The 72,089-nt window shown below is 36.6% G+C and overlaps 1 protein-coding gene across 1 annotated transcript; it reads left to right on the plus strand.

Moving 5' to 3' along the window:
• Nucleotides 1-13,066: 13,066 nt before the first annotated feature.
• KLHL4 (kelch like family member 4) lies at nt 13,067-54,160 on the plus strand. Its single transcript, XM_086619511.1, has 11 exons — nt 13,067-13,488; nt 35,176-35,349; nt 35,811-35,947; nt 38,905-39,101; nt 42,031-42,243; nt 43,325-43,511; nt 46,779-47,003; nt 48,855-49,017; nt 51,878-52,090; nt 53,089-53,260; nt 54,101-54,160. The coding sequence occupies exons 1-11, from the start codon at nt 13,067-13,069 to the stop codon at nt 54,158-54,160; spliced, it is 2,163 nt and encodes a 720-aa protein (XP_086475637.1).
• Nucleotides 54,161-72,089: the final 17,929 nt, after the last annotated feature.

Here is a 72,089-nt window from a genome sequence, read left to right on the forward strand (position 1 = left end):
GGATGTTAAAATTGAGACCTCAAAATGATTTCATGTAAAGAGCCTTTTAAACTGACATAATCAACCAAAAGCATCTCTCTCGTTTGTGACGTATGCCAAACTATATTGGCTAGATATTGCCAATTTCTTTCAGCGGAAGTTTAATTTCAGGAGGCTTGCTAGGCTTAATTTCTTCTTGAACAGCTCTCTCGTAGCGTATTTGCAATATGATTTAATTTATTATAAGAGAGCTTTCTTTGCTATCTCAAGAATTTCTATAGTTAATGTATGCAGCTGCAAGTATTTTTCTTCATCAAACAGAAAAGGGCTGCTTCCATTGCCAAATCTCATCAGTGCACACACATCCGCCAATGATGGGTACTTCTGGTCTGCATCTGTTGCTATAGTTCATCAATGGACCTTTTAGGGAATGGTGCTACCTGATGTTATCACAGAAGTACCAGAAATTCCTGCTGACTGGTACAGTTCTGTAGAGCTGCTGTCTTCCAGACATGCAAGATAGAATCATCTCACTCCTGCACCCAAAACTGAGCTGGAAACTTAAAATGGAATTAAAGTTTCTGTCTTAAGGACTACTTATCTGTAGCTTTTCACACAGAAACTCAGATGGTTACACCTACAGAAAATCCACAAGTCACAGCGATATTCAAGATTAAGAGATACAGGACTGGATCAAATAAGACTATTGCTGAAGTTTTGAAAATATTTAAACCAGTATAATCTACACTAAAACAAGAGATGCTATTCTCTGTCACACCCCTTCCTAGTCTGATTTTGCAACCATTTTACGCTAAATAATCAGATTTAACGTGTTGAGTTCTGGTCTTCTGTTTCTCTTTCAGCAGGCTATATTTATTTCTTCCTTTAGGGATCTGTCATTTTTAGGCTTTGACTCCCAACACTTTATGGTATATTCCATAATCTGTGCTTTCTGCAGGTTTCATGTTATTCCTCTCTCCCTTAAATTTGCTCTCACTTGCAAATTTGATCACTATGTTGTTTAGTACCTTTTTGTTACTAATGAATATATATGAAGATAAAAATATTATGTTTTACTATCAGGTCTCCAGTTTTCATCTTATGATGCAGTACTCATACATACAACTACTGTGCTTTTTTTCCCAGAAAATATGAAAATATTTACTAAAAAATATATATTTCCACCAAAATATAGATGCTGAGCCTGTCTATTCTAAAAGTTGCAAACATAATGGAACCAAAATGTATGAGAAGGATAAGGGTTGAGTGGTTTAAATGTGTTTTTACATTCTGGGCCAGCATCACAGAGTAAAAGTGCAGCCTCAAGGCATCTTGGCAGCTCACAACAGCTGGAGCCGGGCTGAACGACAAGAATATCGTGATGTGGATCTCTATGGCTTTTTGTCAAAGTAAAAAGTGAGTTATTGCTTTTACAGGTGACATGACCCAAAGGATGGTGTTAGGATGTTGGCAGAGAGTTTGCTGACAAGGCCATTGGCTTACAGCACTTTTTCAGATGAGCTTTGACTGTGATGTTTACAATCATATGATTCTAAAACTATGTCCCTTGCATTCTTATGGCATCACAAAGGAGAGATCAAACATCTGGGAAAATTGGTAAGAAAACTGATGAAAATTGAGAGGGAACCTGAAGGTAGAAAAAAGGTTGATGGATCATTATGCTACAAAAACCCAACAGTAACAGCCTCAAACTTACTTGCCTTTCTTGTAAAAAATTGCGTGCGTCCCTGTGTTAGTCTAAAGGCAAACGAGATGGTGTACCAGAATGCCTCTTTCCACACCTGTAGATACAACAAGCCAGCTTCTGTGAACTTCAGTATGTGTCTGTGTTCGAGTCACTATGTGCACTGGAAGTTAGATGAGTCATCATTAAGGAGAAAGACTTGAAGTGGCTGCCTCAGCCTCTCAAACACCTGCCCCAAGGCAGGTCATTTTTCCATGAATAATCAAAGAGCTCCGTAACCTCTGATGTCAATGATTCAGAGGAGATGCATAGCCACAAGATCTAAGGATTTTTATTGACATATACAGCACCCTTCATGACCCTCAAAAGACATTTGTGGAATTAAAAACTAAATACATCTAAGAATCATTACACAGAAATAGAACGGCCTCAAGGGCCTCCCCTCTCTTGAAGTTAAAGGCAACATTTATTACTTTTTAAGAGACAATGAACAAGACTCACATTCAAAAATTTACCAGAGAAGACTGACCTTGGGCATAAGTCCTTATTCTGTCAAGGCTTTGAGATGGCATATGATACAGACCTATACCGACAAATGTCAGATCTAAATACTAAGTTTTGTTGAGGGTATGCCACATCCTTTCCGTACTCTTTAATATCCAGTGATAATAATTGGTGGATAAATAGGGGTTGTTATTACCAGTGAAGAAGAAGAAAATTCGAAAATTTTCTACGTGAACATAACTATCATGATCCTTTTACAATTATGGAATATGTGTCATCGTGTGCCAAGAATCAATGTTTGTTTTGATACAGTTGTTACATGTGATAAATGTGAGTTGCATCTACCGTTCTCCTACTTACTGGGTAAGTAGTAGTCATCATTTACTCAGTGCTCATTAGACCACGTTTGCACACACCTGCTCCAACAGCACAAGAACGATATTGATATACTGAAGTGAGTTCAGCAGAGGGTCACCAAGATGGTTGGGGGCTGAAGCACTTGCCCAAAGAGTAGAGGCTGAGGGAACAGGGCTTTTTCAGCCTGGAGAAGAGACAGTTTCAGCAGTCTGCCAGTGGCTACAGGGAGGTCATCAAGAAGATTGATCTAGGCTCTTCACCAAGCATGGTAGGAGAAGGAAGGATATCAGGCAGTGGTCATAAGTTAAAACAAGGGAGGTTCAGACCAGTTATAAGAAAAACTTTTTACTATTAGGACAGTCAAGCATTGGAACAGGTTGCCCAGAGTTGTTCTGACATCTCCATCCTAGAGATTTTCAAGATAAAATTAGATAAAACCTTGAATAACCTGCTCCGACCTTGTACCTGGTCCTGTGTTGATCAAGAGGTTGGGCTAGAGAGCCCGAGGTCCCTTCCAACTATAGGGAAAAAGGATATGCTTTTCTGTGATGCAGCCTATTATAGAGTTACATAAAAAATATAAATAGTATTGTTTTGAATATCTCCATAGCTCTCAATACCACATTTTCACAATCATGTTGTGTAGGTAATTATTTTCCCTTTTGATTCAGATGACTAGGAAAAGAAAAAGTTCTACGCCAATTCACATAAGAAGCAGTGTAGAGTTAGGTTGATGGCATCTAATAGAGAAACAATGCCGATACACTTGCATTTACTTCCGTTTCTATTTGTAATAAATGCTTTTGTAAACTGGAAATACTACTTTATAGGAGAATATAATCTCTCATTAAAAAGGAATTAAAACATACAATAGTTTGTGGTTTACAGTATATAGCTGAATTTCCAATTGCTTGGTTAGTTTTTGTTTTGTTGTGGTTTTTTTTGAGAAACAACATTTTACACTAGCAGTAATGAAGAAAAACTATATTTAGATCACAGCTGCCTACCTAGTGTTGAAGGTTACTGCAATATGGGACTAACAAGTTCATTCATGCATGCATCTTGCCAATGACCTGTTCAGATCTGTTTTCCTACAATAGAAATGCCTATCTTACTTCAAACTCTAGAGAAAATACTCTTGCAGAAGATAATTAAGGGCTGATGAGAGAAGAATGCAAATAATTTGTTCTGGAGTACTTGAGCTAGTATAATACTTCAAAAGTAAGCATCAAACAAGCCTCAAAACAAACAAAAAACGCCAACAAAATAACAAGCAAAAAGCAACAGACCCTTTCTGACTTGGCAGTAGACACATTAGGATTCAACTTGGCACTTATTTCTAGGAGGTGTGACGTTTGTGCTTGTGTGCTACTTGGAGTTAATAGGGGAAAAGGGAAGTTTCCTGCATTTCTAAAACATGGGACATTTTTCCAAGTACTTTGTGCAGTTTCCAGAAAACAACATATGAAATATTAAATCAGTTATACTGAAAACAAAAGCTTGGTCTCCTCTCATACTACAAAGATGTGGCATGTTATATGGGGAGTTTGGTGATGCCAACACATTTCTTTTATGGGTTCTACTAAGTAGCAGGGAGGGTTGTTCTTGTTTGGTTTATTTTAGAGGTCGATAGCAGCAAGAAGACATCTCATACAAACTACATTAAGCAAGTCAAATGTGTGGTAATGTTTGTAATGAAAAATATTAAGTTTGAGAAAGAAGTGTTATAGCTTAAAGAGATGAATTTTCAAGACACTGAGTTCTTACACAAGGTAGTCTATTAGTAGGAGACTAATCCTGGAAGTTATGCTGAAACAGGTAGCAAGTAGTGAGAGATTCAAATGAGTAAAGCTACTTGCTTGAAATCTTTTGGGACAAAGGATTTAGAATACTGCTTGTCATGTATTTACCATCTTCTAGACATATAAAATTGATAATATTATTTTAATACAGAACAGTCTTATTGAACCCTCTGACCAAAAAGAAGAGAGATTATGTCACTGTATCACTCCTGAGCTGAACTTGGATTACTGATGATGGCTTTTGCTACCTCCTCAGTTCCTTGAGACATCATCCTTACATTATTTGCAGTAGCTATATCGTTACATTATAGTGTATCACACAGTGACTTGTAACATCTTTATGCTAATAATAACAAAAGCTTGAATGTCAAGATCCTATTATTTTTAATTTAGGAGCTTGCTTAAGATATAGTAATATTGTGATTGTTCATTTTAATCTATATAGTTTATATTAACTCTCTATGAAGTGACAGATTGATTAGTATGTTGTCGATCTTAAAGCCACAAATAGTGCATGTTATGTTTATACCTATTTCCCATTGATTAGTAAAAGCACATATGTCATAATGTCTTTTTACACAGTGTTCTCAGTTGGTAGATGACCATACTTACCAGCAGTAGGAAACTGATTGTAAGAAAATATTTTCCCCTCATACCTCTTCTTTCTTTTTTTTTGAAATTCAGTTTAAGATTTTTCTATTATAAATACAATTATTAGTTCTGTATTCAATTGTTTTGATTTTGCATAGAAGACAATTCTTATGTTTTCAATAGTTTCTCCAATTTTAGGTCATAAATAGGTCTAAGTCTCGTTTCCCTTCAACAAGATCAATAAAATAATACGATTTATTTAAATACCTGGCAGAATTTTAAAGCAAAGGTCTAACCAGCCAGACAAACAATACCTCTAAATAATTAAATTCAGGCTAGTATCCCTGCAGATTACAAAGTTTTGCTCATACTTCATTAGTAAAAATTGAAAACTAAGCAATAGGAATTTTTATGAAGCCATACAGTAAAATACCTGTTTCTGAGACATGAAGAACAAAACATTTCCTAAAAATGTAATTTTATCCCTGAAAAGAGAATCATTATTAATTTCACCTTAGAAACTTAATACAGATTTTTTTCATCTTGAGTATATTTAAAGTTATTTTAAGACAAAAGTTGCCTGTTTAACCCACTTGGAAGAATGCTTTCTTAGAAATGGGCTCTTAGAAACTCAAAACGCACCTTTTAGCTTTCTACTCTACATACAACAGCGTGCAAAGCACCATTGGTACATGCAAAACTACAGATGGCCTTTTTCTGGCTCTGCTAGTGCTTCTTGGTAGTCGGGAGCGTTACTCTTCATAAGGGGCAGATTATCTATAAGAGCAGTAGTTCTATAGAATTTCTCTTCATAGAAGTTCCATGAGCTCATACATGTGCCATATCAAGAAAGCCTGCAAAATTCATAGATTTTCTAGGTTGGAAAAGACCTTAGAGATCATCCAGTCCAACCGTCCCTAATCCCCATTAAACCATATCCCTAAGTAAATCATCCACCCTATTCTTAAACACATCCAGGGATGGGGACTCAACCACCTCCCTGGGCAGCCTATTCCAGTGGCTGACAACCCTTTCAGAGAAGAAATGCTTCCTAACATCCAACCTGAATCTCCCCTGACTAAGCTTATACCCATTTCCTCTTGTTCTATCACCCATCACTAATGTAAAGAGCCCTTCCCCCACCTCCCCACCATCCCTTCTCAAGTATTTATAGGCCGTAATCAGGTCTCCCCTCAGCCTCCTGTTCTCCAGGCTAAACAGCCCCAACTCCCTCAGCCGCTCCTCATAAGTTTTGTTTTCCAGCCCCTTGACCAGTTTAGTCGCCCTTCTTTGGACTCGCTCCAGGAGCTCAATATCTCTCTTAAAGCCAGGGGCCCAAAACTGGACACAATATTCCAGGTGCGGCCTCACCAGTGCCGAGTACAGGGGCAGGATCACTTCCCTGTTCCTGCTGGTCACACTATTCTTGATACACGCCAGTATCCCATTGGCCTTTTTGGCCACCTGGGCACACTGCTGGCTCATATCAAGCCGGTAGTCAACCAACACCCCCAGGTCCTTCTCTGCCAGGCAGCTCTCATAAGCAGCCAGGAAAGGAGCTGAGGAAAACCACCCCCAGCAGACCTTGCTCCAAGCTCTCGTCCCAGCTGGCAGAGATTTAGAGCAGCCACTGCTTCAGCAGGAGGGCGGTGAGTTTGCAGAAGGGCTGTGCTCCGGCTGCACCGCTTACCTGCAGGTTGAAAAGCTGAATGCTGCAAACTGGCAGCACGTTTCCAGTTCTGTTTTCTTTGATAGTGTTGGACAGGGTAAGAATCACAGAATGGATGAGGTTGGGACCTCTGGAGGTCATCTGGTCCATAGCAAACCTCAAGAGAAAAGATGAAGTTAGACAGGATTTTCTAAACGGAACAGTATATTTGATTGTTCAACACAATACCACAAAAATAACTGTGCACTTTGGAAAGCGCTATGTTTCTGTGTCTCAGATCTCTCAAACAATGCACCCAGAATAAGTAATAATTTTGGAAAATCCTAGCCCTAACCCTTTGCCACTTTTCTTCCTTACTCGAATCTGTTGGCAATTACCTTTTCTCTCTCATCTGTCTCAGTCCCTGACAGCAAACAATAGGTATATATTGGCAGGTTGAAAAGACTTGTTAGTTTGGGCAACTGATTTAATATTTTTGTATACAGCAGAAGCAGAAATATTATAAGAGGCTAAATTCCACACTGTCAATAAATTCATAATTATTATTAAGTTTTTCTACCTCTTTCATTCTACAATGTTGTATTGTGGTCCTTGAGTTAACCAGCAGGTAATGAAATAATTAATGTAACAATTGGCTTTTCTTGAGCACAACAGTTTGAAAAATCAAGAAAAGTATCTCATATTTTACAAAATATTATGAAAATCATTATGAGATATTTTTATACTTCTTTGCATCTATCCACATTTTTTCCATTCTTTTATATCTTGCTCTTGACCTGTGACAGGAGTTTCTTTTCAAGCCATGTGTTTGAGCTTACTTTTGCTGCACTAGTGTCATCACTTTCAAGTCCTTGTTGATGGGAGATCCTTCCCCGTTGGCTGCATTTTTTATTTCACTCTAATATTCTGGTTTCATTTGAGGGTGACAATATTCTTTCTGCTTAGCAACATCTTAATCAAACTTATATCAGGCTTAATTCTCACAGTCTTTTTTCTTGGATCTTGTAGAAACGCTGTGATTTTTTCCAATTTTGGCGTACAGCGTTGTAGGTGAGTTGCAATCTGTAGTACAGTTTCCAGTTATTTGAGGAAGCAATTGCGTTTAAATGTGTCAACACTTTCCCTTAAGTGGATCATCTCCACTGCCTCCTTTAGTAGGAAGTATCTGAAGGAACCCATTGTCCTAAACTGATTTGTACTGCTGGGAGTCAAAGTTTTCTTTTAAAAGAAAGTTGAACTTTCCTGCAGATTTTAAATATAGCTATTTGTTTTTGGTTTTGTCACGTTCCTTTCCATTAACTTTGACTTTTGTTAATGCTGGTGCTGTGTTATGCAGATGTTTCCTGGAACATCTCTTTTATAAAGGATGGACTAATGGGAGTTCTCTTGAAGCCCTATTTTCAAAACAGTTCAATAAAAATATTTAACTTCTTGTTCTCATTATCTGGCCTCATGTGCAGTGTAAGTACTCAGGCTGAATACACAAACCATGAGGACCCTGTAGCATACAGGGTTTGGGTAGAGAATATACAGTTTTTTTATACAGGACTTTAGTTATCAACAATCTACACATGTGTAGATCTTATTATGTTTTCCCCAAATGCAAACACTGTAGAATATATGGTATCGATATGAGCTTGTAATTAACTTGACTTTCTAAAAAATATGTCAGAATAGACATAAAATATATTGAAAAATATCTCGAAAAATATGAAAAAACATACTTAAATTTCTGTGCTTAGCTTGCTTTTTTGGTTGTCTCATTCAGCACATGCAGATCATTTAGGTCAGTGAGCTTGGTATTGAAGACCTCTGGTCCAAAGCTATCCTTGACTTTTAGCTAATTAAAAAATTTCATTTTTTTGTGGTCTGCCTTACATCCTACAAAGATTTACTTCATTAGCTCTTGCTAGTAACCCAGTCCTTGCAATATTCCTGGCTTCAGAGTTCGCAAACGTTATCTTTCTAGAATTTTTCTAAAAGAAAGTTAGGTGATTCCTTTTTATTATTCTTTGCTAGGCTTGCGGGAAGAGAGAGAGATTTTTCTAGTAGGCTTTTCATACATGCACTGTACTACCAGGTCAGGGTAAACAGAAAAAGAGTAAGAAATCATTTGCTATGTCTCATATGAGAGAAGAATAAACATTACATAACTACATGAATATATTCCACTAGGTTAAACTCTCAAAAAAAAAATTAGTTATTAACCAGAAAATCCAGACATTTTGAAATGCATTAGAAAACTCCTTTCTCTAAAGTGTTTTGGTGGCAGATGAACATGGGAGGCAGCTATAGCTAAAAGTAATTTCTGAAGTCTACTTAAAACACGGTTTGTGACAGAAAGAAAATTCTCAGTTTCTTCTTATAGGTAATTTATGACAAAAGTAATTTTATGATTTGCTAATTCAAATGTTGTATTTGGTATTTACACTTGTAATCTTAAAATTATTGTGAACACCTATTTAGACTCCTACTATTAGTACATATCTTTCAAATCATCTGGAAGTTCAACATATTTATATAAACTTTTAAAATGACACCCAATATCCTGCTAGATGCCAGCCTGCCATCATACTTAGTGTGATTTCCTAACCTGGTCAAAGATCCTCAAAAGCTCATACCTGTTGAATCGAGTAGAGGTTTTTCAGAGAATAAAGACTTCTTTTTCCTCAAACTACTAGCAAGCCTCCTACGGGATGAACAATTAGAAATCCTGCACAATTGCAGGCACTGATACTTAGCTGTTTTGCTACCAAACTGGAGCTGAGACTTCTAGAAATTTACCTCTTTTTCGTAACTGACAACTGCTTTGGTTTTACTTGGCTCCACTGTAGCCATTAGACAAAGATCTCAAACACTCCTTGGCATGTCACACAGTCACAGAATACTGGGTCAGAAGGAATCTCTGGAGCTCACCTAGTCTGACCAGTTGCTCGAAGCAAGTCCAGTTAGAGCAGTTGCACAAGACCAAATCCATTTGGGATCTCACTTTCTCTGAGGAAGGAGATACCACAGTCTCTCTTGATAACCTCTTCCCACCAGCTTGGTCACACTCATGAGTAGAAAGTTTTTCTTATATCTAATCAGATTTTCCCATGTATCAACTGTTCCCTCTAGTCCTCTCACTGTGTTATTCTAGAATAGCCTGGCTCTCTCTGCTCTGAACTCTCCTGTTTAGTACCTGAACGCAGCAATAAGATGCCCCTGAGCCTTTTCTTCATAAGGTTGAACAAATCATATTCTAGCAGCCTCCCTTCATCCATCATACGCTCCAGCTGCCTGACCCTCTTGGTGGCCCTGGCTAGACTTGCTGTAGCCCTAGAAAATCCTGTTGTTCAGAGATTTCCAAGGGTGAGGGGAAAAAGTAGTGCTGTTATGGTGGATATTTATCTAAATGAGACCAAACGTATTAAAATAGGAATAGCACTAACAGAAAATTCATATATCTTTTCAGATTTAGAAGTTTGAACCCAGTCAGAGATACACCTAAAAATACCTCAGAGACGTATAAAGAAATCACCAAGAAGCAAACGCTCACATTGTATTCGGTTTCAAAGGAATTTTGTTTTCTCACCAGAAGATAGATCTAAATGACTAAAAGCAGGTATGTGGCATATATATGTATAAACATGGTGCAGCTTAATGCTACATACCTGCTTCTAATCATTTCAGACCTGAAGTTTTGGATCATCACATCACTTATACTGTCCTAGTACAGCACATTAACATTTTATCCACAATGGTAACAAGCTGTGTGAAAAATAATCTCCTTATGCCCTTCCTGAAACATATTTTGTGCTGACTCAAGCTGACTTTTAGAGCAAGACAGTCTCTTCAGCAAATGTCCAGTTTTACTCTTTTAATTTTAGCTAGATACACTTTAGATCTGCCAAAAATTGTACTGAGTTAGTAGGAAACAGTAATTCATGAACAGAAGTACTGTTTGTACATTCTCAAGTAAAATTCAAAGAACATGCTTTTGATGATATCTTGGAGTAAAGGATGACTTCTGCAAAAGGGATGTAAGGAAAGGAAACCAATAGAAGCTTGGTGATACGGTGAAAAATTATGGATTAAATGTATCAGAGCTGTTGCTAAGAGGAACTGACAGAGCTGCTGAGATAGCTCAATGACCTGATTAAGACAGTAGCGAGAAACCATGTTCTCTGTCCACCTCTACAAGATTTTATCATGAATTATTTTATTAACTTGGTATATAGAGACTCCCTCCTTAAAATAGATCCCAGATTGCCATGTAGGCAATCCTGAGGAATATACATAGATACCATTAAGCCTCATTACTTTTATGAAATTGAAAATAATAACATTCATAGGCGTGTAGGCTAAAACTGAACAGTTAAGAAACATTAAATTAAATATTATATAGTTGTAATGCAAGAAAAAATACCCGAAATGTTTTTGTCTCCAGAAAATTTCAGATTATTATAGAAGGTAATCATTAAAGTGTGAAAACATCTTACACTGACTTCTGGACATATAATAATCTCTCTTCCTCAATGACCAACACTTTCATTTATCCGTTGACTCCCTACAAATTCTTCAAAATCCCTGAAGTTTGGGAGGAGTGTCTTTATTAGCTTATATTTTCAACAAGCTTAAATTGACCCACCCTATTAAATTCACAAACAGGCCTTTATATACCCTCTTCTCAACATAACTCCTTAGAAGTTGAGCGAGTTTTCTAGTTTCTATCCATTCCTATAACACATAAAATGAAGTCTTTCGAAGATACGTTCCTTTAAGAACACTTACATCCTGATATTCTAACACAGAAATCCTTGTTTCATTTCATTCTCAAGTAAATATTGCAGAATGCAGTTTGTCTTAATGAATTACTTTTACAGGGTATAATATCTTTCAACTATTTTACTCTTGTTCATTCATCCTGTAATTATTTCATGTGCATCCAGTCCATGATACTGCATATCATTTGCTTGAATACCATGAACAGGAAAGGAGCTTGACAGCCCAGTATAAAAGCTGACTATTCCTTAGTCCTATCCTCTCATTTTGCGTTTTCTTTTCAAAACTCTACTTCATGTTTCTCTGTTTGCATTGCATGCAGTCAAAAAAAGAAAAGAAAACAGATTTTAGTATCTGAAGGTTCAACATCCTGTCAGTAGAGTTCAGAGAAAAAAAAAAAAAAAAAGAAGAAAAAAATCACAACACAGAGAAAAAGGAAGTTAACATGGGAAGGTCTGAAGAGGAGATGTAAGAAGATGTGTTAGAGGGGTACTCTCCTTGAGTTCTGAATCTTGTTCTACCGACTGTGTTACAGCTTTTTTTATTTCTGCCCAGTGCTTACAGTTGCATAGATGATCGGTAGCAAACTGTGGAGAATGTAACTTAAGAAAAAATCCAGTCCATTCAATTATTTTCCATTTGCATGTGGAAACATTCCATGTCCATTATTTCAAAGCACACAGAGAGCAGTTCTCACAACCCCGCCTATTAAAGAATAGATGGGAATGAATATATATCATCTGTTAAATTTGCTGAAAACACGTTACAATGTACACTATCAAAAGAAAGGTGTTTTCTAAAAAAAAAAAAGTCACACTCATTTCTCTGTCCGTGAGAAACTAAGAGCAGGATGGCAAAGGGTGTTTACACAGGCACTCAGCCAGGAAACTGTGTGTTTTGCACAGATACAGCCGTTCAGGGAGCACATCTCTGATTTTCGTGAGCTCCCTCCCTCTCTTCTCATAGCCCTGTAATTATACCGAGAAATCTACGTGTAGGTGACAAAATACATACGGTTCTGCACCATCTATTAAAACGCTGCCTCTTTCCTTTAGGTAAGTGCTACCACACCGAGGCCATTTGTAGGAATTTTGCCCGGCAAAGATAAACAAATGCAAAGCCCCTTAAGGAAACACATGAACTGCAGGATAGTTTCACAGCGCATCGTGAAAAATCTGCATGATTTCGAAAAGAATTCTGTATGAACCTTCAGTGAAACGCAGCATTGCTTGTTAGCAGGCTTGATGGAAAACCTGGTGAGACAGAAAGTCTTGTCACTTTATTTGCATGTGCTTTCCTGCATCTTAAGTTGCAGCTTAGGATCCCTGAGGATCATGTGAGGGTCGGTTCTATATTGGAGCTGTGCTATAGTGCTGGGAGTGTGTAAGCCCAGCAGCTGCGTAGTGTTCTGGTTGCTGCTTTCCTGTGCTAAGCTGATTTACTTGTTTAAGGTCTGACCTCATCATCCTGTCAGTATGGATTCCCACCTATACAGCTAGCAGCAGCTCAGCATCGGCGCGAGGAGCTGGCAGTATATTAATCAGAAGAGAGAGGGAGAGAGCTACCGGTATTTGTTCTTTTGTTGTCTTTTCTTAAGAAGAGGAGTTGAAATACAGATAACAAAGAATCCGTTTCCTTTTTAAAAGAATAGGCTTTTGTCTTTTTTTTTTTTTTTTTTTTCCCCCCCTGGAAAAAATGTCAGTATCTGGAAAGAAAGAGTTTGATGTGAAGCAGATCCTGAGGCTCCGCTGGAGGTGGTTCAGTCACCCCTCGCAAGGCTCCGCAGGCACGGGGGGCTGCCATCAGCAGGAAGGATATGAGCACAGAGGGACACCGGTTCAGAACAGGTTGAAGAACCACTCTCGGGACAGAAATGGGCTGAAGAAAAACAGCAGTCCTGTCCACCACAATATACTGGCACCCGTGCCAGGTCCAACCCCAGTGCACCACCGGTCTATTCAAACCTGGCATCAACAAAATCTCATAGAACAGCTTCGATCGAATGAGGATATTCCCAAAACAAGCACAGAGGAAAACTGTGTCAAAGAAGATTCAAGTAAAACCACACAGGAGTTGCAGATGATCACAGAAGAAAATTCAGATGAATCTGCAGAGAGGTAAGAGTTTTAAAGTCTGCACTTAGAAAGCCATACTTCTGTCCAAGTTATTCCCTAAAACTCTTTGTTTTTAACCAGAGCTCCTTACTGCATTAATCTCCCTTTATATGTGCACGCCCACGCTCAAATGAATAGGAACACATTCACATTAAAAAAATGAACAGGAACATTGTAAAGAAATTTTGATCTTTGCTTAAGATACATCATTTCATAACTATTCCATAAAAATAAATTCTGCCGGTTTGTCAAATTTTCTCTATTATGGTTTACAGCATATTAATTTTGGGGGGTCTTGATTTATTATGTTTGAGTGCGATGAATAATGAGCCTTTGGAAATCCTGTCCTCATTCTGACTTTATCAATGGGTGCAACTTTGACAAATGGGAACTGCTGGAGGTGCACAGTCTGTCTGGTTGCCATCGATCTGTCAAATTTCTCACTGCTTTTTTTTTACTGCCTGCTTGACAAGTATAATTAACCTCGAATTAAGTGGAAAGGAAGCATCGTTACTTGCCTTTTTTAAAGGTTTATTTGAAATCACATTACTTTTAAAGCTTGTTTGTTATTCTAAGACAAATACTTTCTGCAAGGTCAGGTGAAAAAACATTACAGCTATGAGACCTTAAAGGTGTAAGCACAAAGGAAGAGCTATTTTTAAGATGTTAATACAGAGAAGAATATATTAGTACCAGCTATTTGATTAAGCATGCCTTTTATTTTTTTATTATTTTTTTTTCAAAATTGATGTCGGTATTATTAGTTTATACAGCAACGATTTTACCCCACCTTGGACTCAAGTTATGCATTTATAATGTGATTATTTGCACCATTTGATAAGATGGTCATCTCATGAGATTGCCATTGATGAGATTGGGAATAATTTAGGTTTCTTATATTGTATTTAAATACAAATCTATCTTAAGGTTACAGTTTCTCTCACTAAATCCAAAGCTGACAGTTTGTGTAATTTTAGCAGTTATTATTTTTCAAGTTGTACATCTGGTGTAGGGAACATGTGCAGACTGAACAAAAAAAATGCATTCCAAAATATCATTTTGAAAATGGTGCTAGGAGTCAATATGTACTACATAAAATCATTACAGAATAAAATCAGTGAGGTAGGAATGTGGCAGTTCTGTATGTTTACTAGTGCACAAGTTTGTAATGTGTAAGAAGCATACTCTTAGTATAATATTTCGAATGACAGTACAAATGTCCTAAAAAAAAAGTTATTTTAGGTACACCTTAGAAAGAAAGTAAATTTAACTTGAAAAAAAATAAAGAACACTGAGAAATCAGAATGAGATTCTAAATCAGATGAAGAAAAAGGTAAAAAAAACACATAATCAATTCAATTTGGAAGGTAACAAGCCACTGTCTTCTAAAATAAGATGTAACATTTTCTCCAGCTATATACATACTTTCTGCTAAGACCTCATGAAGCTGTGTGCCTTCATATTAGTGCAAATTTAAGTTCTTCTCTTGAGCTGTTTAAATTTGCAGCTTTTAGAAAAGTTTTGGGAATATATCTTATAAAGTACTGTGATACTAAAATGAGTGTATTTTCTGTAAAGTTATCAGTAAAAGCTGGTTAGCTTTTTTGTTGTAGGTTAAAACCTATCTTAACACACAAGGCTGAATTTGTAAGAAATTGTTTAGAAAGTGATTCACGATTACGAGTTTCTCTATAATTAAAATTTTATTTCCAGAAAGTAAAATAGATCATCAAAGACACCTTAACATAGCTCCGATTTCTTAAATATGTACCAACAGAAATCATTAAATAAATCACCATTCTCTTCCCCCATAGCATCCAGCACAGGCCACACATGAATTAATATGTTAATTGATCAGGTAGAAATGAAATATTGAGAAGAAGAAATGAAGAGAAGCAGCCTTATATCTATCTATATCTGTATCTATATCTATATGTGTATCTATATCTAGTTGCTGGATATATTTTCATCTCTTCAGAACAATGCCTCATCTTATGCCTTTGAAATCATCCTTGTAAATCATTTTGGGCCTCCTTTTTCTTTAGAAGTTCCAAATAGTCCCAATCTATTGTAGTCAACAGGATCTGGTAGTAATTAACGCATCTGAAAAATGAGGCATTTGCAGGATCCCCTGAGTCCCTCTCCTTCCACTGTTAAAGCCACTGCTTAATGAACTATACAATTATTGCAGCTCTTTCACTTTCATACCTGAGGACACCAAAGACAACCTCATAGAAATTTGCCTCTTATTCCACAGAAGGAATTGTATCTTCAGAGTGACTGTCTCTAATCCAGTGAGTTCACCTGTGCCTGTAGAAGTCTCATTTTTAGCTGGACTCTAAAGCAGGACACTGCTACGTGTCACTTGGACATTGCAAAAAGCAGAAAAGGTTAGAAAACCAGGCCAACACCTTGATCTTGAGCACACTGTGAAAGTTTCTACTAGCAGCTTAATGCTTCCTACCAAAAAGCTTTTTAAACATGAAATCAATGTTCTTAATTTCTTTGGAAAATCTTGAGATGTTTTTCTCTAGAAACCTCAGGACTTAACATTGCCAGTGATGCAAACATAGCACCCCGGGGTTTGATGAAACGAGACTTGTTTATTGGGAAGGAAAGGTAAATAAGAAAGTTCCAAATAATAGTTCCTTTTTGAATATACTATCAGCAATACACTTGTTCTGCTTGCTTTATTCTTTTTCGGTCCTCCTGTACCCAAGTTAAAGGGTGCCTAAAGGACCCTTTCTGACCTACAGGCTTGTTCCTCAATGATATCCCATGACAAATGACAAAGTAAATGAGAGCTTAAGTCACCAAAACTCATTAGTTTTGTAGCAACAGTAGCCAGTTAAGATGTGACCAACCAACAAATGCTAGGTGCATAACAGATAAAGGAATTGCTTTTTGGCTCAAGGTTAAGTAAAGCCTCCCAGCGTGCCTGGGGACTGTCTTATCCAGTGTTGCTAAGGGAACATGCTCAACAGGTAGCAAACAGTCTTCTGGAAGCAGCTAAAATGATGGGCCTTGACCTGTTACGAGATCCTTATGAAAGTTACAGCTGTAGTTTTGAAAAAACCTGACAGTGGAAGATACACATTTCATTGACCCAGTCTGCTTCCCACCGATCTACTCCTCGAACGAGGACTGGGACCTTTTAACGGGTGAAAACCAGAGAAACGAGCTAAAACTTAACTAGATACTAACTTATTTTGTTTATTTGTACACCGTATTTCCCACTATAAAACATTATAGTATCACTGAGATGGTCAGAAAGCTAAACCCACAGAACATGGCCATACAAATGAAGAGCAAAAACCTTCACAAATTTTAGGTTTGGCTTAAAGCGAGTAGGAGCTTAAGAGAACTCTGAAACAATGCATGGTAAATAAACTGTGAATTGCTTCTGATTCAGAAGGCATGGTTGTGGATTTTCGTGCACTTTAGCTGAAACTGAAAAAGCAATGATACCTCCTAACGAGAAGACTCCATGATCTTTAATTACCTCTGTTACTTCCTTCGACAAAGTTTGGACTCACAGACATGACTGTATTGACCTTTCCACAGGAGCACTATGCCCAGTACTTATTAAAGTTATGCTACATGGCCACGTCAATTTATGCATGCTTGCAGGGAGTTATAGCATGATTCTATAAGTATACTATTGAAGACCATGTGTGCTGGTAAAGTATGTGTGTACCTATTTTCCTAGTTCCTCAAAGGCAGTTAGATTTCAATAATGAATGTAGAATCCATTCATCATTTTTCCCTCATGCATTTTTTCTAATTATGCGACTGAAAAATTGCTGACAAACCCTAGTTTGGTTGAAAAACTAGTTTTGCTAAAGATACATGCTTTCTAATTTCCCACATGAGGCGAAATATACTTCTAATTAATTTTAATAGAATCTTTTGATGTCATAATCCAAACAATTGGTACTGATGGAAACAGGTATTCGGGAGTATCCTCTTATTTGAAGCAATGCATTTTCTGTAGCAACTATGATGTTACACATATACACACATACATGACTATTTTGGATATTATTCCCCATATGAGGGTTTTCCCAGAGTTCTACTTTTATTTCCAGTAACAGATAACAGCCGTGGTTCACAATTCAGTGTGAAATAAAAGGTACCACAAGGTAAAAATACGTCTGTAATTGTTGCAGTATCCCAGAAGATATTGAACAGGTGGAAGTGAATAAATCAGTGTGCAGTGCCTGACCTCAATTTCTTGCACATACAATGTCATTTTTTTGGTTAGCTATTGTGGCACAGATCAAGGACACATGCTGTCATGTTTTCTTCTGCTGAGCACTTTTTTAGGGAGAGCCATTACACTACACATTCATCATGTCCTCTGAAGTTTGTAACACACACTCACCAAAAGGATGTCACCTTAATTTTCCAATACAAAAGGCCATTTCCAAAACAGAAAATGTGATAATTTTCCTAGTGAAAATGGAGCATATGAATTATTCTATGAAAACACTGGTGAAACCAGAGTGAGAGGATTTTTTGCATTAAGAGTACAGCTCTGGGTATCCAAAAAATCAGAGTCCAACCACTGCTTCCTGAGAATGGATGATAATGAATGACAATGCATCTAGCAAATGGAAGGACTACGATGTATCCTTTGCACAGAAGATGATAAAGTGCTGCATTCAGAGTAGTAAGTACATCATGACACTATTTTCCTCTCATGAGTAAGAATTCAGTTTCATGAACTCTCTCTGATGCCTAAGGCAAAAATTTAGAAATTATTATTCCTAATCTCACGCCGCAGCAGCCTTTATTTTTAAATGAAAACATAAATGCTCCAATACTATTTTCACTGAACTTCCAACATTCTGAAAAAAAGACACTCAAAAGTGTTAACTTTCGCAGATAAAAGGTTAGCAAACATAAAAAAAGAACACTGGACATCTAGTCAGATGGCATGTCAATCCTCCTATGACAAAGTTGGGTCAGCCATGTTTAGGTGCTTCCTTGGTTATCTGTAGTACAATTTAAGCTCATTATTTCCTTGATATTTCCCCCACGGATATAGATAGGATATTGTTCCCCTTATTCTTATTCCTGCACTATTCTTTTCAGCATTCGTTTCTATATTTGAAAATTGCAATAAGTCTAAAGTGCTGCAGTTCTTGCAATCTTTTTTTCAAAAGTCCAATGCTAGACAACTATGATCATTTTCGTTGCTCTCCTGACTTTCTCCAGCGTGCCTGCGTGTACTCGCAGCACTGTGGTCAGACCTGGCTATGATCTGATTAAAGCAGATAAAGTGAGGGCAGGATCACTCACATGTCATTCAGACTGAAAATCTGTTTGAATATCCTGCTCGGTGTTTTTTTTGTCAACAACATGGTGCTATTGCTCGTGCCTGGCTTGTGATTCATGTGAAACTCCTGACCCTGTACCAAAGACCTGTTCCCTAACCATCTGTACATTTTTGCAGTTATTTGTTCCTAAATACAGTACTTTACACAAATAAATTCCATCTTGTTTATCAGAAAATGTCTCCAATTTGCTCAGTTAATATTCAATTCTGATCTTATTCAATGTCTCAAATTTACTGATTTAATATTCAATTCTGATCCTATGCTCCAACATACTTGCAGCTCTTATCAGCTTGTCATGATCTTCAATTGTAATAAAGTTCCTATCAAAGTTTTCTCTTACGAAAATTACGAAAAGTCATAGTGGAACTTCAGTGGAAAGTTCCTTAGGAACTCAGTTTGATTTAGCTTCCTATTTATCAGTGAACCATTGATAATTACTTCAAAAGTATGATTTCAAACCAGTTTCACACCCATTCCATGATGGTTTACGGCAAACAGTACTTCAGGCTGAACTTAGTACCATATGATATGAGACTGTCAAAGAATATTCTCATGTCCAAGATACGAACGACAGCTACTTCTTTTCTATTCTTTGTAATGTCTACTACAACCTGTTAATGAAGGACTTCAGTTTATTTTGACCTGCTATGCTTGACAAATTCTTGCTGACTGTTAGTCTTCTCTTGCATTTCTAAGTGCTTAGGAATAATAATTATATTACTTTAATACTGCAGAATTTGACAAGAAGTAAAAGTTAGAAAAAAAAATTATGTTTCTGTCTTGTGAAAAACTTTGTGGTTTCTTTAATACTTACAACAATTTAATGTATACTTCAGCAGTGTATTTCAAAAAGATAATTTTATGCCAGTCTGCCATGGATAGCCAAAATGCTTCACTGCTACCGCAGGGACGAGCAAAAACTAATTGTCTTCCAAAGATGACCTTTATATAAAGGTCAAAATATGAATTTGAAATTGGAGACATTTGAAATTGGTTACTTTAGATATTGTAGCTGATCTCTGAGAAGTGATGCTTGAACAGCTCATGTGGCCTTTCAATGTTTTAGCTCCATGGAAGAGCAGTTTGCAGCGGGGGAGTGAGGGTGACGTTCTGGGCAATGATGGTTGATGAGCAGCCCATTGACATCACTGAGATGCTGCATCTGCTGGTGCCAGAGATTACTCTGGTTTTACTTATGAACTGAACAAAGGCACATGTAGCACACGAGATAATTAGTGACATTAAGCTGAATTTTAATACCATTTTACTGAAATTCACTCACAGCTCACTGGAAAAATGTAGATGAGAGTAACCAAGAAATTTTTTCCTTTCATAACTAATGTTTGCTTGTAGGAAATTTGTGAAGCTATAAGAAGTGGTGTCTGATGCAGGATTAAAATCTAAGAGTACATTAACCTTTTCCCAGGAGTCGATAATTCACAAGGAGGACTAAGACTTTTCAGGCAATGTCTGAATGTAATGAACAGTGCCCAGTGAAGTCATTCTGACTAAACAAATGCTGTTGCCTCATACAAGAACTCTTGAAACAGAAATTAGAATCAATATGTCTCAAAGACATCCTCAGCAGATTTCATTCCTACTTTCTCCTTCTATTATGACATCCTATGAGGAACTTGAAAAGGCAAAAAGTATATGAAATTAAAGTAGGCTGAAACAGTTATTAAGGAGTAAAGGAAGAAGTAGGTTTGTGTTTTGAAATTAATTTTGTATTTAGCTGGTGGAAAGAGTGGATATTTATTCAAAATATTTTTTCATAGCTACATAAATAGAATAATAGAGTAATTTAAACTGGAAAGGACCTCTGGATAACATCAAGTCTAACCTTGTCCCCCCCAGCCCCCACCAAAAAGGCTATGAGAAATAATATGACTTACTAAAAACACACAATATTTTACAGGCTATATGTTTAACATCTACAGCTTTCAAAGATGAATTATTACAGACCAGGGAAAAAAAAAAATACCATTTAATAGTAATTTAAGAAACTAGGACAGTTCTATTCATTTCAAAACAATTTCTTTATGATTCAATTATCTTCTCATTTCCACCCCATACAGCTTGCTCTCAGCAAAGACAGCTGTTAAATTACTTTTTAAAGAGTTCTTACTGTTCTTAAAATCACTTCTTACTGTCTCCAGAAAAAGTTAAGGAGATGATTAAACACATGCTACCAATGCAGAACAGTTTTTACAGACATGGTGAGCATATGCAATTGTAAAATCAACAGGGAATCGTATGGTTGTTGAAGCATTCTTGGAAAAGGGGGAGAGTTTTTGCTTGATTTGAAAGTTATAGCTAGACAGCATTCTGAAAGAAATTAAGTTTATTTTCACTGTTGTTTGTGGCTGAATTGTTTACTTTGAACTAATTGAAATACTGTAATGAGGAACATTACTAGAATCTTTCACATTTAAAGAAACAAAGGGATTTGTTTGTTATAATCAAACAGCTGAGTTAGCCCAATTTATACCAATTTGGCTTAGCTCCTTTCATTCTGGAAGAATGAAATAATGATACTATATTTAGAGAATGACTAGATAAGGTGATAAGATAAAGAGTATGGCTTTTGTATGGCACACCTATAGGTATGCAGGCTAAATGAATACAAAAATGAAGCTGAAGTACTGTCGGGGTTCACAGAAAGAGCTTAAGGTAAGTATAGGAAATATACTTCAAAACTAATCTCTAAACCAAAGCTATAACAAAATTTCCTCCTCTGTGAAATCAGATTCCACCCCAGTGTCTCTGTCATCAGATATACCGGCACAAGAACTTCCCACACAGTTCTGACAACAAATCTTCTCCCAGTCCACCCCTTCCCTCCTTCTCCAAGCAAATGCTTAATAGTCAAAACAATTTAAAGCTAATTAAAATAGATAGAATAAGACCTTAGAGCCTGATTCTTTCAAACTATTCTTTTGGAATTCTACAATTATTAACATATAGCATCTTTCATGTCATTCTAGTAACTGTTCCCATTCTATATGATAAATCAGGATTTTTCACTAAAACTGTCTGCTGCTCTCAGGTAGCAAGAAGGACAACTCAAAGTATCTGAAGATACACCCTCAAACTCAAGCTCTCTCATCCTGCTTCTAACTTTTAAAATGTATGACTTTATGACTAGCTGCATTAGGGTCTGAAAATCAGTATCCATGGGTTATGTCTCAGATTTATTGCTTGCTTCTTACATAAACTCAGAGAAGCCATTTAGCCTCTTGGGATCGCAGTTTGCTCATGTTAAGATAGCATTTGCTACCCATTTGCCAAGGGACACAATAAGAACTGATCAGTGTTTTCAAGGACCAGAATTTGCCTACAAACTGCTACTACAATGCAGAGTGGAATGCATATACATTATGATTGATGTATTACACTATATAGTTGCACAGCTTATCATCTCGTGACAATAATACCACAAAAATCAAAGTCTACTACTTTAACTAGAAGTTTCCTGTTACAATAAGCAGTAAAGACCACCAATCTATTTGCAATAAAATGTTTTCAACTGCAAATGTAAAAAGAATACATTTGATAAAGTGGACAGCCACTGCCAACATTTGCTATGCTTCGGTTTACCTGATAAATTAGAAGTCAAGAGGAAGGGAGGCATTCTTGCAAGAAATGAGCACTTTCAAAGCCTGTTCATTTTAACAGAAGTTGAGAAAATGAAGAACCCTTTTGAACTGGGCAAACATGCCTTGATTTAAATGGAAATTGTGAGCAAACCACTAAGAAATCCTAGGAGTTGGAGGAAAGCTATTTTAAGCTATTACATATGGTTTGCGTTGCTAGGGAAACCTCTTTTACAGTGTTCATTTAGCACAGATGCTCAGGAAAGCTCTGTGTCTCCATGTCATACCGTTTCAGAATGCTTCAGAACATGAAGAAATAGAGATGCACATATACACACGTGCAGACAAAAAATATCTCTGTAATTTTATCTTAGTCATGCCCTACGTCTTTGGTGGAAGTTAGTTCTTTCCATTTCTGCCATGACCACAGTGATAAATCAAAAGCTTTGTCATTAAACCCCTCGGTTTCCAGACTGGGGATATTTGTTCCAACATTACCTTTGGTTTTGATCCATTTGTGCTCATATTTTGCACGGCCATATGTTTACAGCGAAAGATGTGCATTTGCCATTTCTGTAGTGGCAACGCAAGAAGAAAGATCAGCTCTGGTGACACCATTTCTGGCCCATCCTTTTGAATCTAGGGCAGATGTGACTTGCCAAAAGATATCATATAACCTGCTCCATGTAAGCTTTACCACCACAGTGCTCTGCATTCTCTGTTTGCCTCTTTAGTGCCCAGGCAGGTGACAGCCTGGAAGGCGGTTGCAGTCTGCCATGACCAGAGACACACCTGACTCTCTGTTGAGCATGAAAATATATAGAATCATAGAATGGTTAGGGCTGGAAGGGACCTTCAAAGGTCATCTAGTCCAACCCCCCTGCAAGGAACAGGGATATCTCCAACTAGATCAGGTTGCTCAGGGCCTCGTCCAACCTGGCCTTGCCTTTTCTTCTCTTTTTCAGAGAGCAACAGCTCCAGAAATCTAGAAGACATAGGATTTGAATTATTGAAAAATAAATTTCAAATTTTGCAATGTTTCAGTTTCTCAGTTTTAAGAGACCTTGTCTATAATTTGGGCAATGGCACAATACTACTGTGTGCCATTACTCAGTCTTGGTGCACTCTTGGATGCCACTACAAAGAGGGTGCATCCTCACTGTCCACCCAAGCAAGGTATTTCAAAATTTATTTTTGCTACAAAATAATTTCGTTTGGAGTAACCGATGAAAACCATCAGTTATTTTGGACATCACCACTACAGCTTTCTGCAGAAAGTTCTCTATTTTGTCCAGCACACAGGAGAATTTTGTACTTCTTTTCTGAGTCATGAAGTGTAATTCAAAACATATGTAAACACTGAACTATGATTATATCAAGAGTTTTAAAACAAACATACATAAATGTCTTTTAGAATAGTATTTTGTAAAAAGCAGTTAAACACTAAAATGGTTGTTCTGAGTCATGATTTTCATGACTGTCTCACAGAGAACACTCACAGAAGATTGCCTCCAGTCTATCCAGCTGGTCATTCAGTTTACAGAAAACTACGTGTAAAGCCAGAAATTCCCTCCTGTGTCATCACTTGCACCCACCTCCACCTCCCTCTATGTGTTAGAGCAGTGGCTTAGGATGGACTTTTGATCTTTGTCTGAGATGCTTGACCTAGTAAAATCATCCAGCAGTACAGTCAACTCTGTCTCTTGATATAGCTTGTCGTGGTGGATTTACAAGCAGTGTAAGACAGCTTCCTAAGGACTCGGTGTTGTGATCATGCAGGAGCCAGACTGTTCAACCAGAACACAACGAAGCAGTGAGAGAAGCACAGAAGGGAAGAAGGTTGTAAGTCAGGACTAATTTTTTTGGTCTTAATTTGCTTTTTTCATTCACTTCAAGGATCCTAAATTCATCTATAAAAGAAATTTAAAGTGGCTTGGTGTTACAACAGGCCAATAAAGTTGCTCGGCGTGAAGGTCTCATGGGATGCCACAAAGCAGTAAAGCTCATATGTGCCTCTTACTTTCTCACTCAATATATAGCTCAATTACTAGTCAGCTGTTTAAAGTTTTCTTATACTTTTTCACTTAGTGTTACAGGGAATTCAAACTTGAACTTAACACAACTAGTAAAGGGACAAAGTCAGGACTGGAAGGACAGTTTGGCCTGTTCAGTGGAGCAATAAAGCTCTGATACGTTTACTAGCAAGCTATTGAGCTTTTACTTTTCATATAAAAATCTGCAATTATTTCCGCATATATTTTAAACAATACATCAGAATGATACCTCATCTTTGAATTTCCACAAGCTGTTTTCTTTTAAGTCTATACGGTTTCTAAAACATCCTTTGCTGTTCTCCATATGTCAAGCCATTAAGTGAAAAGACTGTTATTTCACTTTTACGGGCTACTGCTGTGACATTTCGTGAGTCAATTGATGGCAAAACCCACAAATTTTTACCTTTTCTAATAAGTAGCTGTCAATGATAACCATATTTTAAAATACTTTTGGAGAATAACATAGCTGAAATGTGAAATTTCTAACCTCTAGACTCCTTTCTCATCTGTTATGTTTTTAATTCTACAAACTGTTGCTGAGGTCTTTTCAATTTTCCTATACCTCAGATATTCTCTTTCAAATGCAAAACCAGTTTTTTATAGAGAGGAAAAATTTGGAATATGTTAAGGTGATCTGTATACTCATGGAAAGATAGAAAGGTAAGACCCCAGCAAAAAAGGGTCCTGACCCAGAAGTAGCATAAATATAGTTTCAGCTTTGCCTGTTCAACTTAATATATCAAATTTCATGTTGAATTTGGAGGGAACGTCAATTTTATTCAATAAAGGGGTGTTTGGCAGACAATGTCTAGCAAAAGGTGGGCAGAAAGGCTGACCTACCCTTAAAACATTTGATTATCTCTCATTTGATCTTCTCGTTGGTGGAAACATGGTCAGTAGGAATACAGTAGAATATATTTTATGATATTGCACAAAGATTAAACAACTAATAGCAGTTTTCTACAGTCATAAGAGAAAACCATGTGAGAAACTGAGAAATTTCCCAAAAGGAAAGTTAAATCATCATAATTTCCGTGGAGGGGAGCATCAATGTTTTCAGGACAACCTTAAAACATTTAGATGGTAACAGGTAAGTGTTTACATTAATCTATTGAAAGCCTTTTTACTCTCCAGTTGAAACCCTCATTAAGTATATTATTTCCTTTTTTTCATATTACCAGGAGTCATAGGATCATAAGATCACAGAATAACTCGTGTTGGAGGGGATCTCAGGAAGTCTCTAGCCCAACCCCTACTCAAAGCAGGGTCAGCTGTGAGATCAGACCAGGTTGCTCTGGGCTTTATCTAGTTGAGTCTTTAAAACCTCTAAAGATGGAAACTATATGACCTGGTGAATAGTCTTAAGGCGTATCTTGTAGCATCTTTTCACTGAAACAATACAGACTGCAAGTGACCTAAATAATGGATTCCTTCTTCAGGAGGCAGAAAACACTGGTTTTTCTATCAAGATGAGATGTGATAGCGTATTATCGCATGCTTCATTTAGTTATTGTTACATCACAACCTCAGCAAAAGTTGTAATACATATTTTATTGAATAAATGTGATAAAGTTGCTCTGTTATATTTTGTAAGATCACACTCTAACGTGATTTTGCCTCCCTCCAGCCTAGAATAGTGAATAGTACAGGCACTCCAGGAAAAAAATCTGTTATAATAATACTATAAGCAATATTTTCTGCAATTTGTATCAGTTCCACTTGTACTGTTCAGCTTGCCTTTATTTTTCTTTTAATTTCATATACTACTTTTATTTAGATTTCATGGTTTTATTCTTATTCAATTACAGTGAGCTGATGTTGACATAGACCCTGGCTTATTGGAGCAGTTATCACTATTACCTGCCAGGATAAATGCCAAGTCACAAATGGTATCAAAAGTACTGGTTTTCTTAAGACATGTTGTCAGAAATAGTGTTAAATACACTCAATGCTGTAAAATAAAAGCAGACCTAATAGCCTATCTACAAAGGTTGTAGAGACAATTCTATAATACAAAGATGCTATGGACTCATGAATAGAGGCTTCCTCAAGAAGCAATTTTTGTAAGTTACTTTCTCAAAAACATACTTTTCTGAGTGAGCATACTGAATGTTCAGTGGACATTAATTTCTGACATTAACCAAAATGCATATAATCATGAATACTAAGCTCTTTCTTGGCTATTAAAAAAGTGAAAGTCAATGACCAAGGATAAGAGCAGGAGATAAAGCACATTAGACTACGTAATTTATAACATTAACAATTTCTTTCAGTACCTATGAAAGGGTATTCAGTGTATGCTGGTTTTATTGTACAGACTTGAAAGCAAATCCAGTCAATTGAGCCAGATATGAATACAACAGGCAAAGTTATTTCAATACCCTTCTAGACCTAGGTTTTAGTTATGTTTTCTGACACAGAAAACCAGAAGATAACAACTGGCTGGAGAATACTTTGGAATCAGAATATCTGTACCTATGAACACATAGAACTATTTGGCTATAACAGAGGGAAACACTCTAATTACACAATTAAGAAAAGAGAGGGATAGACCACAGATAAAATTATGTAGCTAACAAAACCTCACAGAATAGAAAACTTCAGTCTACCCCTCAAGTGTGCTTTCTATCTGTGTGGCTGACCATATCTTTGTACATATTCTCACTATTTGTATGTACTATGTACTGTTTGTACATATTCTCACTATCTAACTATGACAGTGCACATCGACTAAATAGATTACAAAAAAAAAAAAATCACACACTTCTTTCCATTGCAGTAGTGTTTAGCCTTGAATGAGGTATCCCAGAGATCAGCTGTATCAGGTGAGGAGATATTTTGGAATAAGCCCGTAGAATTACACATGACTGGGGAAGTGTCACATACAGTGAAATTTAAAGTGGTGCCTTCAGCTGAAGTGGAGATTATCATGCTTTCCCGTTTAAGTGAAACATAAAGTCTTGTTATTGCTTAGTGAAAATCTAAAAAGATGAAAGTAGAACAGAAAAAGATGCAAAAAATGAAATGCTCATGGCAAGCACAAGAATGGAGCCCCTTTGCGTTTGATGAAGTACAAAAAAAGAAGTGAGAAGTATGTACCAAGGTATTACAGCAGTGATTGGAGTTTTCATTAAATCAAGCTGTCTTAAAAAAATCTCACAGCAGTATCTATAGCTGATTAGCTGCAAGGCCCAAAACAATAGGGGAAAGGATAGTTGCTGTAGAGACTGTTACTCTCTGGCTTCTCAAAATTCTGTTCACTGGAGACGGAACCACTTCATATTCATTTTTTTCTTATACTTGTATCTCCCAAGCTCCCCTTTGTTCCACTTTTGCCAACAAACCTGAAAGGGGATAGTGTAAAGCAGGTCTTCTTCCTCACGATCTCTCCCATCAGGAATCTTTCTGAAAGGTGCTTAATGAAGTAAGAAATACAGACTTAATCAGTTTAATCTGGCAATAATCATGCTTGGATTTAAAATAATCTTTTTTTTTTTTGCCATTGGCTTGTATTTTAAATCATAGAATCATAGAACGGTTTGGGCTGAAAGGGACCTCAAAGATCATCCAGTTCCAACCCCCCTGCCATGGGCAGGGACACCCTCCACTACACCAGGTTGCCCAAAGCTTCATCCAACCTGGCCTTGAACACTGCCAGGGATGGGGCAGCCACAGCTTCTCTGGGCAACCTGTTCGAGTGCCTCACCACCCTCAGAGTGAAAAATTTCTTCTTTTGTTTTGTCTGTCCTCTAAATAAAAATGCCACAAGCTCATGTCCAGCATTTAGTCATTACTTTTCATTTTGTACATTTTGACAGCCTGAGATAGTGCTATATCATGCCTTCTGGTCACATCGTTTTCTGTTCTTTAGAACAACACTATTAAATTATATAAAAATGCTATCACTAGCTACAAGAAAGTTGAGCGAGAAGTAGTCAGCCTCACTGAATATCTCCTTCATGACTTTTAATTTCTCTGCAACACAATAATTTAATATAAACATTAGTTTAGAAATCATGCATTCAGTGACGACTGCAGAACACTTCTTACACTGTTGGAGTCTGTGTTAAGACAATGAAGTATTCCTCCTAGTTTACATCGTATCACATCTCGCATGGTAAAATTCAATGTACAGTGTCTTAGTATTGATTTTCTTGTTTGTCTTAGGTAAAATGAATGTTTAAAACTGAGTTATACAACAATATTCACCATGACAGACATGCAATATTACCATACAGGGAAATACTTCCTTCTTCTGCAGGAAATGGTTGAATCAGCGCATTAATGGTTAAACATGCTGGTTTAGAGAAAAGATAGTCTTTTGGTTGCTCTAATAAATAATAACTACAGGTCCTAATTGCCACTGGTATAAACAATGGCTAATGACTTCAGTTTCTATTAAGTTGCTGGTTCCTACATCAGCATTTAACCTAGTATTTTCTAATCAATCTTTTAATATAGTTCAAAAGCATCTATCGATATCAGTGTATGGATATTGATTTTATTACTAATGAACCATAGTTACAGATTGACTTTTTGTAATTTCCTTATCCTTGTATGGCACCTGCTTAACCTTGTGTAGTTATCAAGGTGGCTATAAAGGAATGGCATGCAGACTTTAAACCCTTCAGCAGTTAGTTGTAATCTCAAAATATCTACTTTAATATCTGTGAATAGCAAGATAATAGCTTTCATATACATGCAAACAAAGAGTAAAAAGTGAACTCCAACACTGTTTATAATTTGAGAAAAAAAGACACATGGGTATTTAAGTAGCCCCCATTACATTTGGCATTGTCAGAACAAAGGTTAATTTTAAGATGGCAGTATACATAGTCGTATCTTTTTATCTGAAACTTTTCACTTCGTTGTTATTCTTTATTACATAACGTAAATGAATACAGTGCTAATTCTCCTGGACGTTAATGTTCTTGAATGGTGATTTAGAGGTGGCATTAATTTACATGATTTGTCTGAGCCACTCACTTCATCACTGTAGACAGACATCTATCTATGACAATAAAACACTCACGGATGCACTGGGCACTGTCCAGACTGATTAGATATTGCTAAAGCTCCAATTTTTAAGAGAGTATCTCATGCTATGGAAATAAGTGTTCTTAAGTCATGCCATTATAATGTTTATAGTAAAGTTTCGTATTCAGATTAGTCTGACTCAGGAAGAGAATCATTATCTAAATTGAAAACTCCTACTATATCAGCAATTTTAACACTGACAGGTCACTGCGATAAGGTCCCTAGTCACACTGTGTAATCCAGCGGCCATCAAACATCAAAGATTTGCTGATTTTTACTCCCTCAGTCCTTTATTGAATTCAACAATTTAAACTGCCTCACTAGAAACCTCTTTGCTCAGCCCATGAATGTTGCGTTTCAGCCATCAGCCTCAGGGCTGTGGATTTTACTCCCAGTGGATCTGCACCATCACCTCGAGTCCTTTTAGGAAGGCAGTGTGGGGCACTGCAGAGGCCAGTAGGGCTTCCTCCACAGCCTTTCCCAACCCCTCATTCTGACTCAAGGGAAGTGGAGGCCAGTTAACTCCTAATTTTAACGCCACTCGAAATTCGTGAATGGGTCTGCAATATATAGCTGAGCAACTTTCAAACTGCACCCCGAAACTCAGGAACAAAATCTCATAGACGGTGACTCTTGAATAGGCGTTTAGATAACAGAGAGATTTTAAAATGTTTGTCTTCAGCAGTTAAACAAAAATAATTCACATAGGACTATAGTGCAACCAAAGAAGATCTGGACCAGACCTTACTGTGCTCTTACACAGTAATAAATTACAGAAACTACTTTCTATGTACATAGGAATTTCCCATTTCTTAATTATCTGTATAAAGTAACTAGTGAGCATGAAACCACTGTAGACATAAGATGCCAATAAAGGAATGCACAAAGCTTTCAACAAACTGTCTTCCTAGTAGCAAAAGTTCAACAGAATAGATCAACAACTGAGGGAGCACCCATGCTGATAAGAACAATCTGCACAGCAGTGAGCATGGAAAATAATTTTATAATTAACCTGCTCTGTTAAAAAAATAAATATACAATTTCCAAAGGAAAACAGCTTACTAGGGAGAGTGTTTAGATCTATCCCTCTTTGTAACATGAAACCATGATGTGTCCACAGCTGACACCAGCATAAAGGACTGTGCAGTGCTTAGGGGCTCTGCAGTTTGGTTGGAGCCTCTGTTTTCCAGCAGAACTACCCCACCAAATACATGTTTTCTGTTCATATGAGAATTCAAAATATCCTAACCCAAATTCATCCTGATATGAATCATAATGGCATTCATCTGTATATTACCATGTCTAGAGGGAAGAACAACACTCAAACAGCTGAAGTACTTTCAGCAGCGTGCTGAAGCTCCTGTGTTTGATGATAGGCGCACCTATACTTGTAATCTCAAATGAAAAAAAAATATTTTAACTAATGCTAGCCGAGAAAAGTGGCAGGTTTATGTTAATATTAGAAATAAAAAAAAATTATTAAAAGCAAGCAGTTTCAAGAGCTCCAATTTCTAAATGAACTGTCAATCTGAACTTTCAGTTTAGATAGGTTAGAAGTCAGCAGTCTCTCCATTAACTTAAATAATTATACATTTCTGTTGCTTATTTCTTTAATCGTTACATTATTTTCTGTTGTTGTTACTACCTCAGCAGTCATCGACACAGTAGAAATGTTCTTAGTCTTTTGGATCAAAGTTTTTTACCCATATCCTAAAAACTTCAACACAATCTTTAGCTGTTAAATTTACAAAGAATAAGTAATAAAGGAGACAAAGGTAGTAGAAATTTTAAGGCAGAAGTCGGGACCGTTACTTATGTGGTATAAATGTATCAGCAAGCAATTAGTACAGCTGCATCAACTTCATCAATATTTTTTCTGTGTTCAGAAATGGCTTCCTAACTGAAATATTTTTCTGATTTCTCAGCCAAAGTGGTTTATCTCTAACAGATGCTACAGCCCTACGATTTTGTGTAGGAGAACAGCATTTTTCCATCTCCAGCCCTACGACATTGCCCAACAGACAGGGTCAGAGCTCCTACAGCTGCACAGGATTGAGTCTGCCTATGTGGGGGCTGACTGCAGTTTTCTTGAATAAGCAAAAACAAATGAGAGAGAGAAGAAAAAACGAGCTGCATTGTAAATATTGCTGCACAAACAAACTAAATTGATGAAGCTGCAGTTTTGTCTCATGCCTTGTCACCAGAAAGCACACACAGTGCACCACAGAGCTGAAGTCACAGTGGTGTTTTTGCCTATGATAAAGTCCTTAGGAGGTCTAATGTGTATTTACAGTGCAGAGGTAAGGTGATCCAAAATAAAAATCTGGAAGGGACACCGCTAACTGAACTGAACAGTTACTTGCTTAAACTGAATTTCACAAATACTATAGCAGAGTAATTAGGCATGTTCCACAAATATCCAAAACGGAAGTGGTCACCATAAAAATATAAACAATAGCTTTATTAGGAGCAGAAAATTTCAAATACTGCATTTTATCTCCCGGTTCTCATGCAATATTAGGCTTCTAAGCTTCCTTATCATCATAGCTTCTGTCTGATTTTTGGCCATAGGCACACTTAATGAGGCACTTTAAGAACATACCGAATTTTAAAAAGGACATGGCAAATAGATGGCATTTATGTTTTATCATGTTCTTACTAAATAACGAGGAAAATCGAATTTATCCTTTATACACTGATTAATGAAGAGCACTGTGCCGATTACTGAAGAGTACTTCATGAAGACAGAAAATAATTTCAATATAATTCAGAAATGTAAAAAATTGTGGGCCTGGAATGAAGCACAAAACTCATCACATGCATTCTCTGAATAAAGAAAAGATGAAGTTTTACCTCCAGAACACCATTTTTGAGTCACAGCTTGTTTGGTGTCCGGTATAATCTAGCAGTTACCTCGACTGTCACTTCTGAGCCTGTGTTGCTTTCAGGTAATTACTCACAGGCAAATGTGAGCAGGTGTTTGAAAAGTAAACATTTACCTAAAGTTCAATAAGGGCAAGGGTAAAGATGGCTCTGCGGAATTAAATTGTATTCTGAAAAAGTTTGTGACTTACTATTGCACATCTATCTAACAATTAAAACCTGTTTCTATCTCATGCGTGTCTGCAACAAAAATAAGGTGTAACATCAGAACCAGAATTTGCCTGGATTGCACCCAGAACATTGTTTGCCTTTGAAAGTGAATCCCTGATAAATTTTCAAGAGTAGCTATGCAAGTTGTTCATATCTCTCATATTTATTACACTTAAAAAGTGCCATCCTAGCTCAATTTTGAAAATGTCATGTGAAATAGTGTCGGAAGTCATCCAAGAGTCAAGATGACTTCTGACAACTAATGTTTTTCTCCTACTAAGCTTCGTTATCTTGTCAAAAAAAACCACAATGCGATGACATGATTCGTTCTGAACAGCAATGCTGGCTGGTATTTATCTCGTTGTTATCATCCAAATGCTTAATGATTTTTGATTATTTCTTCAAGTTTTCAGTTTATATTGTCTGTTTCAAAATTTCATGTTGCTTCTTTTTAAAAGTGGTACCGTATTTTAGCTATCCTTCACAAATCCTTACAGGAAATATCTGAAACTGTTTCACTTGGCTTTCTACCTAAGATGAAATTCATAGAGCTCAGCTACTTTGGAATCATTTAAATATAGGTTTATCTCTGCTCTCTCTAGGCTTATCCATGTTCTTAAGCCGTTATTACTAACGCTAACGGTGTTAACACAACTCAGCATCCTAGTGAACACTAACACAAAGATGACATTAAGCAACTTCGGATTCTGATTCTTCAGAACAGTTCATTGATAATTTTCCCTCCTGACTGAGTGGAAGACTAATTCCTTGGTCATCATAGGGCTAACGCTTCTTTGGAAATTCTTATTACTCAGTATTCAGATTTTGTTTGTCCAAACTTGTACACATTTAATAGAAAACATATTTCTCCATCTTCTACATGTTTCCTTTCTGAGTAGGTTCACATGAACCTTGAGTTCTCCTAATGTGTTGTTCTCAACACATTAACCCATACCCCACAGAACGAGATGTGACAGGTACATTTGCAGCTAGCTTGCCTATTTTTATACTACAGTCCACAGCATCCGTATTATAATTCAACATAAAGGCATCAGAATCAAGGATATTTTTACAATTTTCTTTCTGTAAGATACTTTCATTTCTGTCTTTTTTAGTTCACTGATGCCAACTACTATATTCTGAAGGTCAGTCTTTGAGTTCTCTGCACTGACATTCATACACTAAGGAAAATATATAAATATTTATCTTTAAATTTCTTTTTTTCCCTTCCGTAATGTACTATTGCTACCATTTTGATTCAGCTGCTGAAGATAAACTAGCAACTATAATATTAGTATGAATAAAGTTAATGGAGTACTTTTTTTTTCTTCCAGTATTTTTCAGTCTCTGAAGACCTTTGTCTTTGAAATAATTAATTATGTTAGTGGTATTTCTGCTATAGTTAAAAGTCACTCCACAAAACACGCAAAAAAAGTACCCAGGACTGAAGGAAATTATTAGACTTTAAGTCCCTGTAAATATTTGCAGCTTATAAATGATTGTTCTGCCCACGAATATATACATATTATGGGAAATTATTTATTTCAAGAAACCAGTACTGTGCATTTGCAATAGGGATGGTTGAGCATTATGCTAGTTGCTTTCTGAAAACATCAAGGAGACGTGCAATGTAATACATACTTAAATACAATACTTAGTGTGGATATAATGAATCTGAAAAAAGATATTTTTGAAAAAATAATTTTCTGAAACATGTTAAAGAACATTTGAGAGGTAAGCAGCAAAACATCAATGTTATAGAGTATGAATTTGGCATCAAGTAGCTGATGCAAAACTAACGAGCATATAATCCAATTTTGCAGCTTCTTCATTTTCAATGAAGCATTGAGGGAAAACAAACAAAAAAAGTGTAGTCATTAAACTCACTGAGACAAATTAATTTTTGTAAGCTGTAAACTACAAAGGAATAGACATCATAGGTGAACTTGATTTGCCCCTTTTTCTTAAAAAAAGAAAAAGGAAATGCATTTGAACTTGTAACAAAGAGCTTCAAAAGAAAGCTAGAGAGTTTATAGCACTGATTTGGAATATCTTACTGCGTTTGCAATTAGCAGCATAACCTGAGATTGCCCAGACAGAAACACACGTGCACGTGCCGCGCACACGCGCAGTGCGTCTGAGGACTTCAGACGTACCAGGTCTGCCGTTTCTCAGGTGACACATAGCTACATCTCAGGGCTGGCAGGACTCAGTTATACCAGAAATAATGCATCTCTGCAGACCATAAACGATCTTACATACCCAGTGAGTCTGGCAGGGCCAGGTCTGAACAAATACGTTTGACTCTGGTGCATCCAAAGGCATTGAAAACTCCATAGCACCACCTACTACAGTTAACTGTAACAAACCACAGTTTACGTGCAGTCTTACAAATGAAAACTTGTGGATACCAAACAGAAAAAAATGGAAGAAGGCATAGTAAGACCATGATCATAAGACCCTGATAATTTTGAACATTTCTGTAACGCCATTTGAACAAAAATTGTATGAACAACATGATCAGCGTTGATAACGCTACCCTCATCACACTGCCTTTTTCCCTTGCAGGCTATCAACGACCAGCAGCTCACTGCTTGGAATGAACACCAATGGCTCCGATGAGTATTTCCAGTCTACAAACCACGCGGAGCAAACGTTCCGCAAAATGGAAAATTATCTGCAGCAGAAGCAGCTGTGCGATGTTCTTCTCATAGTTGGAGACCAAAAGATCCCAGCTCACAGGTACATTTCCCACTATTGTTTGCACGGCTTGAAAGCCTCAAATTTCCAAATGTTAGGTCGATTTATCCCTACCTTGTTGAGTTATGAAGGAACAGTTACTAGAATTAGGACATCAACTAAAAATGGAACAAAACTATGTAAACAACCTTTCATATTCATTACTTCAAATAGATTGAAATTCAAATATCAACCATTGATATTGTCCGTCTTCCCTTCTTGCTGCTGTCAAACTATAGCGAGATCATTGAAGAAAATTTGCCCAAACAAGCACTATGGGAGAAAATTAGATTACTAATTACCCTTTCCATTTTATTGCTCACTGCTATAAGATTTGAATTCTATACCAAACATAATGTTTCTACTGCACACACAATTTTTTTTTATGTAATAATACTTAATTTCATGCTTGCTATTGAGATTATGAAGTAATTTGAGTCCTCCTAAAATGCTTTTATTTCAAGGTTGGTTCTCAGTGCAGTGTCTGATTATTTTGCTGCCATGTTTACTAATGATGTGCGTGAAGCAAAACAAGAGGAGATCAAGATGGAGGGAGTAGACCCTGATGCACTGAAAGCTTTGGTGCGCTACGCCTACACAGGTAATGCCTCCTTCATCACCCACAGCATTGTTGTAAAGGAACATAAAAATCTATTCAGAGCATAAGCAATGGTCACTTCTTCCATTTCATACTAGTACATCAACACATGCATAGATCATGCATATGTGATGTAAAGCTTTCTCTAGAAAGCATGAATAAATATAACTGGCTTATATAATAACTTATTCTAGAAGATATGCAGAAAAGTTCATATAAATTCATATTGGACAACTTTCTCTAACTAGACACAAATTATTTTAGGAATTTTAGTGAGAGAAGAACATATTTTGCCTGTTGCCCACCTCATGTAGTGACACAGAAGAGTGTACTATGAACCTTCCTGTCACGGGTAGCTAGAGACATGGTCTGTCTAGGTGGCAGTTTTTGGCTCACTCAAGGCTCTTGAGCAGGAATAATCAGGGGAAAACAGGAATATGATCACACCCTCGAGAAAGTGCCACCACATTCTGAAAAAGGTTTACTTATATTCTCTTGAAAAATTATAGAAAGTTTATCTTATTGAAATTAAATATATTATTTTAGCATGAGAATACTGTATACAATTTTTTTCCCTAATTTATTTTCTCTCATTTTCAACACTTACTCCTGTATTGCTGAATCCAAAAGGAGTGAAGCAAATAACCAAGACAACCAAGTCAGAGAACTCTGAAATCCCTTTCATCTACTCTAGAGTTAACAGGGAAAAATGCTGTAGATCATGACCACCAAGTTAGTATATATTACGATTACAAACATCCAGATCATTCTAATGCAGATTCTGGAAGTCTGGACATTCTGGTGTGTGGCAAGCCTGTCAATGCAGATGGCAGCTACTGCAGCCAGAAAGGGAAAGGGGAAATCATTTTCCCCCTGTCCAGTTGTGCAATTCTGTGGCCAAAAAAAAAAAAAACCAAAAAAAAAAGCCCAAATCTCAAAAGGAGAAAATTACTTCCCCAGAAAGTAGCAACACTTAAATGACCAGAATAACAACTTTCTGAATTTATGAACATTTGCTCATAAATTGCTCTGTCCCCTGAGTTAACAGTTATTATCAATAACATTCACTAAATCCTCGTCATTTGATGTCCTACACAGGACATTGCTTGTTTGCTTTTGAATTAAATAACTCAATTTTGATACTGAGACAGGGAAGTTGGAAGATGTATCACAGGTATCTAGTGATATTTTTATAGTACTTTAAAAAGGCATAGAATATTTTTTTAAAAAAAAATCAAAGTAAAACAAACATCCCATTGTATTCACCATATTTGCATTAGCATAAATGTTCAAAATAGACTTCTTCACTTGCTAGGTCAGGCACTTTGTAAATCTGGACTGTTGCATAGTGAGAAATCTGGAGAAGGTTTAGCAATCTGCAACCCAGATCAGAAACCTGTTCTATACACAAAATCGACCCCATTTGTTGGTACAAACAAGGGGATAAATAGAGAGGGCCAGAGGGAATGCTGCATAACATGTCTAAAGCAGTGATGTGGTGGCACTGAATCACCACGCTCTACCCAAGGAAACAGATTAGTGTAAGCACAAAGAATGTGAGTAGGGGGTTGCTTATTATCTACGTTTATCTCAAAACCATTCCACTTGATTAAATTTCATCTCTTTCAGTTTACTTAATGCAAAACCGTATGAAAGGACATATATAAGACCACAAAACCACATGCCAGACTATGAAATAGTGTAAGTTTGTTTGTGAAATCAGGATTCCTGCTTTGCTTTGAGGCATTATATTGAGATATTTATTTACAAGAACACGTACTGAATTTGCTATATACTATCATTCAGTAACTATTCTGAGTTGTACAGTAAAACCCAAATCCAAACATTGCCCTATTCTGCACCCTGCCAGCCCTTCCTCATTTCTTGCAGAAGTTGGAAGGCATTATTTAAGTTACAAAGCAAGAGAAATGAGGATGAGATGGGATTGTGCTAAGTTAAGACTGCTGAAGACTGCTATGGAAAAGATGAATTTCCTACTGCCTTTGTCATAGATTCTCATGTGATAATAGCTAAAACTCTAAACTGTGTGCTACTTTTTGCCTAGGTGATGAAATATAAATGTGACTTTCAGAGATGAGAACTATACATTTCAGAATTGTTTATATATTCTACTGAAATAAATCAAAAGTGAATTTTGGACAAGAAACCTCTTGCAGTTCTACTTGGATGGTAATTTTGACAGTAATCTCTCAATACCACCCTTCTCCATCTGTTAAACAGAGATGACGTGTATCACCCCTTCACAGAAGAAGCTGGGAAAAAAAATACTGTTTCTAAGGCAATTGGATGTAGTAATGATAAATGGAAAACAGAGTCATAAAAAAACCCCACAGTTATTTTTTCAGAATAGAATTTTAGCATGGTGTATCAACTAAGGAATTGAGCCATCCACTGAGTAATAAGAATGAAAGATCTTATTAAAATAACACCTTCCAGTCTATCTAGGAATGTAAAAAAATTCTCACGTCATGCAATCATTTCATTAAAAATTTAAGTGCACAAGAAGATGATGGAAGAAATCAGGTCTCCTGCACACACTGCTGGCATTTCCTAGCTCTTTATATTGTGTGTGATATAAACTTATGATATATATTTTCAAGAATTCACATGCGAATTTTTGGAACAGTATTTCTCTAATCACACCTTTCTTTTTGTTCTACTTTTTTTTTTCTCCAGGCAAAATCAGATCTAATACTGTTAAATTTGCAAATAAAAATGTTCCAATCATTATATTCAAAACCCACCAAATCCTTTAAGTCTGTTAAAACATCTGTTTAAAAAAATCCTTCGGCAAGAAAGGAAAACGAATTTGTGAATCACAGGACACTTTTTTTCAAAATTTTTCAGAGGAGTAGAAAAACTGGGGGGTGGGAAGTTTTCAAGTAAATAAAAATACACAGAAAATGACTGAAACTTTTTCTCCCCCCCTACACGCGCAGGTATTCTAGAGTTAAAGGAAGACACTATAGAAAGTTTGCTAGCTGCAGCTTGTCTTCTCCAGCTATCCCAAGTCATTGAGGTATGCTGCAACTTCCTCATGAAGCAGCTCCATCCTTCCAACTGCCTGGGGATTCGTTCTTTTGGAGATGCCCAGGGCTGCACGGAGCTCCTGAAGGTGGCACACATGTACACTATGGTAAGAGGAACAATCTAACTGCTTTGCAATTATAATTTTGAATGCTCTGCAGGAAAACATATGGGCTTTGGTGAAGCAGAGCCAGCTGGGCAGGGCTCAGGGCTGCTGCTGTCGAGACTGATGCAGTGGTTCTGCTCTTTGTCTGGCAAGACCAGTTCTGTGAAGTCCCTGAGGCCGGGGCATCTCTGCCCAGCTCAGTCTCCAAAGGGCGATTTAAAAACAGTAACAGGAGCATTGAAAGGCGAGAAAAGCATGCTTAGAAAAACAAATATTCAGTTCAGTTGTTTCCCATTTCAGAGTTTAGCCTTGCAGAAGGACTTATTTATTGAACTGAAATTTGCAGTATGAATTGTAAGCATCTCTTCCAAAAAATGCGATACAGCCTTCACATGGCTAATGTCAAGAGGCAAACGGCAATGGCCCGTCTTATGCCTTTGATTCGACACAAAGAAAACGCTCAAGCTGATTTTAAGGTGAGACACACATAAAAAGAGCCAAAAAAAAGAGAATGTACGGGAAAGATTTGGAATGCTAAAATGAAGCGCACCCCTGACTGGTGCATAATCCTCCTCTGGCTCCAGGCAAGAAATGAATATTCAGAGCGTGGGAAACAGAGAAGCAAGATAGCTGGCTGCGAAACCAAATCAAGGGATAAATATTCAGAGCAACAAGATGTGCTATAGCAACTTTAAACACAAAAAGAATAGCAACTGCTACAGCTAAATAGATATAAAAAGAACTACTTGTTAGGAGACACATGGCAGCTTTATGCTTGGAATATTAGCGTAGTATGTCAAATCCAGTTTAGAGGCTTCATAACTGCTGCGAGCATTCCAGCAAGAGATTGTACACTTGCACACGGTGAAATAAATGAGAGCAGCATGTGCAGATTGAGGGCACTGGTTGTGCTTCTTCCTGTCATGCTAATGAACAGTTTGTTTAGCAGCAATCTAGATTCCTTTTATATTTTAAATTTTTAAAAAGGGCATTTAAGATAGAGCTTCACTCGGCCTCTACATTAACAATGGTGTCCTTGCTGCTCTGCACCATTTTATTTTTTGGGGTTAGATTTTTTTTTAACCATTTGAATCCCCTAGTCTTTTCCAAGAGTTAGACTTCTACAGTTTTTTTTTAAATGAAATGACAGTTGGGTCTTTAAGAACCCTGTCGAACGTGAAGGCTCATAGTGAATCTATGAGACTCGGTAATGTACACTATGTCTTACACTACGCCTTCCTGAAAACAGCCACGAGCATTTGCACCTCTAGAACCACCTCCTGTGTCTTGTGTGCAACACGAATTGAGAATGCTGTCATGAAAGAGGACCTTGCATGTCATAAAACCACAGAAGAGGAAATCTGCACCTCTTGGAAATAAACTTCAATAAAATTTTCTTTTAAATCCTTGAACTGATTTTAAAAAAAAAAAAAAAATCCTTGAGGAAAAAGAGATCATAACAATGCATACACATACACACAGTGTTGAAGAGGATAAATAAAACATTCTGTTTTGTTTCATGCCAACCTCAGCCACTTGAAAATGTGTGCCTTAGGGGAAAGACTATAAAGTCATACTGCAAATATAGGGACCATTCAAATGAATGAGTAGTATTTAAAGATTTTTCAGAAGATAATCAGCTGTAAACATCACATCCATTCAATAAAAAGAGACACAATGGAGACCTTTGCCTTCAATTACTAGAGCCCTTGATGCAAAGTATTAACAGTTTCCTGCCTGATATCTTTTTGTGCAGATAGAGCTTGTTCTGATAAACATCTTGTGCTATATTTGTAACTAAACGTGGACTGGCCTTCCGGTTCCTATTCTCTGAATGCCACAAAATATTAAAGCAGGATATGCATAACAGAGCAAAGTTAACATCTCCTCTAATCACTGATACTTCTATATTTACACGCTCGGTACTCTCGAAGAGAGTTACAGAGAGCTGAGAAACTACTGAAAACACATAATGCAAATATCAGTTACGAAAATTTGTTCATCTGCCCTGTTTCAATCTAGTTCCCAAATAAAACATATCACTGGCAGGTACATAAATGGAAATCAATATTTCAAATACAGACATGAATTCCTACATACGTGTCTTTGCAAGTAACATAAATCCCCCATCTCTGTCAACAAAATTTCTTTTTCCCTTTGGAATTAGCACAAGCAAGCATACTTTAAATATTTTGTTATCAATTCTAACATTGTTGTAACTCGACTGTACACTATATTCTTTTTATGAAAAATAGTTATTTGAAAGATTTCAGGGATTTAACATTCATGGCCATTTCTGCAGCTGGTGAGTTTTATCATTGCAATAGCTTAAAGATCAAGACCCCTTTGTTGAGAGTTGTCCAATTTTCTATTGCCCAAAAAGTACTGCCAGAAAAGTGAGCTTAGTTTTCTGTACTGTATTTTCTGCTACTAAGAGTGGAGACCTACAGTCAACACCTGGCACAGCTCCTTGCAAAAGGAGTGGAAGGTTTCAATGTAGTTGGCTTAAAAATTTGAATCTGGCTGTAATAGAAGGCACACAGTTTATTTGAATGCCCACTTGGCATTCTTTAGATACACATTGTATCTTCAAATTATGTTTCTATTAAGCTGCAGTGTTACGATCACATTGATGGACAAAACTACCACTGGCAAATCCCTAAGACAGGACATACTGACCAGAAGCCTGACAAACACATGTGTAAGCACAGTAGTGTGAAAATGATCATTATTCTTCAGTCCTGCAGCAGTAAGGCAGCAAAGAGCAACCAAGATCTCCCTTAAATGGTAGAGATTCAGTGATCTTTAGAACATATGTTGCATTTCCCTGTACCATAGAACAGGAATGAAACATATGCAAAGCCTACATTATTCAACATATTATTTCAAGGTGAGAAAATCATCAGTGCATTGATTTTTTTTTTTTTTCTAGGAACACTTCACAGAAGTAATAAAAAATCAGGAATTTCTTTTACTCCCTGCTAATGAAATTGCCAAGCTCTTGTCTAGTGATGACATCAATGTTCCAGATGAAGAAGCCATATTCCAGGCGTTGATGATGTGGGTGAGGCACGATTTGCAAAACCGGCAACGAGACCTAGGAATGCTTCTTTCTTATATTAGACTGCCTCTACTTCCACCCCAGGTACGAAAGGGAAGGGCTAACAAGGAACTTAACCACCAACCGAAATGCCTGCCTCAAGCAGTATTTAGACAGAGAAAAGAATTATATAAAAAGGTTCTGGTTTTGGCTGGTGTTTTTTGTGGGGATTTTCCTGCCTTTTATTTTTTTTTCCCCTTTTTTTTTTTTTTTATCTGTATAGTAGGTATGTTTATTATTTGTAAAGACAGGTAAAAAAAAAATCCCACAATGCCAGTGAAATTACTGGGCTCAGAATTACCTCTTTAAAAATGTCAGTCTAATGGTATTATGAAAGTACAGTGTTTCTTTGCTGGTAGAAATGGTAGAGGTTTTCCTCTAACAGCACAGCAACTCAGATACTGTGCAAAGACATTTATTTAGATTTACCAAACTGCGGGACAGATAAGGCACAATACTTATTTCTTTACTGCCATAAAAAGTAGACAAAAATGAAAGGGTTTAGATTGTTGTTGAGTACTCTGAGCATTGACATTACCTGTCCTTTAAGACTGAAAAAGATGTTCCAGAGATGGACATGCTGTTTCATAAGAAGCTGACATTGTTGGACCTGTTTCACAGAAGAGTCTATACAACTCATCAGAAAAGCTTCTAGTAATACCAAGACTATCAGGACACTACAGCTACTTTACAGATCTCCATGAGTGAAACTGCAAATGTTCAGCTTTGGATAAAGTATCAAAATACTACATACATTTAATTTTAAGTATAGGCCTCATTTAATATATACTAATGTTCACAGAGATGTCCAGTATTACATGCTAGATTTGTGTATACTCATATCAAAAGAAGTTTTGCATTCAGACGGTGCAGTACTACATTTGCAATTTGAACCTTTTCTAAAGGTTAAAAGAAATTTCGGATAAAATAAAGCAAAGAGATCATACTTAAAGATTTTTTTTCCCTACCTTTATATTGTTCGGCTTGCATTAAAGCAGCTTCTAGCAAAGCTCGAGTGAGAGGTGAACTGAAAACGGGTGTTTGTAGCTACAAATACTTTAGTCACTATAGTAGATAGAATTTTAGTGATTTAGATATCCAAAAGTGATCACTGTTCATTTCTTAGTTACTAGCAGATCTAGAAAATAGTCCAATGTTTGCAGACGACCTAGAGTGTCAGAAACTTCTTATGGAGGCTATGAAGTATCATCTTCTACCAGAAAGACGGTCCATGATGCAGAGTCCTAGAACTAAGCCTAGAAAATCTACAGTGGGTGCCCTTTATGCTGTAGGAGGCATGGATGCCACCAAAGGTAAGTTCAGATGTTTATTTAATTGTATTACAGACACCTAGAGAACATATGACAATTATTTGAAGATTTCTGTTAGGGAAACAGCAATATAGAGATGAAAATAGGGAAGAAAAAAAAATCACAGAACAGAATCCTATGAGTTAGATGTTCTGTTTTCTTGCAAGAATTGTGTGTTTGTAAATGGCATACATACATCTTGAAGTGTATAGTAAAGAAGTTTGATTGAGACGGTGATTTTAAAATTAAATTTTGGAAGATTTCATGCATATAGTTTGACTTTAAAAATCAGAAGAAAAAAATAATATTCAAAATATTTCAAGACTTGTTTAATGTTGGTTTAGAACCCTGTGCTCTATTTTTTTGACAAAAGTTAGAAGACTGGAAAAAAAGTTAAGGAAGAAGAAAATAAAACAAAAAAGCATTACTGAACTATTGAGAACTCTTAGCTAAAGCTTATCAATACTAACTATAACATTTCAGATGGAAAGATTTGCACTTTTTCATGAATGCAATGGTATGTGCAGCTTTTTTTTCAGGACTTCATACACAGGTTTTTTTTCAGATTTGTAGTTGAAAGTTAAATGTCATAAATATATTCCAGTTTTTATTATTTGATTTTCACAACTGCAATCAGCTTGCAGCTTTACACATTACGCTATCCTATTTAGTAGGCAGTATATTAAATCATATTCTACAGGAACCTTAACTTCAAACCCACAGCTTGGAGCCAAAGAACTATAATTAGTTTAAAGTCTAGCGACTTGCTGAACAGTATTACGTTTAGCTGTGAGTTCTCTTTTAATAGAATCACAAAGCTGCTAATCCATTTCATGGTTTGCAAAAAGTTGCTGATGACTGGTTTTTCCTCTATGAGACATCTTGTAGTGCCACCTGACTTTATGCAATCAAATCAAGTACATAATTACACATTCATCACCATCACGACATGAAAACACTCATTCCTAGGACAGTTTAGCAAAACGAGGTCAAACTATAGCAATCACTATAGTTTCATTAGTGACACTGATTAATTAGGAATTATATAAAATGACCAAGACTTCAAGGTAATCTTTAAACTAACTTCTACCCAAATAAGACTGAAATTTTTGAAAAGGTTTTTCTCAGCAAAGGTTATGCAAAGAAAGGGCTATTTCAGTCAACATCGGCACTTCCTGTTGGTGCCTCTTTTACTTATTACCTTGGAATAAAGCCAATTGTTTGAACTTTTGCCTTTTGATGGTCAAGAAGAACAGCACTTCCTCTCCTCCCTGCTGTCCTCTACAGCTCTGACACCCGCTTTGAGCCTGTGCTGGATTGTAAGATAAAGGAAACAGCACCTAGGAAACTACAATGCCCTGGAAGAACAGCTCTGAGAAGGGAGTAACTACCACCTCTGGCAATAGTAGGCTTTCTGTGATAAAGAAAACTCTCAGGGAACACCAGGTTTGGCTTTGTGCTTATCTCAGGTGGTATATGAAGTCAAATCTCAAATTCAAATGATCAAAAGAAGATCAAAGAGCCACTTTTGGGCTAGTAGTTTGAAAAATGTGAATGTGCGTAAACCACATTAATTTTCAAAACCTGCCTCCAAGTCTCTGTAAAAATTATAGCCTACAGGGTACGTATGAACACACTGCATACCTTAACGTATTTTTCCTGTTTTTCAGTCAGTGTTTGAGACACTTCTTTTGAAGCCGAGAACTTTGGGGCACTCACACATTAGCATAGAATAAATGAGAAGGAATTAAAGCAAAGAAGAGCAGATGAACAAAATGGAAAGAACAGTCAAAAAAATCCAGTCGCTCAGAATAGAAGATGACAGGAAAAGGGAAAAAAGTAGAATTTCTTTCTTTAATTGCAGATGGGTCTGGTAGTATCTTTCCCAGTCTATGCAGCTGGAAAAGCATGTAGAGGAGAGAAAAGATACCGTGAGATAAGCTCTTACTTCACAAAATTTATTGCGTATAGCAGATGATCTCTAGCAGATTATACTTGTGAAAACATCTCTAAACCAAATGCTACCTTTCTTTCCTGCTTTGTTTTGCTGTTGTAAATAATTCCTTAGCCACTAACTGCCTATTGCACTGCTCAAACACTACTTCTCCAGTCTTGAATCCTGGTCAAGGAAGAGGCAGGAAACCAGCTCTGTTTTTCTTACCTAGTTGCCTCCAGTTGAGCTGAAGCTGAGCTCCAGAGAGCTGCATGTGCAACTGCCAACTGCCTCTTCTACCTTGCCTGTTACTCAGTCCTTACCCCACCGTGCTAAATCAGCTCTCAAGGGAGCAGTTACGGCTTCTGAGTGACTGACAGGACCCTGTGCATGGAAAAGTGTCCAAGTTTGAATGGCAGATAGCTTGGGCCTTACGAATAGTTGCAGTAAAAACAGTACTAGAATGTTAGGTGACCTGAAAAAATTGACAATACAGCTTACATATTACATCAGACAAGGAGTTATTGCAAGGCAGCTGCAAAGGTGAACGTCAGGGAAGCTGCCTATGGGAAGCAAGTGTGCACTCACACACAACTCAGCCTTCTGCCTGTCTCCGTCATAAAATGGAAAACATCCAAATTATTCATGAAGATGCATGCCCAAGTCCTGCCAAGACAGGCAGACACACAGATACATTTTCAGGTTTTGATTTCATAGATTTCATAGATTTCTAGGTTGGAAAAGACCTTAGAGATCATCCAGTCCAACCGTCCCTAATCCCCATTAAACCATATCCTTAAGTAGTTCATCCACCCTATTCTTAAACACATCCAGGGATGGGGACTCAACCACCTCCCTGGGCAGCCTATTCCAGTGGCTGGAATTCCTGTTCCATCTCACTAATGATTTAAGCACAAACACGGTTAAAGAGTACATAGTTGTGAGCTACCATGTTCATAAGGAATTAAAAAAAAAAAAAAACAAAAAACAAAAAACAAAAACCAACCAACAAAAAACATACTCTCATGGCATTTAAATGAGTAACAGATTTAACTTACCTCTAAAATTTTCAGTATTAAAAAATATGCTGGCATTTAATTCTGTATCTTCTTGCCCCCAGTTTACTCTCAAAATTTGACAATCATATACGCAGGCAATTAATGCACCTTTCTCACTAGGTTCACATTTAGTAACTGAAGTTCTCAGGGAACCACAGTAGAAGTGTGCACACAGTATTTCCATATTTTACAATTTAGTAATGTTTTGGGCTGTATTGACTATTGACTGCTGGGTACTGATCAGTTCATGACATCTCATAATACTTACATTTTTAACAGGTACCACTACAATTGAAAAATACGACCTTAGGACTAACAGTTGGATACAAATCGGTACCATGAATGGCAGACGACTACAGTTTGGAGTTGCAGTAATTGACAACAAGCTCTATATTGTGGGAGGAAGAGATGGGCTGAAAACTTCTAACATTGTTGAATGTTTCAACCCTGTCACCAAAGTTTGGACTGTAATGCCTCCTATGTCAACGCACAGACATGGCCTAGGTAAGAGGTGCTCTTTATAAATACCTTGCATCACATACAAATGAATTTTGATCGACACAAACACCGTCGACACAACTTTTTTAAGCATTTAATAACATGTGGCAATATTTGTAGAATATATTTTTTAAAGACATAGTTGCCATTTCCATAATTTTATGACAGCGATATTTATTAGTATTCATGTAACTTGCACTAATCTTCCAGAGTTAATTTTGCTTTTTGAAAATTCCAAATTATAGGCAACAGTGAAAATAACCAACTCTTCATCCAATTTAGTTGTCAAGAGATACGTTTGTAATTCAATAACAATCTGATTTTGGGGGTTTTTGTAATTATAATTTAAGTTAAGCCCATAGGTACCAAACACCTCTGAAAATCAGACTGGAGAATTACCCATACTGAAGAAAATAAGTACAACTTGACTAATTTTAATGTTGTAATTAAAAAAAAGCTTTACAGAGCTCTGCCATGGCTCATTACCTATGGGTCTTTACTGCACATTAATCCTTAATATTAATCACAGTGAATGAATAAAAGGAATTTGAAACCTAGAATTTATTTCTGAAACTATAAAAAAGTATGGATAAGTTTACAGTTGAGGAGACTGTAAGGGAGGGAATATTATTATTTCTGAATGATTTATATATCACAGTTCTTTTGAAAAAGCTGGCTGCTTTTAAGTTTACAGAAACATATTGCTTGAAACCATTGCTAAGTTTGAACAACACTGAATATTTTTATGAATAACAGAAAAAAGATTGATCCATAATTATTCAGTAAAGCTTTGTGGGCCTGTATCAGCTTTTCCACTGCTTGGTGGAGAAAGTATAGTGAAGGGTACTTAACCAGCTAGTCTGTCAAATTTATAAAATCAGGTACTAGTAGATAGCAAAGGGAAAGAAGACAAAATAGATTAAATAATTCTGATGGAAGTCTTTGTAATTACCAACTGCATGGTCATAATTCTGCCCAACAAAGAGGTCAGAGTGGTAAATTTGAGTGCTGAAAGTCAGGCTTCTGTCTGTGCATCAGCCTGGTTTGCAAAGCTGCCTTACACTTACAGCTCCTATTAGCTTCAGCGTCATTTTGGGGAGAGTTAGCACTTTTGAAAAAAATCAGGCCATGTATATTTAGGCCTGAAAAGACAGATTTAGACAACTTTTAAGCAGCCACATTCAAACATTTTGCCTTACCTAACTAAGGCAGCAAACGGCAGCAGCTGCTCCCCAAAGAGGAGGCACCAAAGCCCTTCTCTCCGGAGAAGGATAATGACACAGGATATGTCCACACAGAGCTTTGCAGACAGCCAAGTTCACTCTTCTGTGCCTCAAGGACAACGACACAAGCCAGCTCTTATCCAAAAGTGTGTTCCCCTTACAGGCATTAAAATGTTACGGTATTTAGCTAGTAAGGGCAGCCAGCTACCCACCCACTCAGGCTTCATGCTGGTGGGACTACTGGCTCAGAATATGAGATAGGTGGCTGGTTTGTGCTTATATTTAGTTGATTTTCTGGAAAAGAACAGCGTTGTTTCGCATTTAGGGGCTTCAAATTTGATTCAGAACAAGGTCAACAGAAGTAGAAGAGATAAGTCCAAGAAGAGAACACCAGAGCTAAAGCAGCTTTCCTCTAATCTTTTGGCAAAAGACAATGCTTATTCAGAAAAATATCGTGTATGGAGTATTTTGTTTATCTTCGTTTATTCTGCCAAATGGCAAGGCAGCTTTTAGATAGTTTAATACCATCTGAAATTGCTTATCTGCATGCAGGGAATTAAAATATGAAGTTAATACACCATTGGTCACTGAAATTGTTAGCGGCTGTGATTTGTCCCTAATTCTGTCTTTTAAGGAGTAGCAATGCTTGAAGGACCAATGTATGCTGTTGGTGGCCATGATGGATGGAGTTACCTTAATACTGTAGAAAGATGGGACCCGCAAGCGCGACAGTGGAATTACGTTGCTAGCATGTCAACCCCTAGAAGCACCGTAGGGGTTGCAGCATTAAATAGCAAGTATGTCAACAGGAAAAACTCTCTTTGGTTTTTCATTTGCTTCCTTCCTTGGAAATACAGTTTCTTAAATTTTCTTTTCTATCTTATAGTAATTAATCACCTCAAGAAAACAAAGAGAAAATGTAATGCACAAAAATAAGAAAGAAAAGCTTTTTCCCCTCTCTTGTGTGGTAAAAGTTTCCCTTTCAAACTTGCAGTCCTGTTTTAAACATATTTCAGCCTTTTTAAGTTACAGCAATTTGAAATGTTATTGCATGCATATCAGAATTTTACCTGGAAAATAACTTCTGGGGATATAAGATCAGCTACTTTAAGAAAATATTCCAAGTTTATGTTTACATTTTAAAATCAGTGTCTAAGGAAGCACCATTTGAAAGACCCTGTACAGAAACAGTCATTCCTCTGACATTTTACACCTCCTGCATGCATCTACAACTTTAACATGCAAGTTCACAGTCAAGAAAAAGTTTTAAAAGGTTAAAGGTGTATGGTGTGTTCAATGAAAGGAAGACAGGTGTAACAATTAGGTATGGCATAAACACCCTTTTATAAGTTTTACCTTCCCAGATTTATTCTGGCCTTCATCTATTGCTCAAATACACTGAGGTCACATGTTCACTGTACGTTGGTTTTCCCAAAACTTATTTAAAGCCACTCAAGCACTTTGAAGTGGGAACAGACACGTGTATGAATCTGGTGTGTAACCTGTAGTGAACAGTGTTACACTTTGTTGTATGTTCCTATTTGAAAGTAGTTGTATGTCAGCATGAGGAAGAACGATTCATAAATTAATGCCTGACAGAATTCCGTTTTCCTTCTTTGGCAATATAGGCTGGTGCTGGAAATACAGAAACCTTGTAAAAAGCCCCAGGTTATGCTGGAGAGCATGGCTTCAGCCAACCTTCATTCTTACTTAAATTCGTGGAAAGCTCTTAGCAATGACAGTTTGTAGGGGCTGGGAATATTACAGTTGTAGGCAGACAAATGCCTTTACCCTGTAACTTTATCACTGGTTTCCCTGTTCACTTCTTAAATTGCAGAGAAGGAGAAGGATAAAGGGCAGAGAAAAAGATGTCAGCAAACAGATATTTGCAGATGCAAAACTTCACATACAAGTCAGGGTTTTGCATTTCAACATGACATGATTTTAATCGTTAACTCAAAAGTCCAAGACAGGCAGAATTGCCTGTTGAAGTCCCTGTTGTATCTCAGAGGAAATGTTCTCAGCATACACTTCACCAGAAACTCCTGTTGGTAACTTCCACAGTAACAGGCAGGAAACCACTTTGTCAAAGAGGAAATTCAGCCTGGTCCTGACTCTGTTCTCAATCACTCTCGATATAAGCTGTCTGCAGCCTGGCTTAAATCACGTCTGTTAGTCTAGTGATGTAATTTCTGGCATATCAGGGGAAGTCGAGATCAAATGTCCATCGTTCAGTGCTCCTGCTGTGGTCTAACCAAACAAAATGCTTCTCCTTTTCCTGTTTCCTTAAGTCACGTCACTTTTTTTTTTTTTTTCTGTTTAGCCACATCAGAAAAGACTTAAGTTTTTGTGGAGAAATACTTTTTGACTGATAAATGGTCTATTGAAAACATCAGTCAATAATGATGTATTTGTACTTTTCCTTAGAAAATGGGAAACACCACCATGTTTCTAGACACATTATGGAAAACAAAAAATCCCAACCAATCTGTTTGTATATATAGGGATTTCCTCTCTCTGTGAAAGCTGTGTAAACAAGCAGACTGTATCTAATGGCATGATGTGAAAAGAAAACAAATCAAATCCTCAAGATTTCTATGGGTCAAGCAACAAACTGCACAGCAGAAATCAAGTCTTCCATTCAGAAACATTAGAAGAGAGTGCTACACATCTTGTATTATTCTAACTGTGGTCAAGAATTTTCCATTTAAATTATAAATCAGAGGAGTCTACAATTTTTTCCAGTCACTGGACAAACACAGGCACTTCTCAAGCAAAATTCAACCGATCTGTTTTAGGTGACTTAGTCTGGGCAAGTAAATGCATTCCCTAGGTCTCAAATGAGTTGCACAAAGTAAATTGAGTTTCAGGGCAGTAACCTGAACAATTGGCACACTCAAAATCTAGAGGTCTGCTATTACATCCAGTTTGCATGTTATCCTAGTCTAGCACCATCCAAGTTGGCTTGAAATACAAAAGAAATTCAGGCTTTGTAAAATTCATTGACAAAAAGCCACAAAACCCCATGCACCTTAATGTGGATTTCCACCATTTATTCTTACATGTTGTCCCAACATCAGCTGGCTTAAATCTTCAGTTGTTTGCTAAGAGCCTTTAAGCTGAGCAGGCAAGATGGCATGCCTGTACAGTAACTTCTGTCCAGCTGATTTTCTTAAATGCAATCATTGAGGAAAATATATTTAATGTATTTTTGACAGGTTTTTTTTATATAATGATGTTATTAAAATTCTTTTACGCATTATCAGTATAGCAAAAATGCTTAATGTGAGACTAAGATGTCAAATAATCCCTAAGTCTGTCATAGGGAAGACTACCCATATGTTTCAAACATATGTAGCATCTTTCAATTAAATTCCATCTACAGCTCACATTTAAAGAAGGTGATATCCACTTTTTAAGCTTAATGTTCATATGTGACTGCTTGAAAACTTACACTGCAAATGAAGAGTATAACTTCCCTCATATAGTATGCCAAACCCTTTGTGCAAAGAGAGTTCCCAGTGTCGCTGTCAGACAGCAAATAATGGGTATAACGATAATTTTGAAGTGGTCTGAACGAAGTTAACCAAATAAAATTCCTGTTAACATGAGACTAAAGACCGAAATTCTTTGCCTTCTTGCGGGTAATTATTGCAGGCTGTATGCTGTCGGTGGGCGAGATGGGAGCTCCTGCTTAAAATCAATGGAATGTTTTGATCCTCACACGAACAAGTGGAGTATTTGTGCTTCGATGTCGAAACGAAGAGGTGGTGTTGGTGTTGCCACATACAACGGGTTTTTGTATGCCGTGGGAGGTCATGATGCACCTGCTTCCAACCACTGCTCTCGACTTTCCGACTGTGTAGAAAGGTAAGGAATTTCTTTTTTTTTTTTTTTTTTTTACATTCCAGGAAGAAAATATAAAATAATTTATAGTGGCAAGGGAAATATCTTCACGATAGAAATGTTATGTTTGTAGAACGTATTATGCTTTTTAAAATAATGTTTTGAGAAGAATAACTGATTTCCAACGCTCTTGTGATAACGTAACAATTCATCCTCAGAAGCAAATTCCTCTCAGCTTCCCCTTCCATTTGAGCTGCCCAGGAGGCAGATAAAGGCAACTTAAAAAGTAAGATAAATTCAATATCTGATCTTTCTATTTTTCAAGTGCCAAAACCTAGGTTTTGGGTACCTATGTCATATACTGTAGGAACAAATGACTTTTCACTTGTCCCTTCCTCCAATAATTCAGCTGATTTTGCCCAAAATATTTAAAATATAATAAACATTATATACTCAAACTGGCACTAGTCACTACATAGGTATTTTCTGGTGCAAAAGACTGATAGAAAGAGTCTCATTTCTGTCAGAAACTATATTGCTAAAGGAAATCAGGCTAAAAAGGGTCTGATTTAACAACTTTTTTAAACTTTTATCAACTGTATGAGATATTTAACTTCTTTTACAGTGAAATTTTCTGGAAACTTTTGTTATGACAAGAATCAGAAAACAAAAATCTCTATGGAGAAAGAAAGAAAAAACCTAGAAATTGACTTCGCTGAGTCAACTGATGGCCATGCTATCATTCCCTCAGGCCTAGTTTATGTTCAGAATATATTGATCATTTAATCTGATGAAGTGGAAAGACTGTAAACAAAAAGTAAAACTACAGGCATTTGTCATGTGCTTGCAGATCCCTCTAGTGGCTAAATTAAATGTTTAATCACTTTACTCATAATACCCTATACTAGTTCACGGTGTAAACTGAACTACAATACAGGAGAAAAGAAGCAAATATCAATAATTTAAATTTGAAATGCATTTCTACAATGTATTTTTCTAATTCTAATCATAAAACATCCTAGGTATGATCCTAAAACAGATGCTTGGACAACAGTGGCCCCCTTGAGCGTACCTCGGGATGCTGTTGGAATTTGTCCTCTGGGGGACAGATTATACGCTGTTGGGGGCTACGATGGCCATACGTACCTGGATACCGTGGAGTCCTACGATGCTCAAAATAACGAGTGGACAGAGGTAATAGGAAGAATCAGCTAATACCAGGAATTCTTCCTGGAGGTCAGAAGAATTCCGTCCGTTTAATGGAGAAAGCATTAAAAAATGATTATGCTGCAAAATTATCACTGGTTTTGTGAAAAATGATAAATGAGGATGCAGTAATACTGTATTTGGGCTTGTATAAAATATTGATTGTTTCTCCTGTGAAATAACTGCATGAAATTTTTCAGATTAAAGGATGCAGGCAGTGCACGGGTGAGCGAAGCAGGTTGCACAAATCATTCTGTGCTTGAAGTGCTTAACTCAGGGTTGCTGGAGCTTGGCATGCCTTTGCCAGCAGTGTCCTCTGCTGGACACCAGCACCACTGAGACCAAGAGAAAATATTTAAAACTGTCAAGATCCTTTTTTTAGCTACACAGTCTACATTTTTGGAACATAGGATACGAAGGGCTTTTACAAAATTAGGAGCAACACCACCAGCCTACACTGCTGTAACTCTCATCAGCTGCCAAAGGCTTTTCCCAAGAAGCCAAAACTGTGTTTTCAGAGCCCTTGTGAAATCCAATCTTTTCATCAGTAGAATCACAGAATGGTTTGGGTTGGAAGGGACCTCAAAGATCATGTAGTTCCAACCCCCCTGCCATGGGCAGGGACACCTTCCACTACACCAGGTTGCCCAAAGCCTCATCCAACCTGGCCTTGAACACCTCCAGGGATGGGGCATAAACTTTGTTTGAATAAACAGTACTTTGGTTTGAATAAACAAATTGCTTTCCTTTTAATCTGCAAGTAATTTCTTCTATCCATAAGAATCTACTAAAAATCTTTCCTCCTTTTTCTTTTTTTCCCTTTTTTAGGAAGTTCCCGTCAATATTGGAAGGGCTGGAGCTTGTGTTGTTGTTGTGAAGTTGCCCTGATGACTATCAATATTGTGAAACTAAACTGAGTGGAGTTTCAGGAAGACCAAGTCCAGAAGATCAGAAACACTTCGAGAAAGCAGTACAGACTATATACATCTTAGTGTCCTCCATTACAGAAAATACTTATCTCTGAGCCATTATGCTATTGGAACACAAAAGTACCTTCATGCTCTACAAAAATCAGAGAATTTTACCTAAATGAGTTATTTTATTATGCCTAGTACACAAAAATTCAATAATATGTTTAAGTGGTTCAGGCTTGTTAAAAAGTATATCTGTTATTTATAAAATGAAATAGTAAAGTGAGAAATAGGTGTATAAGATTTCACAACCTTTTTTCTTTTCTATGTTGGCAGTAATGCTAATGTTTTTTTAAAAAAAGCTTTTATATTTTAGGTAAATGAAAATAAATGAGAGAAACACCTTCAACAGAGAACTGCACAGAAGGAAATATTTGCCTATAAATATCTTTGGCAACAGAACATTCTCTACAGAAGTGGCTTCATTTCTATATTCAGAAATTAAATTACTAATTTAACTTTAAAATAAAATCAGAGAAGCATATAATTTAGTTGTTGTTCAATCTCCAGCATTGCTAGCACTGTGACAGAATACTCATTTTTAGCAGTATATTCAATTGAATAATGCAAGTTAAGAAATAGTAGAGCTAAGGTATTTTTATGTTATTACATATGTCTTAGCAAAAGACAATGCTAATATCATTGCAATCATTTTCACAGTGCATAGATATGTGATATTTTAATGCTGATCAGTGTGTTAGGTTATTCATGGATTTGTCTTTGCCCACAAACCATCTGTCAGTGTGTGTTAAACTAATTTGACTATTCTTGGGATAATCATCATGCATTAAATTGTAAAACAATCATACAATAACATTCTTTGAATATAACGTACAAAATGAAATTTTTATATCATATTGATATGACAATCTTTGACTTCAGCTGAAGATTACCAGCTTTCTCTCATGTACAGTAAATATATGGTAAGAAAAATAATCCACATCCACTGTATAAATTTATATAGCATTTATATAAGCATGTTTGTGGGGTTTTTTTTTGAAATTAGGGGAATGCTAAGGAAAAGAATCACCTGAATATTCCACTTGCATGATATTTTCTTTTTGTGTGCCATTTCTAATCAAGGGTTTGATTTGTTTTGCATTATTTTCTTTTTTTTTATATAATTTTCAATTCTGAAAAGTATTTTAGAAAAAGAATATATGTAAGATATTCTATACTGTAAAGCACAATATTTAGAAAGCTTCTACTTTAGTGTTTGTTATATTGTTGTTTTGTTAGTATCAGAAAAATTCAGGACAGATGAAAATTTCCTGAATGTGTTAACTAACTTTCTTGATAGAATACTGTGTTTTCAGAATTCAGCAATATGCTATTTTAAAAAATTCATAGTATTAATCCTATTGAATGCTTCTACAGATGAAATCTCATAAGCATATTTATAAAAAGAAAACACTTTTAACTTTAAGAATCAATTATGTTTATATATAGCATGCTACATTTAAATAAACTTTACTTTCTCTCTAAGAAAATTTAGACTATATTTTAACAACTTTGTGGTTTTTATTTTACATCTTTTCAAGAATAGAAAACACAGAAATATCAATCTCATTTTTATACTCTTCAAAGAACAAAAGATCCTGTCTTAGTGTCCTTACTGAATCTAGTCCACATAAACTAAAATTTACCTTCTTTCTAAGCACTTCATTTTAGATAATATTCATCTTTTTTCTTTCTTTGAGTTAAAAATAGTTACCAACACTGTACGTTGGGGTGCCCTTTCTGTGAAAGGGGCTCACGTAGCCCAGCCCTTGGCAAGGTGGGTCGATTGCCTGTGGAGGGCTGAAAGTCCAGTACATTTTAAGATGATTACTTTTGGGGCCATCACATGAGGCTGTCCTACAATAGAACTTATGAGTGTGTCATCTTAAAACTACCTCCATTTAATTGTGAATTTCTAGATTCACATACAAATCTCTTACTAGCTCCGTGGGCCAGGAAACAAACTATTTCATGACTATTTCTGGTTTGTATCTATTTTTGTGGAGGAAAAACAAAACCCCACAACCAAAACACAAAAACCCCCTACCAACCCAAAACAACAGGAAGAGCTAAGAAAATGGAGAGCAAACTCCAGACCATAGAATGAGTCATAGGTTAGAGAATTCACATCAGAGGAAGAAAATATTTTTTTTTTTTCACAACCAAACCAACTCAATCATCTGAACCAAATGCAAGGGGACTAACCACCAAGGTTGAAAGTGAATCTGCATGGTAAGACATTTGTGAACGTAAGGTAGATGTTAATTTTCTCTTTCTCTCCCTCCCCTGTCCTGTAGAGAGCCTGTCTGAACATCTACCTAGAACATCTATTTGCAGCAAATATTAACTTTAAAACATTAACAGTAAAAATACTAACGTTTTTGCCCTATTATTTGCCATCCCTGCTTTGGTCGTGCAACAGCCATGTGCACTCTTATATATGAGAGTTGTGTGGATCAGAGGGAGAAGGTCACTGTCGCTGATCACTCAGGCTCTAAATCATGTTTTTTCTCATGTTCTCCTACAACAGCACATCGGCTGTTTCCAGTAAACAGTAGAATCTCATTTTAATTTACTCTTGTTTGGAAAGCAATGATATCGAATGCCTATTTTTAAATTTCTAAAATACAAATTATGCAAAAAACGTGCAGCTAATATCAAGGTATGTTCAAGAGGCACATCAGAACAGCCACTGATAAACGGGCAAAATCAACGGGTCTTTCTCACGGAGCCTTTGCACGGAATTTGAAGTTTGCTCGGGGTAAAAGGGGGCGCCCAGTCTCAAGTGTGAGAAAGCAGGCATGAGTCCTTAGCTAGCAGAGTGGTTTATAAAATATAAAGCCATACCTAAAAATGTAACCAAGTCCACAGTAAGGAAACAAAATGAAGGTCTGAGCCCAGAAGAGGTCAGTTTTGAAGAACAGAAGCTGTGGGTGAGTACTTGAGCGCAAACATATAGGACTTTGAGAGCCATTGACTTGCAAAGGTTACGGCTGTGGAGATGACATGAATTCCCCTGCCTCTGTCCCCTCCTTCAGCTTGCCAATTTTGTTAAAAGCTTTACAAGGAAACAAAGCACGAGGCACTTAGGAAAAACATCCAAGTATAAACAATCCCCTTAAACATATCTTTAAACACACTTCCATTTTCACAGTTCAATAAAGTCTCAAAAATTGAGTATTAGAAGAAAATGATAGTTTCTGTGTTTCTTTACCATTCTCTAAAGAAATTGTGTCATGAGGTTTGCTTATTTAAAAAACAGCATACGAGAAATTGTAGCATTCTTTTAGCTTGCAGTATGCAGCTACATTTACCAGTTTGATATATCCAGTAGCTCTTTTTGCCATGAGCTACAACCACTGAGACAGAGTATGTGAATATATGCATGTGTGTGTTACGTGATGAGATGATCTACTCATTTCCAAGGCAAGGCTGTGGTAACCAGTACACTTTCTAAATTTTAAGTTTAAGCCCATCTCCTGTTATAGAAACAACACAAAGATCAACACAGGTGAGGGAAAACGGTGAAAGATGGGAAGAGTATGAAGGACAGAAAAGTCAAAGAGCAATTTGTATGAGATTTATAAATCAAAGCAGTCAGCTTGGGGAAGGAATGGATTTAAAAATCACACGTGGAGACCTAATTCTGCATATCCCTCTACTTGAGTGAAAACTCAAGCTTCAAACTCTGTGTCAAGAGAGATCTGCTATTAAGGTGCCATGGAAAGCAGATGTGATGAAGTATCTCTTTCTTTACACAGTACTGTTCTGTGTAACTGTACAACTGGGAATCAGGTCGTGCACAGACTGGCAGCCCTGTTTGGAGCTGTCAACATGAAGGTTCATTTCAACTCATAAAGAATAAGAGAAATATTACACACTCACATTTTGAATTAATTTCAAAATAATCTGGTTTAGGATGAAATGATGACAAGAATTATCATGAGATTAAAATCTTAAGTGCTAGAAAACATCAAAGTAAAACTTCAATAGATATTTGAATTTAAGCAATAAAATGGCACAACTGAATTTTCCAGAGAAAGCAGTTCCTCAGTGTTTTTAGTAATAAAGTTTGGTTTAGTTTTTTTTTTCTTCCATATTATTTGTACAGCAGTGAAAAATCATGTGAAAGGAAACTAGCAATTCAAAGAAGGAAACTGGACACCTAACAGGAAGATAGAAGAACAGCAAACTGGAGAGAATTTGGAAATGTTTAGACATTATTAGGTAAGAGGAAACACTAGAGATATTCTCTGATGAGGTGTCATCCCTTCACATTTCCTCTGCTTCTCCAAACATGAGTAGGTGCAATAGTTATCTAGCATCTTTGCTTATGAGGTACCCTGACAGCTGCACGCACAGCTGGCTCGCTTGCCAAGTGTGGGAGGGAGCTGGCTCTCCTATCTCTGACCTTGTACTTCTCTGTGCTTTTTATCATGACTCTCGCTGGCAGAATGATTATTATTCGTGCTATTTCTTTTTTTCTTTTCCCAAATCTTTGCATTTTCTTTCTTTTTAAGCCACCTTTTTACTCTTTGAACTGCCTGATAGCCTCTACACGAACTGAACGAGCAACAATATTTTAAATAATGTAACGTGTGGGAAGCAGGGATACCACTTACCCCATGAAATCGATTCTGGGAAAGACTGGAGATTGAGCTTGACCATTATCATATCTCTATCTACCAGTAGGAGATATTTAGGCAAAGAATATAAGAACCAAATAGTCCAGAAAAATCCCTTCTATTACTTTAGCAATGTTACTTTCAGCAACACAGCTGCATCCCTATCTCTTTCTACATGTATATTTCTGTATAGGGTTATCACATGATGTAATTTTTTTGCTTCCCACCTGACCCTCAGGATAGGGTGCATGATGCTAAATACATGCTAAATACATGCTAAATACCTGGGCTTCAGTATCTGACTCCTCAAAAGCAAAACTCCGTGCTGAAATTAGCTTATTTTTTCTGACCTTGGATATCATAAAAATTGCATGCTGAATAAACTGCAATGAATTTATTTGTACATTTCAACATGGGTCCTTCCTGTGGGGAAATTACATTTTATTGATTAGAATTAATTCCTGAAGAGATTAAACTGAACTTCTGTAGCAGTCATCACTGATGTAGTATTTCTAAGAGGTTGTATACTAAGACTACCTATAGTTGATACTCAAAAACCTCACCTCTCACAAGGAAAGGGGGCAATTTTATCAGAATGGAAATCCTTTCACTGCTACTTCCCCTCAGAAAGATGAAGGTCTGCATTTTTCACAGTAAAACTATATTCTTTTTATCTTTAAGATATCTGCTGACCTCATCTCTTGCCAAAGAAATCTGACAACAAAATCCTTCCTTCGGCCATTTCTACTTTTCAGTAAAGCTCAGCTACATCACTGGCACACAGAGTCACTAAAGGTTACACACCACCTCTTCCTCATTCCCTGAGGACATTTTTTCTCCATTGTAATTCCACATATGCAAAAAGAACTAAAAGCTCTGTTCTCTTGTACATGAATAATCATGTTTACAGAGAGTACAGAACAGAATAGCACTAACGTCACATTATCAAGATTTTCAAATTGGAGATTGGGTACAAAACCAAAATATCATCTAGATGATTCTATGATTCTATGACTATAAGAATTTCTGCTTTTCAAGGCAGGATTTCTCCATCTTGTATTAACTTGTCGTTATCCCTTTCTGTGTCTGTGATTTGGGTGGCATTCCCTGATCCATTGGAGAGCCAGCCTCTCGCATTCTCTTCTTCATTACTTGTAGGCAGAAAAACACACAGAAAAGAAAGAAAGAAACAAACAAACAACAACCTTGGTACATAGATTAAATAATAAACCAGAGTGCCTTTGAATTGTCAGATAACAGATTGATGTTCTGTTAGCAGATTATTGCTTTATCTCCTGTTCCATAGATAAACTTGGTAAAAGGAGACTGTTCCTTTCCCCAAATAAATTTCATAACAGAAGCTGAGTAGATTCCAGTAAATGACAACAACTAGTAAAAGCCACAACAATCAACAGAACATCATCTAACTTTAACTGCAGCCATCTGAAATGAAAATGTCCTCTGTTCTCCTTCCTTTGAGAGTGAAGCATCCTTTAGAACAAGGACTGATATACACATACATTCTCAAAATAACACACTTGTAAGGTCTACGCCTCTAACTAGGTTTTCTCTTTTCTTCTGGAAATACACCTGTATTCTGAACAATGTTGTACACTTATTGTTTTCATTATACGAGGCTACTTGAGCTAATTTCTGCCTTTTTTTTTTTTTTTGCTTTTGGTTTTCTATAACTCCTTCAATTTGTGTGCACTTATGAAACTGCTACCCTTTGGCCACATCATTTTTAACCTTAAAAGCATCATAAAGATCTCTCTATTCTTTAGCAAAACCGATAATTACAAAAATATTGCAATATCTCTGTAATGTATTGCCAAACATATAGCCCAGAAAACATTTTGTAATATTAAGAGCAATGCAGAAAAGAAGAAGAAAAGTAACATAGGCAAAAATAGAGTAAAAATTTTTCATTTCTTGCATAAAACAGTTTCACTAAACCACAATCTCATCTGATCAGCCCTAGATGTCTCGGAATTGCAGAAACCAAGGACTGAAGAACCTACATTCAAAGCTTGTAGGAACTTTTTCAACATTTCCTCAAGCTGTGCAGTAACGTGAGATCTTTCTCTTGTCAGGGTGACACATACTTCATTTTCTACACAGGATTTTCTCACGGTGAATTTCCCTGCAGTTACCTGGTGTTTGTCAGGGAATTTTTCAGTCAAAGAAAACATGAACCCGTTAAACGCCGACCCACTTCTTAATAACCGAGTCCTTTCCCTCAGCAAATTGGTTACAACTTTGCTCCTAACCTAGTGCTTGCAAAGTCAGGCGTTGCATACTGAGATATTTTCTCATGTTGCTCGAGTGCACAGCAAGGCCTTTGCAGCTCATTAATTCGGTTTTGGCAGTTTGCAATACAGGATTTTCTCAGAAGATGGTGCTATGTGACAATTTTTAGATCATCCTGGCTCTTACTAAGAGACTGAAGCTACCTCGTAATAATATTTATCCCTTAAATATAAATAAATTCTGCCCTATTTCATAATCTCAAGAGCCTGTGACTTTTTTTTAGTGAAACTGTCTTCTGTTTCTACACTTTACCCACGTGCACACACACAGGCACTGCTGTCCTCTTAGGAGCAATTTTGGAATCAAAGTTACAAAGCCACAGCAAAGCACCTCTTGTAAATATTTCCAAAGTTGATATCGCTGGGCTTGGCCCTGTCCTGTAGCTTTGGCGCATTGAAAAAATTACTTGTTTATTTTTCTTTTGCTGAGCACAAATCATAAAACCACCTCTTTAGTTGCAAAGGTTCAACATGAAAAGGCAGTGCCATACGGACAGACAGACGAAGAGAGGCCAGTATTTTCCAACTGGCTCATTAGCCTACATCTACCAGCCCACACCACCTTTCCCTGACTTAACCCAGGCGTTTAAGATGCAGTCGCTGAAACAGGGTATAATCTATACACTGCTGCCTTTTCTAAAAGGGACATGTTTTCTAAGCAAGACAAGTCCATAGATGTTAAGACAATAAATATAATATAAAACAAAACAGTTTTTTTCTCCTGTTTCCCCATTTTCTATATTAGAACAGTCATGAAAAGGGGACAGATGTGAACATAATGTGCTTCACATGAAAGATAAAGAAATGTCACATAATCCTAACATTTCTTCCTATAGGGTACAAAGCAGGGCATCATCCCTCCTCTGTAGCAGTGAGCAGAGTCTGCTCCCAGATCTTTTATGCAACTTTTCCAGGATTCTCCAACAGTCTCGTCTCATCTCGCCTCTCTGTAAAACCACTAAGCTTCATCTTGCTTTTATACATACACATTATTTCTCCCTATCGTGTAGAATTAACATACAATGCAATGATATTTCTTCTGGAATTCAGAAAGAGGTTCTGAAGTACAATAAAAAATTGCGGTTTATGAATTATTTCTTTCAGAAAATAGAGACCGGTTTACTGTCAGATTTATACAGTTTATAACACAGCTCTAAATAAAATAATAAAAAAAAAAAAATGTTGGGGAGAATGAAGTATAACACCACTTGAAAACCACCCTTGACTCTGCCGTACTTTAGTCAAAGGAATAACTATTTATTACTGACTGACTTGCCCTGTCAACTCAAGATAAGCTGGAGCTCAGAGATTTTTGATTATGCTTTATCTAGGCAAGTTAAAACATCATAAATGTATTAATAATCTGTTATGAACCATCAGCATTATACGGCAAAGTTTGCTTTTGCTTTTTTAGGATCATCCCCGCTCACCACCCCTCCAAACCACTGCCTCAATATTAACAACTATGAGGCAAAAGAAACCCCAAAAGGACTTGATTTCAGAGGTACAAGGAGTAGAGATGGAAAGACATCCAAAAATCCAAGTGAATTCAATGCCTCAGCTTCCCAAACCACTCACTCTTCCAACTAGTCCCTTTTAAAAGCTAGAGCTAATATTTGGATGCAACTGTTTACATTAACTGTCTTTCCCTCCCTTCTTCTCATCGCCAACCAGAAGTTTTCTTCCAATTTCTTCCAAAATTTGGAAGCAGCATTTCCCCAGGGAATGGCTAGGCTATTCTACCCATTACCTGTTGTTCTATTCTCACAGACTCCTTAAAACCAAATATCCTGCCTTTAAATTCCCCAGACCTCTAAATGTCAACTGCCTGGATTTTCCTACCATAGTGTTTTCCCTTTGAAAGATTTAGTCCCATAGTTATGTGACAGTGCTCACATGTAAAATCGTGCACGATAAAATAATGCCAGTTGTCAAGACAGCAGTCCAAGTAGGAACAGTTTTAATTTAAAGCATTCAAATGTCAGTTAATCTTTCTTAAAATAAAGATAAAATCAGCACTTCTAGATGAAAAAAAAAAGGCCTATGTGTACAGCTACTGAACAACTGATGATAATTGAAAAGCCACATTCTGCCCAAGACATTTCTGATAAGAATTGATTATCAAAGACCTCATTAGTTTCTTTCACTCTACGCTGTTTGTACTGAACAATAGTAAATAAAAAGTCTTGCGATGATTGTGTCTTTACAACTTTAAATATTACACTGATACTCAGAAAAACATGTGCTTGTCAGATTCACAGTTGGGAGAAACAGTTCGCCATACAAAGAAAAATTCATTTTAATCACGCTCAGTAATCAGATACTTTTGTGAAAAAAGGGGCCTGCAGCTGCTAGATGGAATCAAATACACTTTAAAAATAATGAAAAATCACTGTGGCATGTTTTTCCCAAGCAACGTTGTACACACTTCATTAACAATATTCTATAAAAATAAGAAAGAGTGGAGAGAATAAGTCAGGAGCCAAAACAGACACTAAAGAGTAGGAAAAAAAAAAAAAAAACAAAAAGGAAACTAGAAAGAATAGGTTAGAATTCTAAGGAACCTCTCAAACTCCATTTAATCTTTTAAATACAATAAAATATAACATAAAATTCTCATTTCATGACTTATGACACTGAAGTAGAAGGACCATGAAGCAAAGCAGAAGCAATGAAGCAGTAAGATTATTCAAGAGTACTCGTTACAGATTTTTTTTTTTTTTTCTGTTTTCTTCCTGCCTACTAAATAATTTTATCAGATCAGAAAGCAACATGATGTTTGGAATCTGTTTCACTCTATATTTAGTATCTTAGAGATGAAAATTGGATACATATTCAAATTTCAATTATCTGGCATGCGGACATCACAATGGAGTTAAAATTCATAGTGATTAAATGCCAAGAGGTTTTTATTTAATTTTGCAACAGAGCCCAGAAAGCCAAGAGTATCCTGGGCTGCGTCAAAAGAATCATGGCCAGGAGGTCAAGGGAGGTGATTCTCCCCCTCTACTCTGGTGAGATCCCACCTGGAATACTGCCTTCAGCTCTGGGGATCTCACCATGGGAAAGACATGGACCTGTTGGAGCGGGTCCAGAGGAGGCCACGAAGATCATCTGAGGGCTGGAGCACCTCTGCTGTGAAGACAGGCTGAGAGAGATAGGGTTGACTCCTGGGAGACCTTATAGCAGCTTTTCTTTACTTAAAGGGGGCTTATAAAAGGATGGAGACAAACAAGACCCCTGTTGCGAAAGGACAAGGGGTAATGATTTTAAATATGGTAGGTTTATGCTAGATATAAGGAAGAATTTTTCTTACTATGAGGGTAGTGAAACACCAGAACAGGTTGCCCAGAGAGGTTGTAGGTGCCTCACCCCTGGAAACATTCAAGGTCAGGTTGGACTGGCATCTGAACAACCTGATCTAGTTGAAGATGTCCCTGCTCATTGCAGGGGAGGTTGAACTACATGATCTTTGGAGGTCTCTTCCAATCCAAACTATTCTATGATTCTATGATTTAAGGGCCTTAACTCATTCTTGGTTAAAAATGAACAAAATCCAAAATGCAATAGAATTTTCTTAAATTTTAAACCTCAGTCTCAGCCTCTGTGAATTTCACTTTATATGTACTTTATTTGCCTGTTAGCTCCTAGTATTTGTTCTGTTTTGTTCACAGTCAATCCTTTTGTGTTTGGTTTTTTTTTTTTTCTCCACTAGATTGCCATCATAAAGCCCTTATAATTCTCTCAGGACTGTCAAGTTTGTCCAGCCCTCAAGAGACAAATATAATGCAAGTTCCACTACATATGTTGGCATCTTGTCATAAACGTACTGTAGCTAGAGATGAAAGTAAACTTTTGCTACAGTTATTTCAAGAGTATTGTTTGGAAACTGACTCAATAATTGTCACTATCTTGAAAGGTTTATAGTCCCATAATTTATTTATATAACTTTTTTTATTATTATTCTTATTTAAAACAATATCTTCCTAGGGAAACAACCTTGAAATGTCTTTATGTAGTTTGATCATTTCTTTTCCCCCATAGTAACTACTGAGGCACCCCATCTTTTTCCAGGTAGTACATGTTCATACCATCTCAAAATGGTTGGCAAAAATGTCATTAAAGTAAACAGACATACAAGAGAAGAATTTGTTATGAGCCCCACAATATCTCACATCCAGCCTTCACCAATGGAGCATGTTTTAAAGAAAGATAAAAAGTTAGCTAGGAGCCAAACTACTGTCTATTTGTTTCTAAATGTACTGCAGAGTCACATATTTTATTTAGACAGATACACAAGATGCGCTGGAAAATTCTCAGCAGAAATTCTTGTTTGAGAACAGACACTTGTAAGTCTATAAACACAGAATTTTGTAGAATTGTGCTTGGATATTGATTGATAATTACAAGTAACAAGCTGTTGATTTGAGCATGCAACTAAGTTGTTTTTCAGAAGAGTTACAGACTTCTAGAGGAAACTGTTGAGTACATCAGAACAACAACAATAAAATGCCAACAAAAAAAACAACACTCCCTCAACCAGTCTGTAATAAAATACTGCATTCAAAATCTTTCCCTATTATTTCCCAGGTGCACATTTTGGAAATGCAACATCAGCTACATCAAATACTGCACTTGAGCACAATGAATGAGCAACAGTGCGATGTGATAGAGGTTATATCTCCAAAGGGAAATAGAAACAACTTCTTAAAAGCAACAGTTAAAAGCACTTTTTTATACCTACCTTACATATTGCTAGAATCAGGACTTAAAGGGTCATTGCAACAATCTAGAAGTGATTTACAAACTAAAATATACTTTCTGTGCACTGTATTAAAAATCTCTCTTTTCCACTGTTAAAAGTTCATTTGCTCTTCTATTATAAACCGCTGTTACATAAAATAAATTCAAGCTCTGTGGTTCACAGAGAGATAAATCTCTATCATAGATATCATACTGAGCCTTACCCTTTTGGTAAACAGATTTTCTTTTCTAAGTTTCATGACCTATGAAAAGTTCAGATGCACTTCATGTAACAATAACTTAAGATAAAGTACTTGGCAGATATGTATTCTAATATGGCATGCTTTTTTTCTTTTTTTTCAGAATGAAAAAAAGGCATCCTTTCTAGGGATGCCAGTCCCATCACTAGATGTTGCAGTACTAAACCAAGGAATTTATTTATTTATTTTATTTCTCAGTTTGTCAAAATCTAATTCACTAAGAAGATAAACTTGCTGTTACTATGGCTGGAATTGATTACAAACCAAAAGTCTGCTTCTATATCTAAATAGACATGTGGCTCATGTTCCCAGGTTTGAGATCTGGGTAGATTGTAGGTGTTAATTATAACCAATATAAAAACATGTCTTTATTTCTGTAAAAAAGTTATGTACTTATTTCTGTATAGATTAGCTGGTAATACGAGAGAGGTGTTTGGTTTCTGTGGTTGTGAGCCCAGTTCATGATGATAGAGGTCTTGTGCAGATTAATTCTTTAGTTTGATTTCTGTTATTATACAATGAAAACATGCAAATTCAGTGTCTTGCTGAAATTTCACATTAACTTAGGAAAACTTGAGATACCTACTAGTTTCCTATCAGTACTTCTGAACCACGAACTGAAACAAGCAAAGCTCAAACAACATGGAGGTACCTAACTGAACTGACACCAGACTAAATACTAAAGAAATCAAATACTAAAGAAAAGTATCTTTCTTTAAAATGGTCATGCACCAAGTACATACCCAAACTACATGTATTTGGTGGCATTTCCTAAAGTTTACTCATGGAAATTGAGGATACGTTAACACAATGAGCTTTTCTGCCCCTAGCTAGCCTTTCTTCCCAAAAGAAGAGAATGAGAAATTCTCAGAAATAAGAAATTAAGTCAACAAAACCACTCTTACAATAGCAGTGTTAAAGGACCTACTATTTTTATTAGAGCCCATATCAGAATTGATATTCTTGAAAATAATTATGTGTACGTGAGATGAGGCTAAATGAAAGAAAAAGGGAGGAACCAATAAAGCAAAATTAATGAACTAAAACAAAAGCACTCCAGGTGATAAATTACCTGTACAATGTGTGCTTATGTATACCTGTACATATTACAGTATATGCCAGTGACTACACGGCACATTTTACACACTACCATGAATGTTTATTCTTTGTTCTATTTACTACTCCAGCATTTTATACCTTCAACATTTCTCTACTGTAATTTCTTCCTCCTCTATTGAATTTTAAACACTCTTTTGAGCTAAACATAGTGTCATAGTTTCCATAAGGATATGGAAGAGAAATATACATATATTTTTGAATCTTGAAAAACTGATAATTAAATGATAGAGTTCACTTTCCTGATTTCTTTTTTTTTTTTAAGTTAGTTTACTTGTTTTCTGGTTAAGATATTTTCTTTGATTTCAGGAATTTCTACCCTTATTCAGTTTTCACAGGAAGTAAGTGGACATTACTAGAAGTTAAACGAAGTCATAAACTTTTTTACCAAAATCACGAGCCAAAAAACTGGGGAGAATAAAATCTGTTTTAAAGAACTATGTAAACTCATAAATTAAGATTATAGGCCTCTGAAATTGTGACTGCCAAAGGAATAGAAAAGTGAACTTCAGTCTCTCCCTGTGGAGAACTAACAAGGATCAAAGAACAACAATCAAGCAAAGAAATTATTTGAGAAGGATCAACAAACATAAAAATATGATATGCCTTTTGACCTCTAATCTTTTATTAAATACTAGAATAATCAATCATTCAAGATGAGATAATGAACTCTATGACTGAAATCACTCAATAAAAGCAAGAAAACACTCAATATATGCTGTAACTCTTGTGAACGAATGACCTTGGGATTTCCTTGAATTTCAGCATTAGGAAAAGTTTGTATTACATCAAACATTATATCTTTAAAACTCCCTACAACTTGAAACTCCTGGCATTTCATCTCCGTCTAGCGGCACGCACAATAGTCTTGTGATTCAGTACAGACAAATTTTATTTTCAGTCTCCCACAGGTGATATCTCCGAAAGTCACACAGTCTAGCCGGTATATCTGTAATGGCACTTTGAGCTATTTTTACAAAGCAAATCAATTTTTAAATACAGTATTGAATTACAATATCAGTAATTTAATTTCTACTTGAAAAAAATACCACAAACAGCAGACTGTTTGGCTGACAGCATAAAGGAAGAGAAAGGAAAAAACTGCATTTGAACACAAGAGAAACTGAGGTTTGGACTACGTAGAAAATCCCAAATTAGTCTGGAGCAGTATTTTAAATGAAGAAAACAGATACATCATATCCCTGACTGCATATCCATTACTTTTATGTTTTTAAAAGTTTAAAAGCTTGTTATGTGTTTCAATAGTAACAGCAGGAAATCATATTACTCAGGAAAAATAGATGCATACAGCTCTCACAAAAGAGAAGTACTGTCTATGTATGGTAATTTCACAGTGGATTCCTGTTTCTTTGGGGGAGGGAAGTGGTGACCATTTACTCAAAATACTGATGAGAAAAGGAATTTGTTTGGAAAGATAACTCATATTAAAACTTGATATGTTAATTAGGATACTGAAACGTATAAAAATTTTAAGAAAAAGTGGTTCTTTTAACTGCATGTTTATTTACTTGGACCGATTTTCAGTAACTGGAAAACAATGAAATAACTGGCTAAATTCAAACTTTCAAGAAATCTTTGTCATGTCTACTAAATGAAATTACTTTCAGTTACCTGTTAGTAGGAAAATATTACTATTACACTGGGCTATGATTCTAAGCATACTATTTATTCATTTATTTTTATACCCGTTAAGAGCAAGAATGGCCACCGAACTTAAGTAGCCTTTTGTTTTGAAAAAGAACAGAATAATGATCTGTGCCACAAGACAGTAGGAACTTCAGGACAGCAAAAAACTCAAAATCCTTTAGAGAAATTCTTTAGTTGTCTTCATCGCCACTATGCTCTTATGTTGTACAGTACAAGCAAACAGTCTTTATGGTCTTAAGGAAGGGATAAAATGAGATTTTTTCATGACTTCTAAGTAAGGGTGAAAAAACAACACAATGAATCCAACGAGAAATGAGCCGTGGGGGTGTTCTGCACTATTTACCAACAATTGAGGTGAGGGTTCTGCAGCATTCGTCTTCAACATTCAGACTGCATCATAAGACAGATAGCTAGTAAGGAAGGCTAAAAACTCTATTATAAGATGTCTACCTGCTTTAAACTGCTAAAAATACATGTCATTGTTAAAGCTCAAAACAACAACTTGTTTCTAGTACAACCCTGTGTTTTAGACACCTCTAGAAAAAAAATCTTCCATGAAATGGCTTTGTAAATCAACATACCAATCATCCGGAAAAAGTAAATAAATCAATGGTTTCATTCTAAAGCGCTTCTGCAAGGTAAAAATTTGAAAAGGTCAGATCCTGCTAAAGATTATCTTTACAGTCACAATTAGGGAGTTTCTCAGCACCGTTGGTTATTCAGGCTGAATGCAGCTGTACGGTTCACAATAGCTGAAGGCTTGGTGCAATGGGCCTCTGTAGAATAAAGACTACATACCATGTGTGAGACCAGTGAACCACTGCTCTGAAGGAGTTAAGTGTGCTTCAATATACAGACATGAGCAGTACTTAAAACTGCCTGTCTTTGTAAAGTCTGTGAATAATTTGGGGAGTCTATAATCCATAGCTTTTAATTACTGATGGCGCAAATGAGGATGGAGAGTTGGATGTGGATGAGCAGGCTTAGATGCTCTTGGGAAAAATTGAGAAAGTTCAAGAAAGGCCACATTGGTCTTTACATTTGTTTTATTATGTCTGCAGTGCCAACAGACCCATAATGAAGGTGCCTGGGAACTACATTTACATCTGTTGCAATTGAATGACATCAGTGGGAATTCAGGAGAAAGGGAGTCAAATCTATTCTTTCTATGAAAGACGCAACGATGCGCCAGACAAAGCCAACCAAAGGCATATTGAAACCTTAATTTGTTAGCTAACACCAATTAGTGACAGATACAGGTTTGTATAATCAATGGAACAAACATTAAGAGAGGTGATATTTGTGTCTGATGCAGGCTGTCCAGGAATAGAGAGGGAGAGGGAGTCACAGAACCACTGAGGCTGGAAGAGACCTTTGGAGTTTGTTGCCCTGCTTAAAGTGGGGGTCAACTAGAGCAGTTTGCTGTGTCCACTCAGGTTTTGATATCTGCAAGGATGGAAATGACACAACTGCTCCGGGCAACCTGTTCCAGTGCTTGACCGTTCTCTCTGAAATACCTAAGAAAAAACTTCTGTCTTGTATGGTCACGCCCTTGAGCAACCTGATCCAACCTGATCTAATTTCCAAGTTGGATCTACTCTGAGAGTCTGTGACATGAGGTCTTCTGTTATTGCATTATTGTTTTTTCAGAAAAACCCTTGCATTGTACACTAAAGCTTTTTTCTTTCTTTCTTTTTGTGCATAAAACTTGCTGTCTCTCTGCGTACTTGGAAAGGAGAGGGAAAAGTTGTGGACTTTAAAGACCAACATATTTACCTGGAAATTTCAAGAGCTATGGCTCCTGGTTCAAAGGTAAAAGCAAAATGCTCTAATCTAACCCTTTCAGAGTCTTTATTTCAGAAAAGCAGCAGAAGATCTAAGTTTCAGATGGAACTACATTAAGACATTAAAAAACAATAAAAAATCCTATTTTAAAGAATTTTCACACTCCAACAAATATTTATTTTGGTCTTGGTCAGCATTAAAAACACTACAACCTACAAGGAAAGGAACTTTGACAGTTCAGTGATGTCATGTCATGTCATGCTGTGATGTTACAGGTTTTAATACAAGTCCCAGAAAGTACCAATAAGCTGTAACATTAGTTATAGTAAGATCAGGAGGATTTGACCTCTGATATATTAATCTTATAAGTGACCATACATCATTGGACAGAAAGACTGGAGGAAGTTTAGTAGCTAACTCTCAACTGATGCCTCCCCATCCTCTGTGTTAGGATTGCTCCTTTTGTACACAACAATAACAAAATCACAACATATTTTAAATAAACCTATAATTTATTCTTCAGTGCACAACATTATGTTAGGTTTTCAAGTCTGTCTTCATAAGGAAGGGCAAACATTTTTCTGAAATCCTATGAAACAGAAAGGGTATGAACACATGTAGCCTTAAAGGGAGGTTACTGAAATATTGTGTTATTCATATATTTGTATCAGATCTTTCTCTTACTCTATGTCTATTACACAGAAATATAATTGCAGCTTAATAGACTTTTTATGAATAGTACAATTTATATAATGTATCATTTTTAATGTAGACTGAGGTTACTTTTTAGAAAAAGGTAAACGTTTTAAAGAGTAAAGATTGTAAGCAAATGGAAATATAATTCAAAGCTGGAGAAGTTATGCTACTCGTTGGAAACTGAAAAGTACTAATTTGCATTTCTGTAATCATTAATAGGGGTTATGAGGTGCCAATTATGTTCCATGTGTGACCTTTTTGTTTCTAGGTAATGTACCTCAATTAATTGTCTGTGGCATCATAAAGCACCTTCTTCACTGCACCATGACTACGAAAAGCAATAAAATTGTTCCTCTGCAGCTGAAGTATGAAACGCACAACTGACCTTAGCACTTAGCAGTGGCTCACTGATGCTAATGCAGACCTGCTATTGGCATAAATTACACTGCAGTCAAAATTTGAGTGCTCAGCTAATGCTTTCCTAGTTTGTGCTAGATTTTTGTAAATTCACAGAAACGACCATGCTTTGAAATTTCTGTTTCAGTCCCCTGTTGAACTGCGCATTGAGAATTCTGCTTTAATTAAACTCCATAAACTGCTTTAAATTTCAAGGTGGACGTTGCTATGAAAGGCAAAACTAAGAT

Source organism: Tauraco erythrolophus, chromosome 13, assembly GCF_009769465.1.
Source record: "Tauraco erythrolophus isolate bTauEry1 chromosome 13, bTauEry1.pri, whole genome shotgun sequence".
Classification (NCBI taxonomy): domain Eukaryota; kingdom Metazoa; phylum Chordata; class Aves; order Musophagiformes; family Musophagidae; genus Tauraco; species Tauraco erythrolophus.

Bases quoted from the DNA above. Each gene is read 5' to 3' on its own strand.
- KLHL4 (XM_086619511.1), top strand. From the start codon at position 13,067: ATGTCAGTATCTGGAAAGAAAGAGTTTGATGTGAAGCAGATCCTGAGG. The intron at 13,489-35,175 runs GTAAGAGTTTTA...TTTCCCTTGCAG, and splicing joins TCAGATGAATCTGCAGAGAG to GCTATCAACGACCAGCAGCT. The intron at 35,948-38,904 runs GTAATGCCTCCT...CTACACGCGCAG, and splicing joins GGTGCGCTACGCCTACACAG to GTATTCTAGAGTTAAAGGAA.